General features: G+C 47.2%; 1 protein-coding gene across 3 annotated transcripts; it reads right to left on the reverse strand.

Annotated features, from left to right (window-relative positions):
* Positions 1–3,615: 3,615 nt before the first annotated feature.
* R3HDM4 (R3H domain containing 4) lies at positions 3,616–44,503 on the reverse strand. Of its 3 annotated transcripts, none has more exons than XM_066604655.1 (8): positions 44,350–44,503; positions 24,615–24,769; positions 19,471–19,598; positions 17,610–17,727; positions 11,597–11,682; positions 7,456–7,541; positions 7,235–7,290; positions 3,616–4,887 (listed from the first exon to the last, which is right to left on the reverse strand). In XM_066604655.1, exons 1-8 carry the CDS (start codon positions 44,451–44,453, stop codon positions 4,784–4,786), a joined length of 837 nt encoding a protein of 278 aa, XP_066460752.1. In that variant the 5' UTR covers positions 44,454–44,503; the 3' UTR covers positions 3,616–4,783. The 3 variants fall into 3 exon arrangements, with proteins under 3 accessions (XP_066460752.1, XP_066460754.1, XP_066460753.1); XM_066604657.1 differs by having other exon boundaries at positions 7,221–7,290; XM_066604656.1 differs by lacking the exon at positions 7,235–7,290.
* Positions 44,504–72,089: the final 27,586 nt, after the last annotated feature.

Below are 72,089 nucleotides of genomic sequence, written 5' to 3' on the forward strand. Positions count from 1 at the left end.
ACTGCTGATTATATGCATTGATTCAATGCTTTGTATGCTTAATGTGCCATTTTATATGATTAAATGTTTGTTGATATAGGATTTTGTATACATGCACTTTTTGAGCATATATTTAATTCTATGCACTTGATATGTTTTATGCCTTCCTTCCGCCTGTCTGCTGCACATTGGAGAATCGTCTCTATTGTACTGTAACATCTTTTTAAATTGTAATGAATACAATATAGAATAGTTTTGTTATGGAAGCTTTGCGTGCTGACCTATTTTTGGATTGCTTGTGCAGCAGAGTGTGTGCTGCTGGTTGTGAGATGCAACAGTTATTTATTACATTGCAAATATTGGTTATTGTAACTTGAATTACATTAAACAGTTCCTGTAAAATCCATAGGATTTAAAAAAAAAAATATAGTCCTTTTTCAGCTGAGATGATAGGGACCCCTGTATAAGGCTGCATGGTGTTCTTTTCTTAAGCATACTTGGTTTCGTACTTGAAATTTGGTAGCATGCGCATTTTTGTTAAAGTGTCCAGACTGTTTCTTTCTAACTTCCACTAAGTGGGTGTCCGCAATTTATTGGGCTTCTTGGAGGCAGCACTGGTGGCCATGGACCCATTCTATTTTGGGTAGAGGATTATGGTCATCTAAGACTTGTAATCTAAGTTTAAGGTCTGCTGGTAATTTTCCTTGGCGACCAAACATCAAGTAGTATGGGGTGAGGCCTGTTGAACAATGAGGAGTGTTACTGTACATGTAGATTAACTCAGGTATCAAGGTTGGCCAATGGGATCTTTGTTTTTGTTGGATAGTTCTCAACAAGGATAAGCTGTGGTTCTCAATTTTTACAGTCATGGACATCATATAGTTCCTGGAAAAGTTGTGACTCAAAGGCGGGACCTGTGTCAGACAGTATTTGGTCAGGATATCCATAATTTAGAACAAAATGCTTTCAGACAATTGCAGCTGTAGTTTTGGTGGTTAAGTCTTTAACTGGTATGGCCATGGTAAATTTGGTGTAATGGGCCATAAGAGCGAGTACATAACTGAACCCAGACTTACTGGTTTCAATTTTGAGGTGATCAACAGCTAAGAGTTAAAGTGGTTTGATGGAAACAATAGGGTGTAAAGCGGCTTTTTGGTCATTTTTAGTCCCCCTGTGGGTTTTGCAAACAGTAGATTCTTGACACCATTTCTCAATGTCATTGTGTATGCCAATACATTAAAATATTTGGCGTATGATGGCTTTGGTCTTATGAACTCAAAAGTGACTGGATTGAGATCTTGGTAGGCTAGAAGTACTTGGCTGGCAACTCTACGAGGGATTAGAATTTGGTGAACTTCTAGAATTTCCAGAGGTGGGATCAGTAGAAATTCAAAATATTAGACTTTTCCTAAAATAGAATCTTTTTCTCTGTCTTCACAACCTTTGTAACTGTGCATCAGTAGTTTTGCGAAGAATTCCTTTGTGTATAGATACTAAATGTTCCTGTAATTCATCAAACATTCTGCTATCCTGTTGGAGTTAGAACCATCTTCGTAGAGTATCTGTAGATTCAGGCGAGGAATTAACACAATTGGTGGCTGGGTATCAGTTTTGTTGGGCTTGATGGGCCGTGAAATTAGGTATCTCGTGGTCTTCCCATTGAACTTTTTCTTGGGTGTATTTTATTGTTTCAGGTAATTGAGAGCATCAGCGCTGTTTTTCCTGCTCGGTACTTCACACTGAAATTAAAGTTGTCGAGTCTTGAAAGCCATTTCTGTTCTAGGGCTCCTGGTTTAGCAGAGTTAAGGTGCACTACTGGGTTGTTGTCAGTATAAGCAGTGAGGGTAGCAGCAGCTAAATAATTTGTTACTGCCCATACTTGAAGGAACTGTAATTCTGGTCGTATCTATCTGAACTTTTCAATGAGCGACTCGCATACCCAACTACTATTTCCTTGTCTTCCTGTACTTGGCTGGGCACTGTGCCTAATCCCTTAAAACTAGTGTCAGTATAGAGATTAAATGAAAGGGTGTAGTCCGGATATACAAAAATACAGGGAATGGCAAGTTTTTCTTTAAGAGTTTGGAATGCTTGTTCCTGTTCTATTTCCCAATTTATAGGCATGGGTCTCTTGTGGAGCTCTTTGGAGTGTCCTCTCTGGACTTCTTGAAGGGGAGCTATTTGCGCAAATTTTGGGATGAATCTACGGTAATATGAATCTACGGTAATACCCCACAAAACCTAGGAAGCTTCTGACGTCTTTGAGGGTTTTTGGTGTAGGCCAGTTTCGGACAGCGACAGCTTTGTGAGCTGGGTAACACTGTTTTAGTGGAACTGCTTAATCTTTCTCCTCTACACTGTCAGTAAGACTAGGAAGCTGATGAATCCCGGCTTCCCTATAAATAAATGTTTGCTTTCGCTGCTTGCACTGCAGACCTTCTCCCTGCATGTCCACCTCCGATGACTTCTTGTGCAGACTGACTACTGAAGACTCCTCTGACTCCTCCACTTCCTGCCTTCTTCCCATACTTTCTCTCCTCTCCTTCAGCATAGAGGCTCACTGTCTAGTCTACCGCTCTGGACTCTAACCCCACCCCTTGACCAATCAGTGGGGGCATGACATACAAGTGTTGCGTCCTGACTGGACATGAAGGATAAATAAATGTAAAAAAGCACGACCGTGCAAGACTAAACCACCACTGTGCATAACAAAATGTAACTAAACCAAAATGGAAAAATCTCCCCCTAAACAAAACCCCTTATCCCAGGAGCAAGCCCTGCCTGACAGGCCGATCGCTTTGATAAGCGTGGACCCACACACACGTACCTAGGCCACTGATAAATCCCTACCACGGAGCGCTGAATACCATAAACAATACAAGGTAAACAACTGTGCCACTTCTCTGTAGCAGCAGACTGCAGCAGGGAAATGGAGCTCCAACGACAGGCTGTGCCTCTCAAAGCAGACTGAAATTGACTAGCACTGAGGTCAATTCTAGAACAGATTAGATGGGGCAAGGCCACTTATAGACAGATGAGAACTGACATCGCTCACCCATCACCACGCCCCTCAGCCCCAGGAAAGGCAGAGCCACTGCTAACACCTAGTCTGGCCTGAAAGCCAGGGGAAAATCTCAGAACAGCTGCAACAAAAGCCAATTAGCAGCAAACTGTTGCAAGCTTTTAGTTTAGAAAGGGGAGAAACAGGGTTCCTCTGATGTAAGGCACTTTCTATGCCTCCTGGTAGCACATAGCAAAGTGTGACAAGACAATCATTGTGTGACTACTGTGGAGGACCCTCTGGGCCACTACACTCACACCCTGAGTGCCATGATGCCAGGAGTTAAAGAATGTGACGCCTCTCATTGGCTGCAGTGGTCTCCTGATTCCTGTGACATCATCTGGAATCTCTGGGACTACAGCAGGCTGCAGCGCTGGATCCCGATGTCCGCAGGGGGGTAAGTATCTCTTTATTATTTTACCCCAGGGGGTCCTATTGTAGATGTCCAGTAATTGGATAACCCCTTTAACTATGGTGCTTACACACCCACAAAAGATAGTACCGATCATGATACGATGCATGAAAGTTCCACAGATGAGCAATTAAGACAAAGGAATAAAAGACGACAAAATACATTTTCTTTGAGCCCATTTATTGAACACACTGTACCCACATGTACTTAATTAGCACCTCCAGCTGCATGCAAGCCATGCTTTAAAGGGAACCTGTCAGGTCCTATAAGCACCATAACCTAAGTTCATGGGCTCATGGGTGTACTTTTCATACTCATCTGCCTCCTGCTCCCCCCACGATCTAATCAGGAATCTGGCACTTGGTTTTTGGACTCATCTCTAAGTACGTGCAGTGAATACAGAGAGGAGTCTGATGTGTGGACCAACTGCTGGTTTCCTGGGTGGGCGGTGAAGAGACCAGGAGGCAGGAAAGTATAAAAAGCCCATCCACAGACTTCGCTCCCCTATCTGAAGAGCCCAGAAGCTTAGATTCCCTTTAGGATCATTCATAAACTCCTATGAACAATAAAGTGTGCCTACAGAAACTCTCGTAGAAGAATGAATTCATGAATCAAGGACTCTGTCCTCATACAGTCACAATTTCACTCTCTATGGCAGTGACAGCTAATTCTCCGACACCATACCCACAGCATACATTACCACAATGTGGTAATAAAGCAATTTCTGTGTAGCGCCAGGTTGCAAGTGTCCTGTGCAGAGGGGAAAAACAAAAGTCAGAAGGCACTGCTGTGCTTCAATGGCTCCGCGCCCCTTTGTTCGAGAGACTGGAGGGGCCGAAAGCCATAACTTCAGTAGTCAGTAACTTGTGGCCCATTCCAGCGATATGTCAAAACCTCTCAGAACAAGTAGTTTGTGAGAAGGGGCCACACCTTACATCAACACACGTATATTTCTTTAAGACAAAATTTCTCCAAACACTTCACTGACAACATCATCTCCATAATCGTGTGCCGCAGTCAATGCTTCCTGTGCTTGTACAGCTGGCTATACAAATACATATATGTACAATTATACATAAAACACCTTGGATTGGCTTCATTTGTTGCCTATTACTCTGCAATAAAGGTTATTGGCCAGCTGCGAGCTGCAGGACCTTATGGCATAAGAGATTCTGCACCATTTACAAGGCCCTGTAACACAACTATCAAGAAGAGAGAGAAGCAGGTGACAGCAGAGTAATAACACGCAGTGCAGAGTAATAAGGAACAGGGCGGCGGCGGCTGGTGGACGTCTTGCTGGGTAGATCCGTTCCACTAGTGAGAGGCTGGCGTCAGCATTTCATCTGGAGGTAGGAGGAAAGCAGTAATTCCGGAGGGCAGAACTCGCGGTTCCGATTTACCACGCGCATCTGACGTTTGCCTTCCAAATTGGAACCTTGAAAGAAAGTAAGAAGAGAATTAAAAGGAAGAAGAACCCACTGGTGATATAATTTATCACGGTGCAGGGGGCAGGGGTGCAGGTGTGGCAACTAGCTAGCTCACAGAGTTGTGGGGCCTGTACTTTACTTCTACCGCATTCCTGAATCGGACAGCTGGATGGCATCACCCCGCCAGCCAAAGGCTCTGTGCAGGTAGCGTCACATGACGCTGTTGATGACAGCTTACATGACAGCTGTTGATACTAACCACTGTCCACTGTCTGCTGGGACCCCCAACAATTATGAGATTGGGCAGGTCCTGTCTGCCCCTGTACGAATGGAGAGACGGCTGTGGATGCGTCTTGCTTCTCTATTTATTTCAGAGATAGCTGAGTGCTTGATCTACTACATGGGTACTGTCAGGGCTCGAACCCGCGACCTTCTGCACTCCAGTCAGCAGATGTCTCCATTAGGCCATCCAGGACTTGGGCAGCTCCTGTGCTGAAACGTAGCCATGCTTCTCTGTTTCCCTGTCTTGTCTCCACCCTATTCTTGATTAAACTTCCTATATAAACCTGGCCCTTTTCCCTCCTTCCTTGTGTGATTATTGTGCTCCACTAACCATTGATCAAGCTCCACTTCCGTCTGCTCCTCTGCTATTCAACAGAGACCTTCTGATATCAACCCCTGGCTTCCCTCCTGACATGACCTGCCTCCTCCATCTGTATTGCAAACATGACCTCCCGTTGCCGAATCCTGACTCGTCCCTGACTACTCTCTTCAGACCTGCGGCTACTACACCTGAGGCTCCAACCCAGTGCCTAAAACTGCTACAGGTCCATGACCACCAGCGAACTTCTGAAGAAATGACTCACAAAGGCCTACAGCACTAACACATCCAATTAGGCCCAGCCATTACTAAATGGAAGTGGCTTCTCCAGAGGACGCCCCGCAGAGGTCTGAGCCAGCAATGGAATTTGTCAAAAACTGTCAATTTCGGCTAAATCTCCTTTTAGGTCCATGACTATTCAGTAATGGGGATCACCGACGACATCAAATGATTCAGAGCGGCTGAGAAGCACCTTCTTAAAGCCATCTTTTGAGCGCTGCCTTGGTGCACTGTTAGTGCACTATTCGTTCATATGTGATGTCTAGCAAGCCAGAAATCACGGATGATTCTTATAAGTCCCGCACACTGATTTTCTCAGTGGGTGGCGCTGATATTTTTTCAGCTGGTAAGTAAAAACTGCTGCTTTGTTCTCAGAGCTATCGCGGTGGTATCCCGCTCTGCCTGCATTATTAGCTACTTAAGAGTTATGGAAAGATGAGCGCTCAAAACTGTCACTCTAACTGTTGTTTGACCGATTTTTGAGTGATTATTTTTTTTCGTGTAAATGGGCCTTTAGAGTCTACTGTGATAGGCTTAGTACAATGTACTGCATACGTAATGCAGTGTACTATCCTAACAATCCTGTGTTTTTGAATGCATTGAATGAGAGTCCAATAGCCTGTTTTGCCGCAACCCATCATTGTAATATGTGGTGAAGAGAGTTAAAAAGTGCTTAAATGCACCACAATAGAGCAGACAGTACTTGAAAATTGCGGTATTAGACACGCTGCATTCGAACACTAGTGTGCGAAGCCCCATTGAAACCAATCAAGGCATTGAACAGCATTTACCGCGGCCTGTGGCCTTAAGGGACTAAAAAAAAATGGGGGGGGGGGGGAAATTCTATAAAAAAAGTTTCATTTGAGTAAAATAATACCAGTTAAAAAGCACATATTTTTCCTCCCAAAAATCCTTTTAAAATAGCTAAAATCCAAAAAAAATAATTTTAAAAAGGCAACACAATCGATATCACTGCGTCCATAATGATCCGGACGATGAAAATATTTTGTTATTTATTGCACATGGTGAAAAAACAAAAAAACTTGTTACTTTTTTCGTTCTCCCAATAGAATAGAAATCCAAAAGTGGCACAAATAAAACTACAACTTCCTGCAAACCAGCGAGCCCCGCCGGGCTCCGTTACTGCAGAAAGAACAATGTTCTGGGTTGTAGAACGCAGCGATGCAACTGTTCTTTAAAAAAGTAGGGCTTGTTGTATAAAACTTGTGGTGGCAGATAAGAAAGTTATCAGGTTAGATTTACTGAATGGTGAACGCTGCTAAAACAAAAATAATGGCGTACGTCTTGCCCCAAAAACCAAACAAGCCCTCATGAGGCTGTCAGTGAGATGATGAAAATCGTTTGTCCTGAAGACAAAGAAATAGGCCGGTCACCAAAGCGTTAAGACTGCTTAGTACATAGGAACAGAGCTCCTTTCCCAGTCACCACCCCAACACAAACCCCAGAGTTCTTACTGGCAGAGGCCAGATCCATGTACTGACACACAGCATGCAGCAGGAGGCGCTGGTAACTGCGGAAGAACAGACGAGAAACAGTAAAACAAGTATGTAGCATATAGAACGTGACGCAAGTGTCTCAAGAGCATGAATCCCCCGTGACGCTCCCTGCGTCTACCCTTCACCCCTCTCTGCTACTCTTACAGTGATATATTCCATGATGCCAGGAGACTCAATACCTGTTTTCCATCAATGCAATATACACAGATGCTGGGGTGACGGAGAAGAATGAGAGCATCTCCTCTTCAAGGACCTCCAGTGTACCCTGCGTGGAGAAAAACACTTATTAGGGTGTCACACGCCAGCGATATGGATGGAACTCGCACGGAAATAACAGACTAGTTTCAATATGCTTATTCATATGGGTGATTTTCGCTGGTAGTGATGCTGTAAGATCGTTGCACGTCCTATTTTGGGGTGATTCCTCACAAGGAGCCACCCGTTATTTCCTATTGGAAGCGCTCGCGATTTTTTCAGGTGTGTGAAAAATCCCAAGTCCATAGATGCGATGCTTTTTTAAAGCAAGAATGCATTGTACTCGCACCAAGAATGTAAGATATTGGTCAGAGTCCGTGTGAATACACCAACCCAGGAGCAGAAACCAGGCTCAGCCAGGCTAAGAGGACTCCGCTATGATGACCTTTAGGTATGAAAGTGTAGAAGCTCCCTCCAAAGGGAATCCATCATCATGGAGAACACGTGGCCACACTTTTTTTTTGTGGTTAGTACAATTATGACACCAACAGTTTTTTTTCCAGTTATGCGCTAACATTTTTTTACATTATTGCATTATTCAAAGTTCCATAACTTTCTTGTTTTTCCGTAGTCTGAGGCTCGCAGTTTTGTGTGATGAGCTATAGTTTTTATTAATACCACTTTTGGGTTCAGACGGCTTTTTTTTTTTTTTAAATCAAACTTTTAATACAGTTTTTTTGGAGGCAAAATGAACAAAATAAGTATGCTGCCTTCATTTTTTAGTTTCTTTTAATAACGTTTTCGCCGTGCAGGATAAAGTGTGTTCGATTTATTGTACAGGTCTTTATGGATGCAATACCAAATATGTGAGTTTTTGTAAAAATTTTGTTATACACAAAAAGGCGTATTTTTGTCATTTTTTGACGGCAATTCTGTGTCTGTGTCTTCAATGATAGGCGTTGTCGCTAGTGACTAATTATTTTAATTGGACCTGGTATTAGTGATTTCTTACGGATTTGTATCCAGCTGTTGGTCTTTGAGAAGCTGTCAGGTAAATCTGATTGGTGTGAATGCGTGAAGTGCTATTAATGTAAGTATAATGCGGTATTGAGGTCTGCTCCGATTGTCCTTAAAGGGGTTGTCCCGCGTCGAAACGGGTTTTTTTTTTTTTTCAATAGCCCCCCCGTTCGGCGCGAGACAAACCCGATGCAGGGGTTAAAAAAGAAAACCGGAGAGTGCTTACCTGAATCCCCGCGCTCCGGTGACTTCTTACTTACCTGCTGAAGATGGCCGCCGGGATCTTCACCCTCGGTGGACCGCAGGGCTTCTGTGCGGTCCATTGCCGATTCCAGCCTCCTGATTGGCTGGAATCGGCATGTGACGGGGCGGAGCTACGAGGGGCGGCTCTCCGGCATGAGCGGCCCCATTCAGAAAAGAAGAAGACCGGACTGCGCAAGCGCGTCTAATCCGGCGATTAGACGCTGAAAATTAGACGGCACCATGGAGACGAGGACGCTAGCAACGGAACAGGTAAGTGAATAACTTCTGATAACTTCTGTATGGCTCATAATTAATGCACAATGTACATTACAAAGTGCATTAATATGGCCATACAGAAGTGTATAGACCCACTTGCTGCCGCGGGACAACCCCTTTAAGTTTGCATTTGAGGTTTAATGGTCTAAACGAGTGGCTGGACTCAAAGGGGTGCAGCTGGATGATGTGGAGAGAGGAAGTGTGTATTGGGTCCCTCCCCCAAAAAAGGAGGGTGTGAGGGAAAAACTCTGAAAAAGCCAGACTGACAAAACATGAAAGTTGCCAATTATAAATATACGGATGATAATGATAAATCTTAAGATTGTGTTGTAAACTTGATTAACATCATTTGTAATGTTTGAATAAGATCAAGGAATTATTACTGTTTGTTCAAAAGACCCATGCATGAGCTGTCTGTGTAAAGTATATAGAAGTTGTTCATGTTGTCATAGAGATAGATATTTGTTTGCTGCAGCAGAAAGCTAACAGGGTGACTCTGGGCAGAGACTGATAAAGCTGACATATAAAATCTTGTTTCATTAATTTTCAGTAATTTTCTCACATAGAAACTTAAAATTTGGCTCGAGCATTGATTATGTCATAAATAGGAAAAGTTAATGAGTCCCAACTAGATTATTCAATTCTATGCGCAAAAGAATTAGCGTCCAAATTTTACGTGCGGAATGTAATTTTTTCACTTTCCGGTGTCATAGAAACGGGAAATTTGGCACGAGCATTGATTATGTCATAAATAGGGAAAGCTAATGGGTCCCAACTCGATTATTCAATTCTATGCGCAAAAGAATTAGCGTCCAAATTTTACGTATGTAATCTAATTCTCTGACTTCCTGATGTCATTTTATATAAAGGAAACGTCGCATGGTTGCCTCCCCGTGGTGTTTCCTGGGTAACGCAGAGAACTATGCAAAATGGGGAACATATGTTTTTCCGGTATCGCTAAAGTAACCACGACTTCATAAGATTTTCCGTGTGAACACCAGATAGACACCAGTACCAAATTAACTCGGGCGAAGCCGGGTATATCGGCTAGTGTATGTATAGGCGTGATGCACCTAACAAAAATGGACATTTTGCACACCCTCACTGGGCCTGGAAAGCAGGCGCAATTCTAGGAGGACCCAAAAGGTATGATGTTTAATTCATTAGGAAACACACATATGATAGAAGCATTAGGAGACGCCTTTGACTATATTACTGATACTGACCAAAATGAATATACTAAACTGATTCTTGTAACCAAACAACATACTGTCGTCTTAGACAATCATATAGCCTCATGAGGAGGGTCAGTTCAAAGAGTTGTAATCATTGTTCTCATTTTACTGTTTTGAGCACTAATTGCAGATGTTTTTCAGGAAAATCGTCAGTGATATTTGTGGAGCGGTCTACCCCTGATTAGAGATGAGCGGGCATACTCGCTAACGCAAACTACTCAAGTGAGTGGTGCCTTATTCGAGTACCTGCCCGCTCATCTCTAAAGATTCGGCTGCCGGCGGGGGAGAGCGGGGAGGAACGGAGGGGAGATCTCTCTCTCCCTCCCCCCCCCCCCCCCCGCTCACCGCCGCAACTCACCTTTAACCCGCGCCGGCAGCCGAATCTTTAGAGACGAGCGGGCAGGTACTCGAATAAGGGACTACTCGCTCCAGTGCTTTGCCTTAGCGAGTACGCTCGCTCATCTCTACCCCTGGTGTGCATTTTATGACTGTTATGACAACTGCTAAGTTACCATGTACCTTGTATGGAACAACTGCATGTACTGTGGACATCACATCCCAGAATAAAGGACCGAGGGACACTTAAACCTATTGGACTATTATTGGACAAGAACTAACTAAGTAACCTTATAATATTTGCATATATCTTTAAGGTTTATGTTTTCTACAATTCATATGAATACTGGCTGAAGTATAAGGAAGGGATAGAAGAGATCTGAAGCAGTTGGGAGAATGGGTTTGAGGAGTCAGAGGAAGATCTCTAGACATTCCTTGGTCTCTGTGAGGCAGGGCAAGGAGAGCAGGTCTTTGTTTTTGCTTGATTAGAGAATAGCATCAGTCTTGGTGGGGCAGCAGAACCTTCCGCCACTGACTGATATTCGGACATTCTGGGTCTTCATTGATGGGCGCTGTCACTAGTGACTGATTATTTTAATTTTACCAGGTATTGGTGATTTCTTACGGACTTACAGAAGTTCTTTAACAATAGAAATGAGTAGATTTAATGGTGCACAGAGGCGGCGGTGATCCCGGGGAATATAGGCACCTTTCTTCCTACTATCACCCCTCTTACCAAGCAGAGCAGGGCTGTTCCCCCTAACTGTCATATTTAGGGAGGGTCCTCTTTTCAGTTGCAGATCTAGTCATCGCCTGCGCCCGATCAGAGGGTTTGCCCACTCATGACTCCACCGTTAGGGGGATCTGGATGTTGGAGAGGTTTGGCGTATTTAGCTGTGGTGAAGATCCGCGCCTGGACTTAATAACGTGGCTTCTTTCAGTTTATACTGCAGGTTTAGCGTGGGACAAATAGTTACGATTACGAATACAAACTATAAGGAAATGAAGAGTTTCTAACCATTGGTATCTGGCGTCTTCTCAGGGTACAGCGCAGACTCCGGTTGATCCTCTGGTAGCATTCCTCCGGGCTGTAAGCGGGATGCTCTAAATGGGGAGGAAAGGCAACATCAGAAGAGCGTGGGGGCTTTATCCAATATTATCCGTGCAGACTAGATGGAGCGTGGTGGCTTTAGGCAATAATATTATCTACATTACCTACATTGCCTCCCTCATGTCAATCCATCACCCAGCACGGGCTCTTCGCTCTGCTAACGAAACTAGACTGTGCGCCCCTTTAATTCGAACGTCTCATTCCCGCCTCCAAGACTTCTCCAAAACAGCACCGGTCCTCTGGGATGCACTACCAAAGGCTAGCCGAGCAATCCAGGACTCGCAGAACTTCAGGCATGCTCTAAAAACGCACCTCTTCAGGGAGGCATACCGCATTCCCTAAACAAACCCCTCTGTACTCCGCCTGATAACATGCTCCCTGACCTACTGACTGCAATCCCTGCTAGCCATCATAAACCGCTCCTGCAGTCATACCGATTCTGCCATCACACGGCTAAATGTCTGACCATTGTCTGTGTGTATAGCATCCCTCACTATCCACCTCGCCATACTGTGCACATCTCCACCCCGCCATATCATGCACATCTCCACCCCCTTTACCTTCTGTATCACCCCATTACTTGTAGTATGTAAGCTCGTTGGAGCAGGACCCGCACCCCTATTGTTTCCATCAACTGATTACTATGTAACTGTGGTTCTGTAATGCTTGTATTTTTTGTCTTTCTGTATTCCCCCGTCTATGTAAGCGCTGCGGAATATGTTGGCGCTATACAAATAAAGATTATTATTATTATTATCATCAATATCCGTACAGACTAGATGGAGCGCGGGGGCTTTAGGCAATAATATCCGTGCAGACTAGATGGAGCGTTGGGGCTTTAGGCAATAATATCCATGCAGACTAGATGGAGCGCGGGGGCTTTAGGCAATAATATCCGTGCAGACTAGATGGAGTGCGGGGGCTTTAGGCAATAATATCCGTACAGACTAGATGGAGTGCGGGGGCTTTAGGCAATAATATCAGTGCAGACTAGATGGAGCGCGGGGGCTTTAGGCAATAATATCCGTACAGACTAGATGGAGCGCGGGGGCTTTAGGCAATAATATCCGTGCAGACTAGATAGAGCGCGGGGGCTTTAGGCAATAATATCCATGCAGACTAGATGGAGCGCGGGGGCTTTAGGCAATAATATCCGTGCAGACTAGATGGAGCGCGGGGGCTTTAGGCAATAATATCCGTGCAGACTAGATGGAGCGCGGGGGCTTTAGGCAATAATATCCGTGCAGACTAGATGGAGTGCGGGGGCTTTAGGCAATAATATCCGTGCAGACTAGATAGAGCGCGGGGGCTTTAGGCAATAATATTCATGCAGACTAGATGGAGCGCGGGGGCTTTAGGCAATAATATCCGTGTAGACTAGATGGAGCGCGGCGGCTTTAGGCAATAATATCAGTGCAGACTAGATGGAGCGCGGGGGCTTTAGGCAATAATATTCATGCAGACTAGATGGAGCGCGGGGGCTTTAGGCAATAATATCCGTGCCAACTAGATGAATCGTGGGGGCTTTAGGCAATAATATCCGTGCAGACTAGATGGAGCGCGGGGGCTTTAGGCAATAATATCCGTGTAGACTAGATGGAGCGCGGGGGCTTTAGGCAATAATATTCATGCAGACTAGATGGAGTGTGGGGGCTTTAGGCAATAATATCCGTACAGACTAGATGGAGCGCGGGGGCTTTAGGCAATAATATCCGTACAGACTAGATGGAGCGCGGGGGCTTTAGGCAATAATATCCGTACAGACTAGATGGAGCGCGGGGGCTTTAGGCAATAATATCCGTATAGACTAGATGGAGCGCGGGGGCTTTAGGCAATAATATCCGTACAGACTAGATGGAGCGCGGGGGCTTTAGGCAATAATATCCGTACAGACTAGATGGAGCGCGGGGGCTTTAGGCAATATTATCTGTGCAGACTAGATGGAGCGCGGGGGTTTTGGGGAATAATATCCGTGCAGACTAGAGGGAGCTCGGGGGCTTTAGGCAATAATATCAGTGTAGACTAGATGGTGCGCGGGGGCTTTAGGCAATAATATCAGTGTAGACTAGATGGAGCGCGGGGGCTTTAGGCAATAATATTCGTACAGACTACATGAAGCGCAGGGGATTTAGGCAATAAAGCAACACAAACGACCTGATATTTTTATTCTATGGGTCAGTACGATTACTACGATACCAAACTTATATAAACTTTTTTTGCTGTAGTACTTGTATTCTTTTTTAAAGATATTTAATTTTTTTCAATTATTTTCTGCGATCATTTTGAGCGCGTGATAACTATATTATTTTTCTGTCGACGTAGTTGAGCAAGGGCTCAATTTTTGGCGGGATGTCCTGTAGTTTCCGATAGTATCAATTTGGAATACATACGACTTTTTGATCGCTTTTTATTGTGTTTTTTCTGGGAGACACGGCAACTAAAAAAGTGTATTTCTGGCGTTCTTTATTTTTTTTCCTTGGACGACGTTCACTGTGCAGAAAAAATAATGCACTACTTTTAATAGATTGGACTTTTACGGACGCGGCGATACCAAATACATATTTTTATTTTATGATTTAGATTTTTTAATAATGGATATGGCAAAAGGGGGGTGATTTAAACTTTTATAATTTTTTTTTTTAAAACAATTAAAAAAACTTTATTGATTTTTTTTTTTATTTTACTTTGAAGTCCCCCTGGGGGACTTTAACATGCAATGCTTTGATCGCTCCTGCAGTATGACGTAATGCTATAGCATTACGTCATACTGCTTTTTGACAGGCAGTCTATCAAGCCACCCTGTGTGGATGGCTTGATAGGCAGTCTGTTAAGGCAGCCCTGGGGCCATTCATTAGGCCCCCGGCTGCCATGACACCTGTACGGCTCCCCCGATCTCACCGCGGGGGTGCCGAGCGGGACCCCTGAGGGGATTTAAATGCCACTGTCAGAATTGACAGCGGCATTTAAAGGGTTAATAGCTGCGCTTGGCCGAACGGCCGAGCGCGGCTATTGCCCGCGCGTGTCAGCTGTAATGAACAGCTGACGCCCGCGCTGTATGGAGGGAGATAGCACCGCTACCTCCCTCCATACACGTCCTGCAATAGCAGGACGTAGTTTTACGATAGCCCCGTCACTACGGGGTTAAACTTATAAATATTTGTTGTTATAAAAACAAAATAAACATTTAAATTAAAAAAAATAAATAAATTTCGTGCAATCTAATTCCAAATAAGGCCTACTGCACACGGGGGCGGATTTGCATTGCATCCGCCCATAAGAACAGCTGATTACTGAGCGCCCCAAGGGAACTCCTGCTGTTCTCCGCCCCACTAATCAGCTGGTAGCAGGGAAGGAGAGGTGTCCATAATGTGTGTGCAGTTCCGGGCAGCAGCTGTCTAAGAAGGACATATGATCATATGATGACAGGTGCTGGCCGGTCCGAATTTCGGCATATTCGCTTTATAGGACACACTGACTTTCTCCCCCGCTTTGGGGGGTGGGAGTGCATTCTATAAAGCAAAAAATACAGTGTATGCATGTATGTATATACACACACACTCCTAGTGGAGGGATGTTACTGACAATGTCTGTTGTAGTATTATATACATACATACACATTATATATATCTATATATATAAAATTGAATGTATGTCTGTCTGTCTGTTTGTCCTTTATGCGCTACACCATTCATCCGATCGCCATGAAACTTTGGGAAGTTGTTGAGTACACTCCTGGGAAGATTATAGGCATAGTACAACTATCCTATGATAACGGCGCGCGTGCGAGCATCGTCGACAGTTACGACCCCCCCACGTAGATCGTTCAATTTCCATCATCTATATATATAGATTGAATGTATGCGTGTGTGTCTGTCTGTGTGTCTGTCTGTCTGTCCTTTATGCACTACTACACCATTCATCCGATCGCCATGAAACTTTGGGAAGTTGTTGAGTACACTCCTGGGAAGATTATAGGCATAGTACATTTATGCTACGATAAATGGCGCGCGTGCGTGCGTCGTCGACGGTTACGCCCCCCCACGTAGATCGTTCGATTTCCATCATTGCCACTAATTCTCTCACTTCCCGATGTTGTAGAAACATGAAATTTGGCACGAGCATTGATTATGTCATAAATAGGAAAAGGTAATGGGTCCCAACTCGATTATTCAATTCTAAGCGCCAAAGAATTAGCGTCCAAATTTTACGTACGGAATCTAATTTTCTCGCTTCCCAATGTCATAGAAACTTGAAATTTGGCACGAGCATTGATTATGTCATAAATAGGAAAAGCTAATGGGTCCCAACTCGATTATTCAATTCTAAGCGCAAAACAATTAGCGTCCACATTTTACGTACGGAATCTAATTCTCACTTCCTGATATATATAAATGAATGTCTGTCTGTCCGTCTGTCCTTTATGCATTACTACACCATTCATCTAATCGCCATGAGACTTTGGGAAGTTGTTGAGTACACTCCTGGGAAGATTACTGGCATAGTACATCTATCCTACGATAGGTGGCGCGCGTGCGAGCGTCGTCGACAGGTATGCCCCCCAGACAAAGATCGTTTGATTTCCATCTCAAGCACGAAAGCAAAAGGCATTACGAGCAACGGGATGAGTGTTCAACCAGAAAATGATGCATCCGCCGAACGTTTCGCAAGACAATTGCTGGATATTGAGAATGCTGAGGTAAAATGAAAGCTGTGCTGTGATTGGTTGCTATTTCTTATACTGCTGAGGTAACATAAAAGCTGTGCTGTGATTGGTGGCTACTTCTTATACTACTGAGGTTGCATGAAAGCTGTGCTGCGATTCGTTGTTATATATTATACCACTAAGGTAACATGAAAGCTGCGCTGTGATTGGTTGTTATATTTTATACTGCTGAGGTAACATGAAAGCTGCGCTGTGATTGGTTGTTATCTAGATATATAAAAATGAATGAATGTCTGTCCGTCTTCGCAGCAACGCGCGACGGGTAAGCTAGTTCTTTATAAAACACACACAGTCTAGGGGAGTGATGTTACTGACAATGAACTCCTGATTATAAAGTCGCTCATACTTGGGGGTTGCCTGTAACACAGAAGTGGAGGGTACAGGAATATGGTGGTCAGACGGTCATCCTTGTGTAGGGTATGGTGGAGTTTCTTTGCAGTCTTCCTTAGTACCTCTAGTTGCGGATTGTAGGTCACTACTAGAGGTACACAACTGTTCCTTCCTTCTCTGTGTATAGGAGTAGTTGATTCCTGGGTATCCTGGTGGCTCTGGTGATTCCTGGGTATCCTGGTGGCTCTGGTGATTTCTGGGTATCCTGGTGGCTCTGGTGATTTCTGGGTATCCTGGTGGCTCTGGTGATTTCTGGGTATCCTGGTGGCTCTGGTGATTTGGTCATCAGTTGAGGTGGGATGGTAGCCCTGATTTATAAATGTCCATTTAAGATGGTGTAGATGTTCCCTCTCTGTCTGTTGGGTTGGAGCAGATCCAGTTGTATCTGATGGCCTGGCTGTAAACAATGGACTCTAATGTTTGGGGTGGAAGCTGTCCCATCTGAGGTCTGTGGGCTACTACAATCTCACTTAGTGCCAGAGAACGTCCGCTGAAGCCGGCAGACGGGACCTCCAGCTCTGAGCGGCACATGACAATACAGCACAGCGCTTCACTCCTGTCCTCCCATCATGCACTGCTCGCAGGAAGCTGTGGGCAGGAGAGGAAGTAGCAAATGTGGACAAGATGTCAGAGGAAGTGCAGATATTTTTCGGGGACAGGTTCACATGACAGGCAGAAAATAAAGAAGGTGGCTAGACGGGTACAGTGACCCTATTACAAAATGACTTCTTACGGTGATGTACATTAGATTTAAAGTGTTAGTCTGTGCCTGGAAGACCCCTTTAAAAGAAATAAGGCCTCAAATACCTGTCCTCTTATCTTTACACTTATTCATCTTCTCTCTGGGCTTCCTGACTTCCTGCTCCAGGTAAGCAAGTACTTTCTCCTGTTCTTCTCCAGAACGGTTCATGAAGTCATTCCAAATCTATAGGGAGAGAAGTCACAAAGCATCAACTAATGTAGAAATAAAACAAGTCAAGTGGTGATCATTTATGGCACATCCCACATCTTGGAATCTCACATCTTGGAAACTGGATCCCCCGACCCCTGATCACAGGATCCGCAGCACCCATAGAATTTACGGAGGTGGTGACTGTGCTTGCATATGGTTCTCCCTTTTGAAACCTTGAGCGTTTATAGAGAGTTGAGCAAGTTGTGTTGTCCATACACTTCAATGGAAAAGTGCAGCTACCACTCCATTGAAATCTGTGGCTACATCAGTGCATTGTGAATGGTTGAAAATAGGTCATGGGGCCACCTTCTTGCTTTAGGAGAAAGTTCCACAGTTGGGACCAGCCCCTACAAATGGACTGGAAACATTTTCCACAGATGTGTCATATATGTTTAGGAGAGAACACCCTATAGGGCTTTGTCCCTAACTGCATTAAATGGGAACCTGGCAGCATCAACTAGTGGCAGAGGATCTGAGCGTGGCACCAGGTTAGTGCATCTCATAAAATAAGCCTCCATCTGCTGCAGCGTGCAGTCCAGGATATTAGGGAGCTCCAGCCACCCCAGCCCCGGCTAATGATTGCCCACTTTGCTCCCATTAACCATTTCCAATCCACTGTCTGAAGACATTATGATTTAAGGCTGTACAGCTCCGATGTTGGAAGACGTCCGTCGGGGTTCTCTTACTGTATATTGCCAGTCTCTCTGCTGTTGGAGCCTATCCAACGTGTCACCTCATGCAGTACTGGCTTTACCCAGCAGATGGCGTCATTGTCTAATGGCAGAAAAAAAGAGTAAGCCCCTTAGGAAAACCAGAATACAAATTGGATTGGAAAGGGTTAAAAAAATTGCATGAGAGGAATACATGATGCCCTTGCGTCAAAGCAGAAACACACAGATTTTATGAAAAGTACTGCTCATGAAGAAGTGACCTTGTGCTGCACTCAAGGTCGGTCACGAGTTTATGCCATCCTCACGTATGGCAGCATGGAAACAGCTACAGATCAAGCAGTTCTACGCAGCTTGCATGGCGGCCTTCTGACTCCGTACGGCTTCGGAGTACTCGGCTGACTATGGATAGTACCTGTGAACACAGGATACTCTGCAATATAAAGGCTTACTAGAAGGTCTGATGAAAGTTTTTGTGACGTTGGCATCGCATGAGCGCCCGCGGGGCAAGAAGTCTCAGATCACTGGTTTATGCAAAGGGAAAAGTTCTAGAAGACTTCTGTAGCCAAGGAAAAATGTAAAAAAAAAATCGCATCACACTCACATGAAAATTGCATCTACAGCGAGCGCGATGTGATTAACCCTTTCCAATCCAATTTGTATCCTGGGTTTCCTAGGGGGCTTACTCTTTTTCTGCTGTTATACAACAGCGCTATATGCTGGCTAAAGCCAGTACTGCATGAGGTGACACGTTGGATAGGCTCAGACAGCAGAGAGGCTGGCAATATACAGTAAGAGAACCCCGACGGACGTCTTCCAACATCAGAGCTGTACAGCCTTAAATCATAATGTCTTCAGAGGTCAGACAGTGGATTGGAAAGGGTTAACTCGCTCATAGCAAATAGGCCAGTTTTTTGCAATATTGCAAAAAAAATAGGACATGCTGCAGTTAAGTGCACATATACCATCTATAGATCCCTCTACCAGGACGCGTGGGCCAGCAGTGAGATCTGTCGGCTACAATGCCACTTACCTCTCAGTAACTTACCTCAATGTAGATCTCGTTATTACAGGCTTCTGCAAATATACTGGGAGATGCGCATATACAAGAGTCAACTTCATCCGCAGCAGCAGCAACACACTCGTCCCTTTCCAGCAAACTCATCAGATAGCGATCTGAAAACAGAAAAAACGAAAAACATTTAAAAGGGAACTGGTCAGACCCCTGAGTGCCTGGACGGGAGCCGGCTGGGTAGGAGGAGAGACGTGAGGATTTCAGCGGTCTGCCACCAATACCGATGGGGCTCGCGCTTTAGAAAATCTTACTTGATACTAGCAGGACAATATATATATATATATTACACACACACTCCCTGCCCTCCTCTTGTACGTAAATGCATGAGCTTCATTACATCCGGCCCCGCAGAGCTTCAAAAGTAAAATTTGCAAAACCACTAAACTGATCGCTAGTGACAGGCCGCTGAAGTCACTATACCCCGCTACCCCCCGTCCGGCAGCTCCAGGGACCCAGCAGGTTCTGTTTAAGGTCATTCAGTGATCATAGTCATCATTTCCTACAAAGAGGCAGATCTGCAGATGGACCATATATGGACCATTGTCCATATTCATTTGGCTGACATTATGGGTTCTGTATGAACCCCCTCTGAGGGTCAGACCTCACGCAGCGGCATTGACATGGGGCCTTTGTGGTCTTTAAAGGAGTTTTCCAGGATTTCGATACTTGAACTATCCTTAAAAAGGTAATGAATATCAGAATGGTGGAGAGGCACGACTAAAAGTACTCCTGCCAAGTCAGCTGTTAAAGTGGTGGTAGTGCTGCTGCCTCTCTCCTGTGTACCAGGCACTGCGCCATACGTTTCTCAGTGGCGGCACCAGGTAAGACAGCGCAGCCTCATTCACATGACTGGATCCGAGCTGCACGAAGGCCATATGACTGATGAACGGGATGTTGCAAGCCAAGGAAGAGGGTCGAACATGCCACGGCCTCCTCAAAGAGCTGATAGGCGGAGGCGCTGTGAATCAGCCCCCCCCACTAATCACACATCGCAGGGTTTACAAGTACCCCTTGTGGATAGCGCGAGATCAGAAGAGATCCTGCTCCATCTGGCAGTGGGAGCCGGCCTCAAGCTTCAACAGTGGACAGTGACCCCCGCTGTTAACCCCTAACATGCCGTGATCTACATAGCGCTCCCTCTGTGACATCATCGGACCCCTGCAATGTAATCAAGGAGGGCTGACGGATTGCCATGGCAAAAGCACGCCAGATACAGGCATCCTGCTTTGCCATTGTCTAATTATTGCTATTACTAAATGACAGAAAAAAGTGTAAAACAAAGAAAAATAGGGGAAAAAGCACAAAAAAAATTTTTTTTTTTTACTTACACTATTAGTATAAAAAAAAATTCCACATATTTGTCATCGACATATCCGTAACGAGTTGACCACACTTTTTTATCCTGGACAGTAAAAAAATGTAAAAAGAAAAAAAAAAAAAGAACCCCAAAAAAAGGAGGCAAAATGCTTATTTTTTTTCATTTTACCTCCCAAAAAACGCAATAAAAAAAGTGATCAAGAAAGTCAAATGTATCCTGAAATGGTACCCATAAAAACTACATCTTGTCTCGCAAAAAACAAGGCCTGACAGCTCCATCCATGGAAAAATAAACAAGTTATAGGACTTTAAAAGAAGAGATTTATAATAAAAATTTTAATTTCCAAAAAAAAACGGTTTTCATTGCAGAAAAGTGGAAAAAACCTTTAAAAAAATTTTTTGGGCATTATTGTAATCTTTTGCACACGCAGAAAAAAAAGGTATTGTGTCATTTATGTTGCATGATTAACACTGTAAGGCCTCAGTCACACGGCGCATCGGCACCCGTACACCACCACCGATGCGCCCGTGTGACTGACATCAGCAGACGGACGCACCTGCAGACGGCCGTCTCTCTGCAGCGCCGGAGGAAAGAACACGACTGGCAATGAAGCCGCTCACATGTTCTTTCCTCTGGCGCTGCAGAGAGACGGCCGTCTGCAGGTACGTCCGTCTGCTGATGTCAGTCACACGGGCGCATCGGCGCCGGTGTACGGGTGCCGATGCGCCCGTGTGACTAAGGCGTAAAAACAAAAAAAGAAACTAAAAATAATGGCAGAATTGAGGTGTTTTCTCTTCCCGCGATCATAAAAAAAAAAATAAATAAAAAACTACAGTTCGCCATGCAAAAAACAAGCCCTCATACGGCCGTGTTGATGGGGGGAAAAAAAAAAAAAAAAAAAAGGTTATGGCTTTTAAAAGTGGAGATAAAAATCCCCCCAAAATAGGCCGTGTCCATAAGGGGTTAAGTAGCTGGCACTCTGGTCAGCGGACTGCTCTCACAAGATCAGACCTGATGAGTTGGGAGGCTTGTTTCTTTCTCCCTAGTGAAGGTTTTCCTTGAGAAGACACCCCATTTTATTCAAGTCCTATTACTACACCGATGGCCCTTCTACACGGGCGACAACCGTTTAACCCCTTAAGGACCAGACACTTTAGGGATTTCACCCATGTGGTGGTTTAACTGTCCTATTTTTTTCTCCTTCAGCTACCAAAATTATTTTAGCTGCGTTTTTTCTTCCATGACATAAAGGGCTCGTTAATTGGATATCTTTTTCACTGACTTTTTTCCCCCCATTTTTTAGTTTTATTGAAAGAAAATTTTTTTTTGAACATTTCTAGTTATTTTTTTATATATTTTACACCAAAATAAAATACAGGCACCGGTTCCTCATTTTGTTTCCGACAATTTGATATATATTAATGTGTGTGGTTTTGGATTACAGGGCACATACAGTGTCGGATTTGGCTTATTTCCTTTTTTTCTGTATATATTTATATTTTATTCTGTAATTTAATTTTACTTATTTATGTAATTATAGTTTTTACCATCTATGGCCCTTCATTTACCAATCTATGTCCCCCATTTACCAATCTATGTCCCCCATTTACCATCTATGTCCCCCATTTACCAATCTATGTCCCCCATTTACCATCTATGTCCCCCATTTACCATCTATGTCCCCCATTTACCATCTATGGCCCTTCATTTACCAATCTATGTCCCCCATTTACCAATCTATGTCCCCCATTTACCAATCTATGTCCCCCATTTACCAATCTATGTCCCCCATTTACCATCTATGGCTCTTCATTTACCAATCTATGTCCCCCATTTACCAATCTATGTCCCCCATTTACCATCTATGTCCCCCATTTACCATCTATGTCCCCCATTTACCATCTATGTCCCCCATTTACCAATCTATGTCCCCCATGACGTCATATAAGACCTCTGAGGGACATTCATGTTTTTGTGGTTTTTTTTTATTTGACACTTACCCACTGTAGCTGGGTCCGAGTTAGAGGAGAAAACATCCACTGTAGTGACATTAGTCACTGGCAGAGCTGATCAGGGGTTGCTAGGACCCTGTAGCTCTGCTGTGCCAGGGAATCCCAGCAGTCACGTAACAGCCGGCTCGTGTACCGAAAGATACTTTTTAGTACATAGCACTCTTTGAGCATGTATTAGGGAAAGAAGAAGGCAGAAGGGGTTAAAACCCCCTTCTCAATCCTCCTCTAAGTTATCAGCCCAGGAACCAACCTACTTCTGATTGATTACAAAAGCAGGGGCTTTAATCCACCACCGTATTTTTACTATGTGCTGCGATTAAAGACCAGGACCAAGCGCTGTAATTTACTGTGCTTGGTCCTCAATGGGTCAAACGTCTGCATGAGTGCCGACGTCCCCGCTAAAGTGGCTTGTGCTCATGTAGAGCGTTGACACTAAGAGACTTATCGCTGGATCGTGGGCTTCTTGCTCAGCGCGTCACCTTCTATGCAAAGGGCCGAGCCGGGAGCGTTTACACGTAACAGGAAGGTCGCGATCTAGCAATAGTTCTTTTTGCTGACTGAATCACCCAGTGTGAAGCCGTAGGTGTTGTATAGAGTGGGCTGAAAAATCAGAGCCGGACCCTTACTCGGCTGATTCAGGCATCTGGCACCCGCTAACACCGGCCCGTAACGGCCGTGATCAGAACCAGTAAAAACTACTTCGTAAAATGTGAGTCCGCACATCGCTCCGCTGATGGAAAATAAAAGTTACGGGTCCTAGAATATAGTGTCAAAAAAAGTTTATTTTTTAAAAGCAATGAGACAAAAAAAACCAAAAAAAAAACAACTTTATAAATTTGGCATTCGGCCAATGTAGAATAAGGGGTAACATGCCATATTTGCTGCACCGTGAGTGCAAGAAAAACAAAAAAAGTTAGTTTTTATTTCCATTTCAGGCCACTGAAAAATCTTTAAAAAAAGTTTAATACATGATGTTACATTAAACACAGCTATTGGGGAAAAAAATACAACTCATCCCGCAAAAAAAAACGCAAAAAGGTTAACAGAAAAATGTATACACTTCTTGCTCTTGAAAAGTGGGGTTACAAGGAAGCGGTCGGCAGTTCCCAGTAAACCAGCAGGACTCCTTCTAAATCTACTTATCATATAAGTAATGGCAGCGGCGGATCTTGGAAGATCTTGTGTCAGATTTTACTTGCCCTGAGGAGTTCCTGCCCTTTCTCAGGGGACGTCATCTGTTCTGTGGAGGGCATCGCAGGCATCAGCCACTTTGTACTGGGAAGGGGCGGAGTTTTTAAAGAACTCAGCATGAGAAGATGGGACTGGTGCGTCCCCGTTAGCACACGGCGCTCTCAGTACTTATACAATAAGCAGATCGGGTAAAAGCCAAACTTCACCGTCACACGTTCTTAAGAAAGGTTTAACATTCTGGGAACTTGCTGGCAGGATCCCTTTAAGTAATGCACTCGTGGAAACGCCATCGTACAGTAAGCCAAAAGCGTACGGCCATCACAAGACGTTTCTTAAAGGGGCCATACAGGAAGGTCACAAAACAGTTGCTGTTCATTGCAGCCTGTAAAAATCCATTACCAGGACAGGAGAAGGCCTGTGCAGACTGAAGGGGGAGGGGTGTTCATATAGGTGTAGCAATAGGCTCCGCCTCCTGCAGTCTACACAGGCATTCTCCCATTCTAGGATTGGTTTCTACAGGCTGCACGAATGGCATTCCTGTACAATCCCTTTAAGAGAGGTGCTGTGTAGAACTGTCTTCACATGGATTTTCTCACTGTTTTCCAGGCGACGAAGACTCTTGCGACCTTTGGCTTTAGGAGTCAGATCAGAGTTTCGGATGGCACGGTTTATATAGTATTGCTTGCGTTTTGTACTGGACGTCTTCTTGGATGGAGAGCTCGGCAAAGTGGGCAGGCAGTCCTCAATCAACCTGGAAGAAGAAGAAAGTAATTAGAGCAGCGGACCCCCCCGAGCCTCAGACGTCACCGCTTCCCCCCAACCCCATGTACTGCAGGCTGCGGTGTAGTGTAACTGCGCAAAGAACACAGGCTGCCGTGTACTAAGAGTTTTATCATCAGCACTATTAGAAGTGGTTCTCTCTCTACACAGATTCACGGTGAAATTATAAAAGTACTTGATTGGAGGTAGTCATGCGGATAACGGGGTCCCGTGTACCGTATCTGCAGAGTGTGGTCCATACATGGCAGCAAACTCTGCTTTACACTTGGGGATACAAAATATTGAAGACTATGCGCCCCTTGGACGTATACAAGGATGGGATGTGAGTGACGTAAAGGCCCGTTTACACGCAACGATTTTCATTTGAAAGAACGAATTAACAACTTTTTTGCTTTCAAATGCTGAATGAGTGTTTATGTGAAGAATCTCCGGCCGGGAGGTTTTTAATTAGTGTGAAGAAAAGCCATTATCTACTGCGGCTCGAGTCATTGCGTTTAGCTGGAGGAGCAATCAGCACTCCTGCAAGTTGACTGAAAGGCTGAATGAATGGCGTTTCAACCCAAGGACAATGTGAACAAACGAACAGCGATTTTCATGCCGTCTAAAACTCAGTGATAAACGACAAGTGAACAAATAGCCCGCGACGGCTTCGCAGTTACACGGAACGATTATCGCTCACTTTCACTCGTTTGAAAGAATTCTGAGCGATGATCGTTGCGTGTAAATGGGCCTTAATACGCTCAGAGCTCGATTAAGGCTACTGCGTCACATGAAACACGTTTCTGTGTAATTCTATGAATATTCCGACAAGGTTGATTTCATAAACAGTTAATAGCGATGCATGCAAAACCCCCTCTTTCCCGCGAGCGCGCTTCGGATTGGTATAGAGACAATCGCTGGAACGTTACCTTGGCACCCAAGGTCAACCTTTAATGCCACTAAACGCCTTTTAAAAAAGGAGAATTACAGTAATTTGTGCTACATAAATGGAAAGTATTTGTGGCATCAAACGGTTCGTGCCAGGAGGCGCGCAAAAAGCTGCACATACAATTCACATAGAAGGGTTTCACTAACGTAGAACTATTTGTATTACAATCTAGAACAAGGCAAGTCCAAACTTTGGCGTCCCGGGTCTGTCCGTCCTTTAGAAGGTGACACGTGGCCAGACGTACTGAAGGTTATGTACAATACACTGCCACAACATTTTTTTGTAAGTTGTCCCAGCGCATATAAAGTGATAAAACAAACAACTTAGTAAGGGGTCTCGCAGACCACCTGCACAACTGCGGTATTAGTGTATCTTGACTCCACCATGAAGTGCAGGTGCAGTCAGGACTGACAGGGGTGTCACGCACCCTGTAGCCGATTGGCTGCGCAGCAGCCTGCCACATAGGTCCTGATAGGGCACTACAATTAGGCTTCCAAATACATTCAGCGGTGCCTGGAACAGCCAGAGAACACACGGCCTTCCTGACCACCGAGGCACAAGCCGCAGCATGGCTCGGGGTTTTGCACTGAGGTAACATTGTCCTGAGCCAAGTTTTCCAGCACTGCTCCACAACACTGAAACCCACCCCCAAGCTATGTAACTTGCCGGCGGCTGCAGGCAGGCGACAGGGCCGGGGTGAGACGCAGAGTTTTCTCCGGCGGCCGAACACTACTTGACCACATGCCGCAGGCTTTCCCCGAACCCTCCCACCGGATGCATCTTTACCGGCAGCGGCGAAGAAGCGATGAGGCACCCAGCTGTCAGTGGGGGAACGCATGGCACGGATCTGACAGTCCCGACGGGTGTGGACAAGAAACGCTGACGGCGGCATCAGTCAGCGAGGGAATGTCATCCACGGACCTCACACTGACGGCTGGGGAGCACAAACAGTGAGGCCGGCAGCCGTCACTGGAGGAGCGTCGGACACAGAGGTAACAATGCACGCAGCACACGCGAAGTGGTGACTCCGGGAGCTGTGAGCGGGGGACCTTAGGGTGAGGGTAACATTTGTTATGAGGCTTAGATTATTAAATGTTAATGCAGCATTCCACACTGTACTACCAGGACCTGGCAGCCTTCACCCTATCGGGAGCTAGCGGTGTGAAAGGGGCGTCCCTCCTGTCAAACCCCTAGCTTCCGGTGGCGTCAAGATACACTAATAGCCACAACTGCTATACCTCCTAAACCCTGTCCAGTACAAGGCAGCAGTCCTCCTCCCGTCTGTCTGTCCTGCTTGTTCCTTAGCAGGACGTAGGGGACAAAGCTGAAGGCAGGGAGGCTGCAAGATTAGGGCTCTTCTACCCTCAACGATTGCCGTTCCTATGTGAAAGAACATGAGGAACAATCGTCCCGCGCAAAAGGGCCCGCACCTCTAGGAGGGATCTATCCGGAGTCAAGACCCTTTAACATGGAATGTTATTCAAAAGAGCAAAAGTGAATGAGAATCATCCAGTGTGAAGCAGCCATCGGCAGAACGATAAATGGTTTGCTTTTTGTTGTTCGGTTTAAATACTGATCGTTCAGCCGTTGTCACGTCTACAGGGGATGTGAACTAGAAGGACTTCTCATCTGAATGAGCCAACGATGCATCTGCAGGCTGCCGACAGAACTCGGACATCACTCGCGCGTTCAAACAACAAGTCGGCAGGTCGAAATGGACCCCAAAGGTGAAGACGAACTCCGCCCAGCTCAGCTTGCTTACAAAAGCAGTCAGTGTGTTAAATAACCTTTAACCCCCCTACTTGCCAAGGAGGCATTTCTTACATCCTTGCAGAGAATCACTTCAATAGCCAAAGACATATGAAATGCATTATTGCTACTAACGGATAGATGTTGGGCAATTTCTGCAGTTAGACCATGGATCTTGGGCTTGTTTTAAAGCCAAGAATCTTTAAAAACAAAAACAAAACGGCAGCTCTAGGTGGGATCTAGAGGGTACGTTGAAGAGGGCCTCCCCCTAATTCAAGATAGATTATATATATTATACACATACATACACACCCTTGCAAGAGCAGAAACACCATGAGATTAATTTGTATTAAAACAAAATTACAGTTGGGAGGGTAAATTCTTAACTACCGTAGTCCACAGAGAGAAGTGTGAGAGTCACTTTTCTTAGACGGCACGATTGTCAATTGCAGAGCGAGTGGGTGACGTCATCGGCAGCTCGTTCGCACTCACGCACGCTGTTTAGACAGGCAGATTCATGTTGATCCATTCAACGACAATCATTCGCTTCTCGTTCAGCGTTACATATTCTCATGTGAACCACTGAACAAAGTGTTTAAACGGAACGAGTGAACAAGCCAATAACGAGTTTTAGTTCTGCAGAAGCTGAACAATACGGGAAGGAAGGGGGGGAGGGGAGACACGGAAACCCTCTTCTTATGATCCGTGGTGCAGCAATTGGACCTCCACTGATTTGACTGGGCACCACAAACCTAAAGACAGGGATCTTTTAAAGGGAACCTGTCATCAGGTATGAGCACCATAAACTAAGCATTATATAGCGCTCTAATGGAGTTGGAGGAGGCCTTTATTATACTCATCCATCAGCCCTGAAGACCTCCCGGAATATTCTAGCTCTCGTTTACTATTATTTATACTTTATAACATTTTACTTTATTTTCCATTAGACAAAATCTGCGATTGCCCCTCCGCACCGATGGGAGGCATCCATGAAAGTGGGCTGCTGGCTGCATTTGTATAACTATCCCATACTGCTGGCCATTATATACATGTAGAGCGCTCCTGATCATCACACGGTGGCCATGGCAATGACGGCCTCTTATATAAGGAGAGCTCCTAATGCCTACTATATACAGGCCTGCATTGTGTGGGATTACCCAAATGTAAGGAGTAATGAAGGGGCTTTATATTGCAGTACATTAGTCTCGGCTGATAGCTCCGTGGTCGCCGCCGGCAGCCGCGCAATTAGCCGTTAGCAAAGCCTATACTTTATGCTTTGGCTTTCTACGGCTTGAAGCCATTTTCACAGCGGTGACACGTTTGTCCTTCAGTATGTGGGAAGTTCTGATCAAGTCTCCTTACTGCAGGAGGACACACGATGGTATTCTAAATCAGCGATCCGGCCGTAGGGCTCATTCACACAAGTGCAATACGCAGTGAATAGAACCCCTCATTTAAAGGAGTTTGTTCACTTGAGCGCTTTCTTCTCCCACGCGATGTGCGATTGAGTGAAATCCCCTACAGCGCGTCCTATCTGTACCGCAGGCCGCTGAGATCAATGGGCGTGTGTAAATACACAGGAAGCCTACTGTAAGCATATACTTACAGAATACCGCTTTAGGAAGTCGTGCCACGTGGCGATGTTTAACCTGTATTCGGAGGGGTGTACAGCGCACAACATGGTCCCAAAAATACAATATAAGACCAATTCTGCACAATGCTGAAGGGGGAGTCCACTGACAGATGTCCCAGCTGGGCACCTGGCTAGGTCTGTGATACCCAAAGGAGTGCGCAGAACCAAGTGTTCTCCTCACCTGGAGGGGCAGGTCGACATGATGGTTCGGGGACCCCTGTTGTGTCTAATTTAAGGAATGACCCAACACTAAATTTAGGCCAATGACACACTGCCGTATTTTACTTCCTGCTTTGTGTCCATAATACAGACCTATGTACCTTCCTGACCCAAACATCAAGCACCAGAGAAATGTACGATGCTCGGAGTCTGGGTCTGGACGCTAGCCTTCAGGCCAGGACGCACCACTGTCTTATGGCACAAAACGGAGGCCATAATACAGTAGTGTCTCACTGGCTCAAGTTATACCCCAAAACAGTCACAAGCTGCAACTGTTCTTGAAAAAACACACACACACACACACACACACACACACACACACACACATATATATATAAAAGTAGTAAAATAAATAACATAGTATGAAGGGCTGAAAATAGGCATATATCCAAATCGTTCAGTCTATTACCTCCCAATGTTGATCCAGAGGAAGGCAAAAAACCCCAATTTTCAATCAAAATTATCCCCAGATCACCGACCCTTCTGAGTAATCAGTGGCCGTAACATACAATACTGTAACCCTCAGCCCCCCAGGCAGCCCCTCTTATACTTTTTTCGCAAACGATAAAGTAAGAAGGTAAAGGCCGCCTGCACACGGGCGGATTTCCCGCGGGATTTCCGCCACTGAAAGTTTGCATAGGAGTGCATTACAATACGCACTCCTATGCAGACGGCCGCGGTTTGGCCGCGCGAAATCTCGCGCGGCAAACAAACCACGGCATGTCCTATTTTTGTGCGGGGCACGCACTCACCCGGCCACCGGCTCCGGTCTGCGCATGCACATGAAAGAGCCGGGGCCGCCAGGCGCGGGTGAGTACGCGCTCGTCCCTGCAGGCTCTCGGGTCGGGTCCCGCGGCGAGAATTCTCGCTGCCGGATCCGACCCGCTCGTCTGCAGGCGGCCAAAAACTGTTTTTATGGTTATAAACATACGGTATGACACCAAAGGCAGCGGCCCCAGCAAAAAAGAAAAAAAGGCGACTACATATTGCACATACCACATGTCTACGCACAACGCTACATATTATTCAGCAAGGTCTCTGCCCAATCTCCTCCCAGCATGCTTTACACTGCAGCTCTGCTTATCCTGCCGTTCTCCATGAAGAACTGTTTGCTATTACAGCATCTATGGAATAATTCTAGCACAGCAGTGTATAACATTAGATTTCTAGGCAAATAACCCCCATACACCGCAGGTAGACACAGGGGCGGCTCGCAGAAGCGTATGCATAAAACAGCGTGTATAATGCTGCATTCAACCGCTGGGTGAGGTGGCGTTCTGCGGCATATGGCGCTGCGCATGACAGTTGTAGAATGGGAAGTCATACCATGTCCTAATAGACATGCATTCTGCCCACTTCCTATTCTGTCCCTATTTGCACAGTCGGTTAGAGCCCATGGACTGGACTGTCCATAGTAATGGATGGCAGTCATGTGATCCCTAGAGTTCAACTCAGTACCACTGGCTGCAGCGCCGCCGCTCCTATCCTCCGCTCCCCGTCTCCTCTGTGCCGGGTGGGGTGGTCACAGGCCCCCTGCACACGGGCGGGTCGGACCCTGCATGTGGGATTCCCACAGCAGAGTTAGACCGGGTGCCAGGCCTGCTTACCTGTCCGGCGTCTTCTCCTATGCTGCCAATTTGCCAGGAGGTACATGCACAATACAGGGGATGCTGCGCCGTCGCTATGGCGATAAGGTGGCCTCCTGGTTCTGCGAATATGCCGGCCAACGCATGCGCAACTGAGAGGACGCTGTGCTGTCACTATAGTGATGACTGCAGAATGGCTGCGGCAAGGATGGCTCCCATTGACTTCAATTGAAGCCGGCCGTGCGTATCCCGCTGAAAATCGCAGCATGCTGATTTTTCCCGCGAGCAGAAAATCCGCTCATGAAATCCTGTTACTCCATAGCATGCTGTGGGCTGGATCTGCTGCGAAATCTAGAGGCGGACACCCGCTCCACAGTTCACAATGCAGATCCGCCTGTTGGCAGGAGGCCATACGGATGTTAATAAGGTCAACCAGAAAACAACCCCTCACTCAGGAGACGGGCCGGGGTCCCATCGATTTCAGTGAGTGCAGTTACAAGCACCAGCCACTACACCGGGGTTGGAGCACCAGCCAACGCTCTGACCCTGGTGTGTAGCTGGCATTGCCTGGAAACCCCCTTTAACCCGTTCTAATCCAATTTCCCTGCCCCCGCACGCTCGCCAGCTCCTCTAGTTTGGGTGGGAAAGTGTTGTTGTTGCTTCCTTGGAATTACTCAACAGAATCACATAAAAAGGACCTCAAATGAGGATTTTATTAGCAATTTTTTGAAAGTTAACAATTTCCAATCCAGTATCGGCCCTCATCGGACATTGAGGTTTCCCAGGATAGCTCTGATATCGGACAACGGCCGATGCGTTCCCAACTGTAGCATAGTATGCAGAAGAGCCTCCAACATTGGCGCGCCGTCCTGCATACAGGCTGACACCAGCAGGACGGCGTATTCCGTGCGACGCACACGATACGCGGGGAATGGAGTCAATGACGGGACATTGATGGTCACTGGTCCCTCCCACTTGTGTATATACATTGCATATAACACGCGCAGCACGCTCCGTTTTACAGCATATGACACATGATAGCGCCTAAGGTCACTCTCACACTAGCGGGTTTTTTACAGCGTTTAGCGGCGTTAAAAACATTCGCTAAACATGCTGCACTAAGCCTCCATTCATCTCGGTGGGGCTTTTAATCCGTGTGTCTTAGTGCAGCATTTATAATAGGTGCTAAAGCAAACGATATATGTTCTATTCTCAAGTGTTCGGGGTGCTTTGGACGCCACGCACCGCCCATTGAAGCGAGTGGGGTGCACTACGCTGTGTAACACTGCCTACTACGCCACCCGAAGGGGAAAATGGTGACGTCATCAGCTGACTTATCCTGAGGAGTGTCAGTCCCAGAGAACCCCTTTAAGTATGGCAAGCTCCTCAACCAGTCCCCCTTCTAGGACATTCATGCGCCCCAGCCATCTCTGTGAGACCCTCCAACATCTGGCTGGTGTAGTATGTTATATGTTCAATATCGCCCCGTCTAGAAGCAGCATAAAGGCTCATGTGAGGAGCGCAAGTACAGAAGACATCAAAGAGCAGCGCCAGAAGTCCCACAGCCCAAACGCAGGGAACAAAGCAGAGTCCGTGGACTGTTCCATCTCCAGTAACGGATGTCAATCACATGACCACATTATATCATGGATACTAAATTCGAGCCCGTCACATGACTAACTGTTGCCCCTAGACCAACTGTTTATATACACAGTGATGAACGGATCTGAAGAAGCTACCCGGACTGGGAACAAATCCCATGTAGTTTTTGTGGATCTGAAGTGCAAAGACATCAATTAAAAAAATATTTGGCCTCAGCAGAAAATAATTAACCCCACTGGACTTGTTCCATCCTGCCGTTATGGCGCAGCGACTGTGCGTGCGGATCCGGGGCGACTGAGATATTTAAGGGTCCTACACTTTATATAATCGTTCACTCGGGCAGCCCGTTTAACCCCTTAGTGCCCAAGTCAAATTTTGGAAATCTGACTTGAGTCACTTTAAACATAGAATAACTCCGTAAAGGTTTTGCATATCCAAGTGATTCGGACATTTTTCGCCACATATTGTGCTTCATTTAGGTGGTAAAAAAAAAGACAGAGAATTTATTTATATTTATTAAAAGCACCAAATATGTGCAAACATACTGTACACATTTTTGATGTGATATCCATCTGTTTACTTTATTCTGGAAGCACGTTTGAAAAAAAACTGTTTTTATAACCATTTAGGAGACTTACAAATTTAACATTACTTAACAAAGAATGATAGATAACCCCACAAATGACCACATTTTAAAAACTACACTCCTTAATGTACTCACTGAGGGGGTCCGGAGTATTTTGACTCCAGTCTTTTTCAGGAATTAATGCAATTTAGAGGAGAAAAAAAATAAAATTTCATATTTTTGCAAATGTAATTTTAAAGACAGGATTTTTTTCTATTGTGCACCTGAAAATGGATCCCCCCGTTTGTCCCATATTCATACCCATTGTGGCCCTAATCTTATGCCCATAGGCACAACGGGGCCCAAACCAAAAAGACCATTACACTTCAACTGGTTTTTAACTTTTACGTGATCGCCATTATCCACTGGATAACGGGGTCACGTGACTGGGCACTGCTTTCTGCGGCCCTCGATCACTACTTCAGGCCCTCGGCTATCTTTAGTAGCCAGGAGATTTTAAGTTTCCTGTGCCCTCGGCAGCTTTTGCGATTGCGTCCGTTATTTTGCCGACGGGTGCACGTCGCGAAGCTGGGGAAAGGTTTATGGATAAAAGATCTCGTTGGGGGGATATCGCCGGAGACCTTAGGTACAGAATCGCATTAGATATGATCGTGAGGAGAGAGGAAACAAACTTTTTAACCTTTTTTTTTGTTTTACACACTTTTTTTTAACTTGACATGATCGCCATTCTCCATTGGATAACGGCGATCATGTGACTGGGAACCGCATACAGGGGTGCCCGGTAGCATCTTCCTGCTCTGGGCTACTCATACTAGCAGAGAGATTTTAAAATCACCCGGGCTGCTCAGCTTTCTGCGCAGGCGCCTACGTTTTAAGTCTGACACGAATGCGCAGAAGACGGCGCCAGGTCCTGAAAGGACTAGAACACTGCAGGATATCAAGGACAGAAGTGATTAGTCTCGGCTTCCCTCATGGATCTAAAACTAACTTTCTTTCACTTTTTATGAACTTTTATGCGATCGCCATGACAGATCCAGGTTGTCGGCTACCTCTGGCAGCCGACAGTAGGGAGCCGTCACGTCCAAGGTCCCCACAGCTTTAACCCCTTAGTGACCAAGCCTGCTTGCGCCTTAATGACCAGGCCAAATTTTGCAAATCTGACACGTGTCACTTTAGCATGGAAAAACACCAGAAAGGTTTTGCATATCCAAGTGATTCTGACATTGTTTTTTCGCCACATGTTGTACTTCATTTAGGTGGAAAAAAAAAAGACCGATAGAATTTGTGTTTATTTATTAAAAGCGCCAAAATTGGGAAAATTTTGAAAAAAAATCGTCATTTTTTCACATTTCCAACTGCGATATCTCAAATATGTGCAAACATAATATAGAAATTTTTGCTAAGATTTATATTTCCATCCGTTTACTTTATTTTGGGCGCACATTGGAAAAACTTTCGTTTTTTTTTTAACCATTTAGGAGACGTACAAATGTAACATTACTTTTCAGCATTTTGAGGGACACTTTGTTTTCCTACACCAAGCCAAGATTGGAAAGGCTCATAGGAGTCAAAATGATAGATACCCCCACAAGTGACCCCATTTTAAAAACTACACCCTTTAACGTATTCACTGAAGGGTCTCATGAGTATTTTAACCCCACAGTTTTTTTTTTTTCCAAGAGTCAATGCAATTTAGAAGAGAAAAACTAAAATTTCATATTTTTGCAAATATGTCATTTTAAAGACAGGACTTTTTTCTATAGTACACATGAAAATTAGGATTTGCACCCCAGAATGGATACCCCTGTTTGTCCCGTGCTCAGAAACTTACCCATTGTGGCCCTAATCTTACGTCTGTATGCACAATGGGGCCCAAAATGAAAGGAGCAATCGGTGGCTTTCGGAACAGAAATTTTGCTTGAAGGAGATTTGGGCCCTATTGCACACTTGTAGAGCCATTGAGTGAGCAAAACGATGGAGAACCCCCACAAGTGACCCCATTTTGAAAAGTAGACCCCCTAACGAATTTCTCTAGGGGTATGATGACTTTTTTGACTTCAGTTTTTGAATGAATCTAAGCCAAGCAGAAGGAAAAAAATATGATTTTCATTTTTTTGCCAATTGTGTCAATTTAAAAACTGTTTTTTTTGGATAGTGTACATAGGAATGAAGACATTCACCCCAAAATGGATACCCCCGTTTCTCCTGTGTTCAGAAACATACCCATTGTGGCCCTAATCTACTTAAAGGAAACATAGCTAGGCCTATAATGGAAGGAGCACCCGTTGGATTTCAGGGTACAACGGAATAAATTCCAGGCCCCATTGCCCACTTGTAGAGCCATTGAGCATCCAAAACGATAGAGAACCCCCTCAAATGACCCCATTTTGAAAACTAGACCCCTTAACAAATTCATCTAGGGGTGTGCTGCATATTTTGACCCCAAAGTATTTGAATGAATCTAAGCAAAGCAAAAGGAAACAATTACGATTTTCATTTGTTTGGCAATTTTGTCAATTTAAAAACTGTTTTTTTTGTACAGTGTACATAGGAATGAAGACTTTCACCCCAAAATGGATACCCCCGTTTGTCCCGTGTTCAGAAACATACCCAATGTGGCCCTAATCTACTTACAGGACACATGGCTAGGCCCATAATGGAGGGAATGCCCGCTGGATTTCAGGGTAGAACTGAATAAATTCCAGGCCCCATTGCCCACTTATACAGAAAAAAAAATTGACTTCCTAAAAATAATCCCCCCCCCCCCCCGCCCCCACGCCATCCCCATTTTTTTGGCATTCCCTAAATATTAGATAAAGGTAATAATATAAACTGCGTTTTATGTCCGAAGACAGGGATAATTACGGAGGCTGGTTGGGTTGGGCACATGGGGCAAGAAAACCGGGTACCCCCCCCCCCCTCCTCTCATGTATTTTGGGGGGGTATTTCGTAACCTCAGCGGCGGGTGTGGGGTGTAGAAAGTGGCGCTCTGTGAGGCTTTGTAATCTTGCTGCGGTGCGGCGGTCTCACAGAGAAGGCGCTCAACAAGCTGCTCCTGGAACTGCAGGAAGACTAACGTTCCCGGGGCTTCTTGTAAATTACGGATTACAGGTAGCGGTCTGAATAACGCCGGGCTCACACAGCCGTAGGCGGAATCCGCTTGCGGAGGCCCCGCAGCGGATCCCATCTGTGAGCCCGGCTGTGACCCTGCGTACGGCCGCGTAATGTTCTGCGCATAACTGCCTACTCACACAGGCGGTTTTTTGTTTATATTTCCCGCGCCGTCGCTTAGAGATGACCCGGGTACCCGCAGCCCGTACACAATGTGTTTGCATATGGGCTGCGGGTATATCAGCGGTCATAGAGCACAATGGGCTCTAGGTCGCGGATATCCGCGGTAAAATATAGCATGCCGTGTTCTGTTTCTGCGAGTGGATTACGTAATTCCGACCCGCTAATTGGGGGGAATTGTGTAATCCAATGCATGCGATTGATCCGTGGATTACCGCTGATCAAGCGCATGCAGAACCCGTAATTCCTCTCCGGTCATGTGTGACCGGCCTAATGTTAGTTCACTACTTTATCACATGACCGGGGACCGCTCAACGAGGCCGCCGTTCACTGCTCCAAGTACTCAGCAACCGTTGGTCGCTGGGAACAAGGAGATTTAAAATTTCCTGGGCTCCCCAGCTCCTGCGAATGTGTCTGGCATTTTGCCGGCGGGCACATACCCAGAAGCTGGCAGGATCCATGGAGGATAATCGCATCTGGATTCAAATGCGGAATCCTCCGAGAAGATGTTTCATCTCCTCTCACTGATCGCATCAGTGAGGGGAGATGAAACTGCCACTTTTTAAAGAACTTTTACGTGATCGCCATTATGCATTGGATAACGGCGATCACGTGACCAGTAACCGCATACGGCGCCCCCCGTGACATCTCCAGGCTCTTGGCTACCTTTGGTAGCCAGCAGCAGGGAGATTTTACATTTCTTGGGCAATCTTTCACTTTTGCGCATGCGTCCGGCATTATGCTGACGGGCGCATGCGCAGAAGCTGGGGTAAGGTCCACGGATCAACATCCCCACCAGGGAACAAATCCGGGACCTTGGGTACGTAAATTCATCCCCCCTTACGGATACGATCTGCCGGGCTCGCCGGCTTCTGCGCATGCGCGCCACATTGGCACATCGCAGAAGCCAGCGGGGGGTCCCGACACCGGCCGGAGGACATCGGTGGACCTGAGGTGAGTATTGATCCATGAGGGGAGGTGAAACTTCTCTTTTTTTTTTTTACACTTTTTTTTCACTGACATCTCCTGCCTCCCGGCTACCTACAGGAGCTGGGAGCCAGGAGATTTTAAATTTCCCGCGCCGCCGAGCCTTCTGCGCATGCGGCTGACGTAATGCCGCCTGGCGCGCATGCGCAGAAGGATGGCTACGGGGCCCGAAGCATCGGGACAGCGGGGAGCCGTGCCGCGAGGCCTCGGTGAGTAATTTCAGCTGCTCCGATGGATCCGATCCATCAGGGCAGCTGAATATGTCACCTTTTTTGCAGATTTCCTTTTTTGCGATCGGCGCTATCCATTGCATAGCGCCGATCACAATGCCGGGGGGGGGGGGGGGGGGGGGGGGGGTCCGAACAGCCCGGGATGACAGCTCCATGCTGTCAGCTACCTGCGGACACCGACAGCATGGAGCTGTCACGTCCAGAGCCCACGGGGCTTTATTCTCTGCAGGACACATGTTTTTACGTCCTCAGAGAATAAAGCCCACTTCGGGAGGACGTGAAAAGGCTATGGGCTGGTCGTTAAGGGGTTAATCGCCAGAGCGAGTTCGTTTTTACTGCCCTAGGGATTCAAGCCCAGCAAGCCAGTTCATAAAAACACTATGGGGCAGTCACTAAGGAGTAAAAAAAAAAAAATTTTTTTTTTTTTTAAACCGCAAATCATTCAGTTGCCTGTACTGGTGAATGAGCAATTCGTGCTCCAACCGAACAAAGATTTATATGTCTTCCATTAGCGAATGCATCATCATCCATCGCCGGCTGCGTTCACACAGAATAAGATCGCTCAAATGCAAACAATCCTGCAGTTTTTTTAAATGACAATATTTCTGTGTAAAAGCTCCTTCCATAAGAGCGGAAGCGCAGGGGGGGTGACTAGCGAGGCGCTGGGGACGAGCGGAGGCCCAGGGGGGTGACCAGCGAGGCGCTGGGGACGAGCGGAGGCCCAGGGGGGTGACCAGCGAGGCGCTGGGGACGAGCGGAGGCCCAGGGGGGTGACCAGCGAGGCGCTGGGGACGAGCGGAGGCCCAGGGGGGTGACCAGCGAGGCGCTGGGGAGATCAGACGTACAAGCTGCCGCTCACTGATAGACGGAATGACTACCGCGGCTGCTGGGCAACGCCTGATAACAGCGGCTGAAGACATTTCAACATCACTTCCTGCATGTTTGTCTTCAAAGTTCTTGTAGTTCAGCAGTTTACAAGAAAGCTGTATATTTGTGTGTATAACAACGGAGAACAAAGATCTCATGGGGGCTGGAATGGTAGACCTTGCTGCGGGTACTCTTATGCTGCGGGTACTCTTATGCTGCGGGTACTCTTATGCCGCTGATCCCAAATATCCCATCCATTTCCTTCTAGGAGCTCCAGTATTGGAGATATTCCTTAGGGCGCCCTCTGTTGGTGTTAGGTTTCCTTTATTTTCGAAATAGTATTTGCTGACCATTAGTACTTATTAACCCCTTAAAGGGGTTGTCCCGCGAAAGCAAGTGGGGATATACACTTCTGTATGGCCATATTAATGCACTTTGTAATGTACATTGTGCATTAATTATGAGCCATACAGAAGTTATCAGAAGTTATTCACTTACCTGCTCCGTTGCTGGCGTCCCCGTCTCCATGGTGCCGTCTAATTTCAGTGTCTAATCGCCCGATTAGACGCGCTTGCGCAGTCCGGTCTTCTCCCTGGTGAATGGGGCGGCTCGTGCCGGAGAGCTGGTCCTCGTAGCTCCGCCCCGTCACGTGTGCCGATTCCAGCCAATCAGGAGGCTGGAATCGGCAATGGACCGCACAGAGCCCACGGTGCGCCATGGGAGAAGACCTGCGGTGCACCGTGGGTGAAGATCCCAGCGGCCATCTTAGTAAGGTAAGGAAGAAGTCGCCGCAGCGCGGGGATTCGGGTAAGTACTAAACGTTTTTTTTTTTTTTTTTTTTAACACATGCATCGGGTTTGTCTCGCGCCGAACAGGGGGGGCCTATTGAAAAAAAAAAAAAACAGTTTCGGCGCGGGACAACCCCTTTAAGGACAGACCTTTTTTTCCCCCCCTTTAAAAAAAAAATAAAATCGTAACTCCTTTATTTATCCATCGCCGTCGCTGTATGAGGTCTTGTTTTTTGCGGGACGAGTTGTATTCCTCAATGGTGCTATTTAATGTACTAAAAAACTTTTTAAAAATTAAGCGGTGCAAGGTAAAAAAAACCAAAAAAAACCATACCCCCATCTTTCAGTGCATCTTGTTTCTACAGCACACAAACTGCAACAACAATGACCTGATAACTTTATTCTACGGGTCGGTACGATATCAAAACTTCTATGGTCTCTTTTTTTTTTTTTTCAAAAACATTAAATTTTTGGTCATTATTTTCTGCCGCCATCTTCTCCGCACAATAACTTTTTTCTGTCGATGTCGTCCTGCAAGGGCTTCTTGTTTTGCGAGACATTCTTTAGTCTACGTTGGTACCATTTCGTAATAGTAGAGCGAGGAGCAGCACTTCAGGGATATCGCTGTAACAGACCGAGCTCAGCAGTCGCACCGCTGCAGATACGCTGCGGGTTCTGTGCAGAATAACCCCTTGTGACGCCGGGGGCGAGGATCCATCCGGACTGGAATCGCACCATTGCTGATCCTCGCTCTACTATCGGGAATCATGTTTTTTGGGGATGTAATGGTCCGGATCCTGGTGGCAGCCTGCAGTTACTTGGCGTTTGGCTCTCCCGGTGGGATAAACCTTCATTGTGCTGCCGTTGTCAGACTCTTACGTTCCTCTAGGTATCATTTCGGAATACACACGGCTTTTTGATCATCTTTTATTCTATTTTTTATAGAAGACAGGGTGACAGAAAAAAAAAATCTGCATTTCTGGGGGGGGGGGGGGGTTTGGACGACGCTCATCATGCGGGGTAAACAATGCACTACTTTGATAGATCGGACTTTTACAGACGCGCCAATACTAAAAACGTATTTTTGTTTTATGATTTCGCTTTTTTTTTTATTATAGATATGGCAAAAAGGGAGTGATTTAAACTTTGAATTTTTTTTTTTTTTTTTCATTTGGCAAAACTTTATTGATCTGATTTTTACGCTTACGGAATAAGTTGGCGCTACAGAAATAACAAGCTTTATTTTTCTACATATGATACATATCGCCGCCAGACATCACACGTGAGTGTGCAGACACTGAAGAGAATTGGAAGGGTTGCAGCTACACATGTAGAACCATTCCTGCGCTGAGTACAGACAAGCTACAAGCAGGTAAATTCGATGGACCACAAATCCGGGATTCATGATAGACCAGCGTTTCCAAGACTCAGCGGTCGATGCTTTGTAGGGCTGTAGAGCATTTCCTTGGGAACTATAAGGCCACTAACTCCGGGGACCGTGTGGAGGATGGGCTCACTTCTGTTCCTGAACACTCGGGTGTGAAGCCTGGTGGAGACAACGATTTAGATGTCTTTTGTGCGACAATCCTTGTGCGCATTACACAGCAAGAGCATCGCTCAAACGCTGACCGATCACTTTGCACTCCGAGCGGAGGATGCAGAAGACAAGCAGGGCCGCTTGTCTTCTGCATCCAGCTGTTGCCCGCTCGGAGCGCCCCGCTGTTATACAGCTGAGCGCTCCGAGCCGGGGATGCAGAACACAGCTGGACCGCTCTTCTCTTCATACCCCGGCTGTATTCACTGAACAGGATATAGCTGAATCAGCTGTATCCCGCTGTGACCTCCTGATAAGGCTGATCTGTCAGCACACTGAAAGAACGATAAGCGACTCGTAACGAAAACTGCAGGAAGTCAGCGCAGTCAGACACAATGATTATCGCTCAAAAGACGGCTTTGAGAGAGAATTGTAGTGTCCAAATCAGCCTTAAAGGGGTTGTCCCGCGCCGAAACAGGTTTTTTTTTTTTTCAATAGCCCCCCCCGTTCGGTGCGAGACAACCCTGATGCAGGGGTTAAAAAAGAAAACCGGATAGTGCTTACCTGAATCCCCGCGCTCCAGTGACTTCTTACTTACCTGGTGAAGATGGCCGCCAGGATCTTCTCCCTCGGTGGACCGCAGGTCTTCTGTGCGGTCCATTGCCGATTCCAGCCTCCTGATTGGCTGGAATCGGCACGTGACGGGGCGGAGCTACAAGGAGCCGCTCTCCGGCACGAGCGGCCCCATTCAGAAAAGAAGAAGACCGGACTGCGCAAGCGCGTCTAATCGGGCGATTAGACGCTGAAAATTAGACGGCACCATGGAGACGAGGACGCCAGCAACGGAGCAGGTAAGTGAATAACTTCTGTATGGCTCATAATTAATGCACAATGTACATTACAAAGTGCATTAATATGGCCATACAGAAGTGTATACCCCCACTTGCTGCCGCGGGACAACCCCTTTAACATGAACGTCAGATTATGGATGATCTCCATATTGTCTTGGTGATTTAAGTGATTAAAGGGGTTCTGACATCAAAAAAAAAAAATTGTACTCACCTTGCCTGGCCTGGCCCGATCGCCAGGCATGTCCCCTCCAGCCGGCATCTTCTTCTGTGCCTTTAAAGCAGAGCAGGAGCGGTCAAAAAGACCGCTTCCTGCTCTGGTCCGTCCGTCAGGCACTTCCGAGGTCAACGGACGGGCGCTACGTCACAAGCAGTGCTTGCTGTGGGCGGCCCGTCCGTCCTGCTGAACTCCGGAGTGCTGCGCATGCGCAGTGGAGACGCGGCCCGTCCTGACTCCTGTCAGAGGGCACCTCTCCACTGCGCATGCGCGCGATCCCGGAGCAGCGCGGCTCGTGCAGACAGAAGAGGAGGAACAGCGCCTGCTGGGAGATGACCCCCCCGATGTCAACAACAACAGAAGAACAGGTAAGTATTATCTTTTTATGCTTTAGCAGCCATTAACCCATGGGTGTCCATTAGGCAGACCAGGGAACAATGGCTGCTAAAGCATAAAACATTATTTGTGTCAGAACCCCTTTAACAGGGTGATCTCACCAGGAAATAAGGACCATGAGAGAAGCATACGACGGCCGACAGCCGGCGACCTTCGGGGGACGCATACGACGGCCGGCGACCTTCGGGGGACGCATACGACGGCCGGTGAAACATCCAGCATGAATTTCCAGGAATGTCTCATGACAGTAATGCAGTTTCCGTGACGTCTCAAGGAAGAGCCTCTGGTTTATTCTGTGTTCTGGGATTCATCTTGCCTCCAGCGTCTGACGGCGTCATTACATGTATGATACAAGATGTGCGCATGGATACGTGTATACGGACAGATGTCATACGTGATGCAGAGAAACTAAGGTCGTTTTCAGAATCTATGACCCCCAAAAAGTTCAAACATCGCAGTCACCACAAATGGTGTTCCCCCGTGTGATGGTTTGTACGAGGCCACGATGTCAGCGCCCGCTGCTGCAGCCCGTTCATACGGCGCTCATTCCCTGTAAAGGCCCATTTACACCGGACGATTAGCGCTAAAACTTCGCTCATTGGCGATCGTTTTAGAGATAATCGGTGCGTGTAGATGGGCACGGGGCACCCGCATTTCAGCAGCCACACCGAAGGATCAGCAGCCACACCGCACCATTTTCACAACAATCATCTCTGGAGTTTATCAATACCAAGGACGTCCGCCTGAACCACCAGATAACACCCCACTCAGAGCCCCCCCCCCCCCCCACACACACACAGAGAGCCCCAGCGGGCACCCCCCCCCCACACACACACAGAGAGCCCCAGCGGGCACCCCCCCCCCACACACACACAGAGAGCCCCAGCGGGCACCCCCCCCCCACACACACACAGAGAGCCCCAGCGGGCACCCCCCCCCCACACACACACAGAGAGCCCCAGCGGGCACCCCCCCCCCACACACACACAGAGAGCCCCAGCGGGCACCCCCCCCCCACACACACACAGAGAGCCCCAGCGGGCACCCCCCCCCCACACACACACAGAGAGCCCCAGCGGGCACCCCCCCCCACACACACACAGAGAGCCCCAGCGGGCACCCCCCCCCCCCACACACACAGAGAGCCCCAGCGGGCACCCCCCCCCCCCCACACACACACAGAGAGCCCCAGCGGGCACCCCCCCCCCCCCACACACACAGAGAGCCCCAGCGGGCACCCCCCCCCCCCCCCACACACACAGAGAGCCCCAGCGGGCACCCCCCCCCCCCCCCCACACACACACAGAGAGCCCCAGCGGGCACCCCCCCCCCCCACACACACACACAGAGAGCCCCAGCGGGCACCCCCCCCCCCACACACACACACACACAGAGAGCCCCAGCGGGCACCCTCCCCACACACAGAGAGCCCCAGCGGGCACCCCTCCCCACACACACAGAGAGCCCCAGCGGGCACCCCTCCCCACACACACAGAGAGCCCCAGCGGGCACCCCTCCCCACACACACAGAGAGCCCCAGCGGGCACCCCTCCCCACACACACAGAGAGCCCCAGCGGGCACCCCTCCCCACACACACAGAGAGCCCCAGCGGGCACCCCTCCCCACACACACAGAGAGCCCCAGCGGGCACCCCTCCCCACACACACAGAGAGCCCCAGCGGGCACCCCTCCCCACACACACAGAGAGCCCCAGCGGGCACCCCTCCCCACACACAGAGAGCCCCAGCGGGCACCCCTCCCCACACACACACAGAGAGCCCCAGCGGGCACCCCCCCCCCACACACACACAGAGAGCCCCAGCGGGCACCCTCCCCCCCACACACACAGAGCCCCCACTCACGCACGCCCCCCATACACAAATGAGACCCCAGCGGGCACACTCCCCACAGCCCGTTAGTATGGCCGCCGGCACTCAGAGCTCCGGAGGGCCGCTAGCTGCTGCCCACGCCCAGCGGCGCCCATGACTGCTCCGCGGATGAGTCGGTGGCAGCGGAGGGATACAGTGATGAGGTCGGCGAGCGCAGCGCCCCGCGGCTATACTGACACCCGTCTGTCCCCGCCACTCACCGCGGGCTCTCCGGTGGCCCCTCAGCCTCGCTGCCCCGGTTAGTCACCATCCTGCACACGGCAGCCTCTACGGTGTTGTCGTCTCCTGGAGGAAATGACGTCATGAGCGCCGCGCCTTCGAGGTCAGGCGATGACGTCACCAACCAGTCAGGCCGGTCCGCTCATAGTGACGTAAGGTATCGGTGGGGCGTCAGTGAGGGCGGACTGCTAGCCCTCCGGTACCCGTTATGGGGGCCCCGCTTGTTCAGACAGCTCCTCCGGGCCCCCGCCGATCTAAACCATCTTAAAGGGCACGTCTGGGGTAATTATATAAAACAAGAACTGGACGTATAACCTGCTGCGGCGGCGCTCGCTGGCTGCTGCAGCCGATGACGTGTCGGCGCTCGCTGGCTGCTGCAGCCAATGACGTGTCGGCGCTCACTGGTTACTGCAGCCTATAAACCTGACGCCACAGGGGGCTCATTCTCATGTACTCCGCAGCGTGCACTGCCATGTTAGCCGGCTGTCACTGTGCGCAGCGTCGGCGATCTCCGGAACCACAACCTCTCTAGAGTATGAAGGGCATTGATCCCCCAATGTCTGCCACATATCACCATGAATATCCGCCGCGGACTTTATCACTCCTCTGCTCTCATCGCCTTAGACTCCGCCATTTTGTTTTCCCGCGTGCCGAGATCACTGTTGCCATAGACGACACACATATATTAGACACATAAGGCTTTCATGTGATGTAACATCCGTTACCATGGAAACAAAAAAAGAACACAAAGCCAAAGGCTTATCAGCACCCCCTCGTATGCAATAAAATCTCCAGGTGCGATTGGATCAGTGGACTTTCGAGGACTCCATTCTGGTCGTGTGGATGAGCCCCGGGGGCGGTGACCTGCCATGTTCTACAGACGTCGTTCCTTTGGGGTATAAGAATATATTCACTTTTAAAATGATTCAATGACAATAACATGTTCTGCAAGCGGTCGGCCAGGGGGTCGGGTAGCGGTCGGTCGGGTAGCGGTCGGCCGGGGGGGTTGGGTAGCGGTCAGCCGCGGGATCTTCTGGCTGTCAGCCGGGCGGCGGACGGCCGAGGGAGCGGACGGCCGAGGGAGCGGACGGCCGAGGGAGCGGGTTGTAGTCGGGTAGTGGTCGGCCGGGGGTCGGGTAGTGGTCGGCCGGGGGTCGGGTAGCGGTCGGCCGCGGGATCTTCTGGCTGTCAGCCGGGCGGCGGACGGCCGAGGGAGCGGGTTGTAGTCGGGTAGTGGTCGGCCGGGGGTCGGGTAGTGGTCGGCCGGGGGTCGGGTAGCGGTCGGCCGCGGGATCTTCTGGCTGTCAGCCGGGCGGCGGACGGCCGAGGGACCGGGTTGTAGTCGGGTAGCTGGCGGCCGGGGTCGGGTAGCGGTCGTGGTTGTCAGCCGCAGATCGTTTAGAATAACTCCAGACTGTGACTCTACGACTTCTGCGTTGTCGGTGACTACCCACTAGCGTTTTTTTTACTGCGAAATTCGCAGCCTATTTTTTTTTATCTGCAGGGGTCTATGGGACTTGTAATCGCAAAATCGCGATTTCACGGTAAACCGCGATTTTGCGCGATCGCGATTTTAACATTACAAGTCCCATAGACCCCTGCAGATAAAAAAAAAAATAGGCTGCGAATTTCGCAGTGAAAAAAAAACCGCTAGTGGGTAGTCACCCTTGACCACAAGTTCTGTAAGCATACACCAACCCACAAGCTTATCTCGGCTCCTCCCATTAGCCTTAGTGAAGTCAGGGGCATCCTTAGGTAAGTGATAAAGTTCCCCTTGATTCAGAGGTATAATAGTCTTTGAGGCTATGTGGATTGTAGCCATGCAGGGGGAAACACAGCAGGCCACCACCAAATGCTGAGCGTCTTGTCTTTAGTCTGACTTGATGAACATAACATAAAGTACTGGCATTCTCCAGATAACATAAGATACAAGGAAAGTCCTTTTAAATCATCAGTCCAGCAATAGTAATACAAAAGTCCTTGTAAACTCCAATAGGGTAAAGTAAAGCAAACCTTCCCAGCAGCGAGGTGCGGGGTCTCCAGCTCAGCACTCTCTGTGGGCCTCTGCTGCTCACACAGGACACACCTCCTTCACAGTGCAACCTGTGCCCATTTATGCACCTCACCTGTCTGGGCCAGGTGGAACTGAGGACTGGAGTGAGAGACGGACCGGGCTTACATCACAGATACTAGTAGTCTCTGCGATATGTACCGTCCGTCCCACACTTTACCTCTCACTCTACTACATACCCCCACTCTGCCCCAAGCCAGGGGGCTGACCCCCAACCACCAAACAATGCGCCCTTGAGAGGGCATCCACATTACCATTGGCTTTTCCTGGCCTGTGTTCAACTTCAAAGTCAAACTCCTGTAAGGCCAGGAACCACCTTGTTACTCTGGCGTTGTTCCCTTTCCTCTTGCTCATCCACTACCCAGTAGGTAACATCTCAGCGCGTCTAGTGCCCATTTTATTGCCAAGGCCTCTTTCTCCACTATTGCGTAATTTTTCTCGCAGGGGGTAAGCTTCCGGCTTAAAAACATAATGTCAAAGAATGGATCCGCAGCACAGAGATATACTCCAATTTCTATTTCAAGAAAAAGAACCAGAACCAAATTTTCTTTCTTTGTACACACCAAGATACCAAGTGCCAGATCCCAGGCACCCAGGAAACAGTCCAAAATAATATAAATAGTAACTGGCAGCACAGAGGAATGAGTTTTCTTACCGCTGGTTGTGTATATTAAATAGCATCTTTATTCCAAAAGTCCACAAAAAAGTGGACTTTTGGAATAAAGATGCTATTTAATATACAGCCTCCGGAATTCGATACAGTTTTTGGCAAACTTTTACTTGGGGGTCTGTGAGAATCTCATGTTCAATGACCTTGTTGCGACCCGGCAGGTCCGTAAATAGGTCCTTATTGCGCTGCAGAAACTCTTTACATTGTTGTTGATCTGGATTATGGTTTTCTCCAGCAGGTTCGGGGTATTTTGTAGCTTCCGAATTGTATAGTGTGCACACATCGTCGAGCAGATTAGACACAAGCGATCAATCTCATATCCAAAATGGCTCTCTGCCCAGAAACAGCCAGACAGGGCCTTTTATTGTAAAGACATACAATGGGCGTGCAACAGGTTACATCAGTAACATATAGGATTCTCATTTGTCGGATCATATAGAATCTCCCGCCTCTCTGCCCACCCTTCTCCAAGTGTTGATGTGGCATGGACTCTGTCCTAGCTGAAGTCACCTCCGTGTAGTGATGAATCATTGTTTAAATAGCTTCAGGATGGGAGGGGTGGAGAGGTCTCTGTGTTATTTAGTATTGGACAAGTATATACATATAACACTATGGCCCTTAACTCTTAGAGGCTTCTTGTGCAATTTCTATGTACTTAGCTAACATTACATCATACATCCTTCACCATCCCATTGTCTAGCAAATACCATGATTAGATTGTGTGTGTGTCCTTTAAACTCCACAGAGCTAAGAGTCATTACAACAGCATAATACATTTGGTTTATACAAATCGATAGACATTTTATACTGACTAATCATCATGTCTATCACAGTGTACCTGGGACTTTGACAATGCCTCAGCTATTGTCACATCATGGATGTCACTCGCTGACTCCATAGCCAAACATGGTCTGTCCAGAGAGTCCCATTCCTTCCAGGCTTTCAGCAGGTTCACATGATATATTTGTAGAGGTTTTCTTTTCCCCGGCTGATGAACTTTATAGTTGACCTCACCCACTTTCTCTACAACCTCATAGGGCCCTTGCCACTTGGCCAGGAACTTTCTCTCTACCGTTGGGACAAGCACTAGTACCCGCTCCCCCGGACTGAATTGCCTGACCGTTGTCGTTCTATTATACACACTGGCTTGGCTTTCCTGAGCCCCGAGGAGGTGCTCTCTCACCAGGGGCATGACTTTAGACATTCTGTCTTGCATCTGGGCCACATGTTCCACCACACTTCTATGCGGAGTAACCTCGGCCTCCCACGTTTCTTTGGCAATATCAAGTAATCCACGGGGTTGTCGCGCATATAACAACTCTAACGGCGAGAAGCCCATGGATGCTTGTGGGACCTCTTGGATGGAGAAGAGCAGGTAGGGAAGCAGACAGTCCCAGTCTTGTCCATCCTTCTCTACCACCCTTTTCAACATACTTTTTAGGGTTTTATTAAACCTCTCTACCAACCCGTCGGTCTGGGGATGATAGACAGAGGTACGTAACTGCTTAATTTTCAGCAGTTTGCAGAGTTCCTGCATCACTTTGGACATAAATGGAGTCCCCTGGTCCGTTAGTATTTCTTTTGGTATACCCACTCTGGAAAATATATAAAACAATTCTTTTCCAATACTTTTGGAGGAAGTATTCCTCAGTGGAACTGCTTCTGGGTACCTGGTTGCATAGTCAACTACTACAAAATATACTGGTGACCCCTAGCCGACTTTACCAAAGGCTCTACAAGATTCATGGCAACCCGTTCAACTGGCACTTCAATTATTGGTAACGGGACCAACGGGCTCTTAAAATATGGAGCAGGAGCGGTCACCTGGCAGGTGGGACAGGATTGGCAAAACTCTGCTATTTTCTTGTAGCAGCCTGGGCAGTAGAATCTCTGCAAGATGCGCTCCTGCATTTTTTCAGCCCCCAAGTGGCCCCCTAATATGTGCGTGTGTGCCAAGTGTAAGACTGTGTGTCTGTAGGAACCAGGTACTAGAAGCTGCTCAACTACCTCATCTCTAATTTTGGCCACTCTGTACAACAACGGCGAAGTGAGGGAAGCTTTCTGCCGCCCCTGTATTCTGTGGTGCACCATTTATAACAGACACATTCTCAAACGCATATTTCAAAGTCTGGTCATTAATCTGGGCGGATCCAAAATTACCCGGTGCCACCTCAAGTTCAATCATCTGAGGTTCTGACAGCTCCTTGTCCTCAGTTACCTCTGCAAAAGGCAACTCGTCATTAGGGACTCCACTGTCCTGGTTACCCTGTGGTAACAAATCCAGAAGAGGGATAAGTCTCTCCCAAGGATAACCGGGTGGATCAAAATTTTCACCACCCCAACCTTGTGTGCACACACTCCAGAGTCAGTGTCTATGGATACCTGGGCAATTGGGTACACTTTTGTGTCACCATGTATGCAAATAACCCCCAGTTTTTCCCCCTGGAGTAACACATGGGGAAGGGAGGCCCTGATCAGTGTGACCAAGCTCCCGGAGTCGAGCAAGGCTGACACCTTGACCCCGTTCACCTTTACCTGGCACCTCTTGGCGGACGACGCACTGCATACCGGATGTGCAAACCACGAACATCGCCGACCATATGTACTGTCCATGGGCTCTGTTTTTGCTGGACAGTGGGCTGCAACATGCCCTGGCTCCTGGCACTCCCAGCACCGCAGCGGGGTGACTTGGCTCCTCCTGACGGACACAGCTCCCCGTGGATTCTGTGGCTTCCCCTCCATGCTGACCCCGGGATTCCTTCCTCCGGGCATCCAACCCAGGGTTGACATCACGAGATGCGGCTCTTGCCAGGGGAAGCGCCTCCTCCGCTGTGAGATATCTCTCTACAAGGCTCACCAATTCATCTGCATTCTTGGGATCTCCTTGGACAACCCAACGCTGCATGGAGCTAGACAGGGACTGCACAAATCGGTCCATCACCACCATTCCGACAATCTGAGCAGGTGATGAGGTCTCTGGCTGTAGCCATTTTTGAATCAGATGAAGCAGGTCAAACATTTGAGACCAGGGTGGCTTCTCCGGAGAATACTTCCAATTATGCACCCGCTGTGCTCTGACTGCCATGCTGACTCCCAGGCGAGTAAGGATTTCGGCTTTTAACTTGGCATATTCTCGGGCATCCTGCTGCACCAAATCATAATACGCCTTCTGGGGTTCTCCAATTAAGTACGGGGCCAACTTCGTCGACTGCTCGAGGCAATTGCGCCCCCTCTGCCACCCGTTCAAAAATGACAAGGAAGGTCTCCACGTCATCTTGTGGCGTCATTTTTTGTAATGTCCCTCTTACTGTTTTTAAAGCGTCCATCTGGGCATGTTGCCTGGAGGGATCTACAGTCTCTTTGGCCTGTACCACCTCGGTTAGCAAGGCCATTTGCTTTACCAGGAGTTGGTTTGTCTCCTGTTGTGCTAGTTGCTGCTGGGCGACTGCTTTCTGTTGCGCTTGCATTACCTCTACTTGAGCCTTCTGTTGCTGCATGTTCATTTGCACCAGCTGCTTTATCAACTCCTCCATGGTTGTATTGGCCGCCTGCATGCTCACCGCTGATTTTACCCAGGACATGTACCCGTGGGTCTTTTACTGCCCGCATTCTCCACCAATTGTAGCAATGCAGGGGAAAACACACCAGGCCATGACCAAATGCTAAGTGTCTTGTCTTTAATCAGACTTGATGAACAAAACAAAAAGTACTGGCATTCTCCAGATAACAGAAAGTTCAAGGAAAATCCTTTTAAATAAGCAGTCCAGCAATAGTAACACAAAAGTCTTTGTAAACTCCAATAGGGCAAAGTAAAGCAAACCTTCCCAGCAGCGAGGTGCGGGGTCTCCAGCTCAGCACTCCCTGTGAGCCTCTGCTGCTCACACAGGACACACCTCCTTCACACTGCAACCTGCGCCCATTTATGCACCTCACCTGTCTGGGCCAGGTGGAACTGAGTACTGGAGTGAGAGACGGACCGGGTTTACATTACAGATGCTAGGAGTCTCTGCGATATGTACCGTCCGTCCCACACTTTACCTCTCACTCATATATACATACACACAGTGGTACCTCGGGATGTAAGTACCTTAGCTTGCGTGTTTTTGACTTGCGATTAGGCTCTCTCCCGAATTTTTGCTCTGATTTACGAGCAAAGACTCAGGGTAAGAGCCTGCTTGCAAGTCAAAAAATGATGTCATTGAATGGCTGTGATTGGTTAACCCAGCACCGGCTTTCATTGGCAATCAGAGCTTAGCTTGCTGGAGGCTTGGCATTCAAGCCCCGTATTCAGAAAGCAATGCTCTGTGTCTGCGTGGAGGAGGGAGCGACAGCCTGTAGCAGCTTTGCAGACATCGTGGGGACGAAACACCAGCGACAGGTGAGTATTGATTTTTTTTTTACTTGCAGTTAGTTTCCCCATCGGAACGCTTTAATGGCGTTTCAGTTCATTTTATCCGAGTTTTTTGTCTTACGAGCTCCGTCTCAGAACAGATTAAACTTGTATGTGACGGCACCGCTGTATATAACGGCTCCTGAATCCTTGGATCTGTCTGAAACCAACCAATAATAACTTTATAATGTTTCACGAACTTATTGTCCCAATCATCTTTTTACACATCATTGAATCCCTACAGATTGTCCATGACAGTAGAAACAGCCTGCTAAGCATTTATAACGGTGCGAAGCGAACGTATTTGTTTTCAATGGCGGGTGTATATCCGGGGGTCTTTTCTTTCCAATTTGACGGAAGTGTCACTTGGATGTGGCAGAAACCATCAAATCTCAGTTCCACACTTTTGAGAACAACCCCGTCTCATGGAAACAAATGATGGGACCTTCTCTTGAGTCTGGATCTGGAATTGAGGAAAATACACGTTTCAGCGACAGTGAACTCCTGCTGTAAGGCACTCGTGTGGGAGGTAAGGTCCCCACGCTGGGCCTGGAGGTGTAGAGGAAAATATAGGCCTGTTACAAGTAGAGCGTTCGGGGGAGGCGCAGATACAGGCACATTTTCTCCCGACTGCCTTCTCATCCGCTTCCACCGATGCTACTCCTACTTTGGATTCCTAGCAGCTTGATCCTACAAAAGGGACCACAAGCCAGTGACGTAGCAAGGTCAGGTGGTAACCGGTGCGGAATTTTTTTTTTGTCACTGCCCCCCCTCCTTCCTTCCCCACCGGTTTTGAAATGATTAAAAGAAGGAAAAACAAGATACTTCCAGTTGCAAGTGTAATTTTTTGGTTTAGTTAACATTGCGAGGATAAACACTTCAAGCCTTTGTCTCCTAAGGCCCCCCTGTTGTGGTATCCCACAGCGAATCTCAGTCGCTGGAGCCGCCGCCCGGGAGCAGGAGCTGGCAGGTCAGGCTGACCATGGAGAATCGGGGCAATTGCAGCATGCTGCGAATTGCCGTCCGCAAGCGGAGAATCGCAATGATTCTCTGCTCGTGGACATGGGGCCGGCGCTTTCCATAGCAACGGTATGGAAAGCTTCAGCCGGCAAAATCATTGCCGCGGACAGGGGGCCTAACTTTGTTCTCTGCAAATTTTGAAATCGTATCATCAAAATCAATTCCTTTGGCTATGCTGTTTTCAATTGACAAGATTCAGTAGTGATTGTTGAATATGTCCGTTACAGTAGAGTTAAAGGGGTTGTCCCGCGATAGCAAGTGGGTCTATACACTTCTGTATGGCCATATTAATGCACTTTGTAATATACATCGTGCATTAAATATGAGCCATACAGAAGTTATTCACTTACCTGCTCCATTGCTGGCGTCCCCGTCTCCATGGCGCCGTCTAAATTCGCTGGCAGCTTGCTTTTCTAGACGCGCTTGCGCAGTCCGGTCTTCTCCTTTCAGCACGTCGCTGTGATGGGTGGGCTGTCGCTGTGATGGGGGGGCTGTCGCTGTGCCGGGGGGGGGGGCTGCCGCTGTGATGGGGGGGCTGTCGCTGTGATGGGGGGGCTGTCGCTGTGATGGGGGGGCTGTCGCTGTGCCGGGGGGGGCTGCCGCTGTGATGGGGGGGCTGCCGCTGTGATGGGGGGGCTGTCGCTGTGCCCGGGGGGGCTGCCGCTGTGATGGGGCTGTCGCTGTGATGGGGGGGCTGTCGCTGTGCCGGGGGGGGCTGTCGCTGTGATGGGGGGGCTGTCGCTGTGCCGGGGGGGCTGTCGCTGTGATGGGGGGGCTGTCGCTGTGATGGGGCTGTCGCTGTGCCGGGGGGGGGGGCTTCGCCGGTTACCTGCTGCCTGGCGGTGGGTGACTGTGTGCCGTGGTCGGCCGCGTTCAATCCAGGGGTCCGGTCGGCGGCTGCGGGGCGTCTGGTTGTCAGGGAGACACAGCTGGTAGCGTCTCGGGAGCACGCACGTGGGGCTACAGCAAGCGATGGAAAAAGAGCTGGCGGCCATCTTGGGAAAATTTTTATAAGTTGCTGAAATGCTGGAACTGTAAGTACAAACCAGCTAGAAAAGTCATTTACAGGGGGGGCTTAGTAATGTTTGCTTAATTAGGGGGACTGGGCAAAAAAAAAAATTCACTGCTTCCTCGAGACAACCCCTTTAAGTCTATTAGATGTAGCAGAGCTTTATCTTCTTTGGTTCAAAAATTGACCAGGCTGGAGATCCCATGCCAGAGATAAAACGTGGGATAGCACTGGGGCAACGCGCGAGGCTAAACATGGACAAAATCTGGAAAAGTAGGGATATCAGTATAGTAACTAAACACAGAATAGTGCCAACCAGAGCCATGCATGGATGTGAAAGCTGGACTGCGAGGGAAGCGGATAGAATAAAGATTGATGCACTGGAGCTGTGGTCCTGGTGAAAGCTGCTGTGTATGTCCTGGACAGCAAGAGTAACCAACAGAGAAGTCCTGAATCGTATAGACCCGATATATCACTGGAGGGCAAGATGGCCGGACTCAGACTCACTCTGCCATGTAATGTGAGCGGAGTCGTTAGAAAAATTTATACTGCTGGGACAGATCAGTGGCAAAAGAAGACCTGGCTGCCAAAGGGCACGATGGCCGATACTGTCAGTGCTGATACTGGTATGGATATCACACAACTGAAAGAAGCAAAACCGAAAACCATGGAGGGAGGGAGCCTTTAGGGTTGCCGAGGGTCATGAAGACTAAATTAACAACTATACACCATACTAATCTTAGCATTGCTTTCAATGGCGCCTCTAACACACAGCATGCAGTATCTTGGCGCTTATTACACGCACATACAAGATAGCGTATGGGCATTGTCGGCACGCAGCAAGTGCATAATGCCCTGTGCTGGCAAAAACCTCTCGTTTGAGAGAAGCCCTATGTGTACATTGTAGTAGATAGCATATTACAAAAATATGCCATCAGTAACTGACCAACTGTGCACCCAGATACCAAATGATCAAACAAAGGAGCTTTTGACTTTCTTTACACACCACCACTTGTAACCAGGTGCCCCACAAGTAACGGAAGTAAAGTAACTCAGGAAAAGTTACACTTCATGCACAGCCTCAGGTTGGAAGTTCTACTACGCAAAAAAAAATAATTCAAAAGGTGTTACCGTAGTAGAGGAACCGAATCCCCAGCAGTTGGCCAACTACCGTATTGATGAGAGTGATGGGCATTTTGAGAAAATCATTTTTCATTGGAAATAGTATATTTGCAATATCACAAAACTCTATTGAGTGCATATATCCATACAGTGTTTCATTGTCTGCTCCTTGTATGTGAGAAGTCTGTGTACACAAATCAGAGAAAGAAATGGATAGATAAGAGCACGTCCAGCCAGATTACTAGGCACAACTTGGCCACCAGTGCACGATCCAAATAGGGGATCCGGACCCAAGGATCCAAAACGACAAATCCAAAAATATAAGAGGGTAGACCAGCACTTCTGGGTTTTCTTAGGAAAGAGACATCTTTATTCCTCAATAGAAAATTGCGACGTTTCGATCCTACTTCGGATCTTTATCATGCTTTCTCTCCCTGCTATTATAAAAAAAAAAATAATAAAAGTTTTACAATATAGTCTATGTACGCAAAAATGGCACCAGTAAAAAATAAGCCCTCATACCCTCATACAGCTGTGTTGACGGAAAAATTAAAAAAAAGTGATGGCTTTTGAAAAGTGGAGATGAAAATCCCCCCAAATTATAGGCCGTGTCCATAAGGGGTTAAGGCCGGCTTCACATGGCTGAGAAAAATTGTGCAAGATTTGATTCATTTGAATTGGTTTAGACGCATGGACAATGTTCTTTGCATGGAACCGCAACGCGGGAAGCATATTGCTATCTTTCTGCACGATCTCCCATTGTTTTCAGTGGGCGTTGCTGCCGGGAACAATGGGAGAAGTCTATCAGACGTAATATGCTATAAATTAGAACGGGTTACCTTCTTTTTTACTCACGTATTATATGCAATAAAAAAACCAAAAATGTGAGTGTAACATCGAAAATCAGTTGTATGTGTGTAGCGTCCCAATGGCCACCTAGACACGAGGCCCCCACTGAGGAGCTGGCGGGGTAGAGTTGGCACCTCACACAAGGAATGAATTGTGTTCCCCTTTATGTCTGCTTCTCACTAAGGCCCGGCTCACATGAGCGTGTGGTAAAACGTTGCATATGTAGTGGCCCGAAACACCTATTTCTGGCCCCTCCATAATGGTCATACATGTCATGTCTTCAATGTAACACAAATGGATATCAGAAAAAAAAGTCCTGCGCTCAAGGGGTGAGGATGAAAGATGGGGAGAGAATCAATGCAATGCCAAAGAATATGTCATTAAAGGGGTTGTCCCGCGCCGAAACGTTTTTTTTTTTTTTTTCAACAGCCCCCCCGTTCGGCGCGAGACAACCCCGATGCAGGGGTTAAACAAGAAAACCGGACAGCGCTTACCTGAATCCCCGCGCTCCGGTGACTTCTCACTTACCTGCTGAAGATGGCCGCCGGCATCTTCTCCCTCGGTGGACCGCAGGGCTTCTGTGCAGTCCATTGCCAATTCCAGCCTCCTGATTGGCTGGAATCGGCACGTGACGGGGCGGAGCTACACGGAGCCCCATTGAGAAAAGAAGACCCGGACTGCGCAAGCGCGTCTAATTTGGCCATTAGACGCTGAAAATTAGACGGCACCATGGAGACGAAGACGCCAGCAACGGAGCAGGTAAGTGAAAAACTTCTTATAACTTCTGTATGGGTCATAATTAATGCACAATGTACATTACAAAGTGCATTAATATGGCCATACAGAAGTGTATAGACCCACTTGCTGCCGCGGGACAACCCCTTTAACGGCACGGTCCGTACTGACATCATGGCGTCATGATGCGTGTTGTATAGAATTGAACGCACAATGCGTGTCATGGGTTCAGTAATGTGTCAGATACACTGTCATGTGCAGTCAAATATCGCTGCCATACACGGCGATACACCGTCTCACACCGCGGTAAAACTCTGCATTACACGCGCAGCATTTTACCAAACGCTCGTGTCAGCCGGCCTTAAATAAACCACTGATAGTGAGTTGGAGAGTATGATGACTGACGCCCTGAAGCTACGAATCTAGTAGATGATGAGTTCAGGGTGAAGCTGCAGATGGAAGAGGCTCTCATTCAGTGCACAAGAATGAAGGACGTTATTGTTATGTGATTAAGGACAGAGCTCAGAGACCATGTTACTGATCACATGATGATGACATCATCACAGGTCCTGTGAGCACACGGCTGCTGTCAAGCTCTGTGTTTTATATATGCTTTAGTACCTGACAGTCATGTGATCAAGGGCGGAGCATGTGAAGCACTCACACACTCATGGACAAGTGGTCGCTAGCACTTCAATTGTGAAAGGAGATGAAAAAGAAATATTGTAGATCGGTCAAACTGAGAAAATTTTATTGTTTCCATTACTTTTGCATCTGTTGTGTATACTGTAAAATAATATCACAATTTTTTGGTTTCCCCACGCTTTCTACATTATCTCAAAGATTATGTCCATTTAACTCTTTGCAAGCCAGTGCTGGGCCCTCTGGGTATTCCAGTCCTCCCATTCCATTTATTAATTTAGTTGCCCTTTTTTGTCCACCCTCAAGCAATGCAATGTCTTTCCTGAGCAGCGGTGTCCAGAACTGTACACAGTATTCCATGTGAGGCCTGACAAGTGCCTTATATAGTGGGAGGATAATGTTCTCGTCCTTCGCCCCTATACCTCTTTTAATGCACCCCAAGACTTTATTTGCTTTTGCAGTAGCTGACTGGCATTGATTGCTCCAGTTGTCCAATTGCAGCCGTACATTGTCCTCCGTTGTATTAATTACCTTGTATAATTTTGTATTTGTACCCATTCGCATCTTTTTTTTGTCTCTTTTCTTTTCTTAAAGCGCTTCCACGCTCTCATTGCCTGGTCCCTCAGTCACAACGGATTCTCTTCGCCTATACATTCACTCTCTTTCACCCCTACACTTAGACACCCAGACACTCTCTTAGACACCCAGACACACTCTTAGACACCCAGACACTCTCTTAGACACCCAGACACACTTTTAGACACCCAGACACACTATTAGACACCCAGACACACTCTTAGACACCCAGACACACTATTAGACACCCAGACACACTCAGACACCCAGACACACACTTAGATACACAGATACACTCTTAGATACACAGAAACATTCCTAAACACCGAAACACACACTTAGACATCGAGACACACAAGAAACACAAAATATACTTATCCGCTCGTCAACAGCTCCTCTTCACAACGCCTCTACAGCCGATGATGTCACCTGCCGCTCCCGGAGGTTGCACTCTCTGTCCCCCTGCCGCTCCAGAATCTGCTCTCTTCTCCTCTTCGCCCCACTTGACAGATCCCTCCAGCGGTGCTCCTGGTCTTCTTGCAGCTCCGATGCCACTCCAACGCTACCCTGCTCCATGGCTCCTGCTGATGTCACTTCCGGTGACATTACTTGAAGTGACATTAGAAGCTAACTGTTATGTCTTACCAACACTAGATTGGTCGGCGGATGTAGCAGGCATGCCAATCAATGGAGAGTAGTCGAGATAGTTAGGAGTCATTATCGGGAAGTCACGGTATGCAGTACTGCGCATGTGCGGCGCCGATAGGGAAAATACAATACATAGCGGCGCTAAGCTTCCACTGCGCATGTCAGGCCCCAGTAAAGACTACGTACATACCAGCCGGATGTCCAAAGCTATCGAATCGCATAACTGCCGCAAAGGGCGACAATATAACGGGGAGTTCTACTAAGCAAAACTTTATAATCCCAAAATGTATCCACATCTACAGTGTGGCTATTGAACTCATATATATAAATGTGGGGATATATCCACCTACATAGTAATATGCATATCACTATTATGCCAACCTCAATTTTTACAGATCACAAATATTAATAATCAAATCAACCCCATATGTAAAGAAATAGTATCACCATATATATAAATGCACCATACAAGCAGACCAGTAAATACATCCGCATCAAAAAGGAACACTAACAATACACACCAGAGGAAAAAATGAAAAAGAAAATCCAAAAAAATACAATCAAATCAATCTTTATTATACAAAAACTCACAAATTTTTTTTTACAGGTACAAAAAAATGGAGAGGGAGGTGGGAGGGGGAAAAAAGCGCAGCAAATGGGACATGGACAAATGGAACAACCGGAGGGATGGATCTTCAGATGGTAACCAAAGGGGACCTTTATTCCTAATAAAAAAATAAAAAGGATGTTAAAATCTCAAATTAAAAACAAGGCAGAGTCTCTTAGGCCTCATGTCGACGGGGAAAATCAGGCCCGCTCCGGATTCTACATGGAGAATCTGCAGCGGGTCCCTCCTGCCCCGCGGACATGAGCGCTGAAAATAGGAATTTAAAAGAATTTACCCATCCGGAGCGGGCGGGGAAAGTCTTCTCTTCCTCACGGCCGGATCTTCTTTTTCGGCCGGCGGATGAACTCGTCACGGCTGCGGCACGTCGCCGACGTGCCGCGCGCATGCGCCGGGCACATCCGCCGAGCCGAAGCAAGAAAGATGCGGCTGTGAGGAAGAGAAGACCTTCCCGGTCCGCTCCGGATGGGTAAATTCTTTTAAATTCCTATTTTAGGTCTCCCGCGGATCCGGACGGCTTCCATAGGCTTCAATAGAAGCCCGCGGGAGCCGTCCCCGCGGGAGACCTGCACGAAAATGGAGCATGGTCCAGATTTTTTCATGCTCCATTTTTTTTTAAATCCCTTTTATTGACCATCCGCGGGTATTTATCTACCAGCGGGTGGTCAATGCATCCCTATGGGGTGCGGATCCGCGGGCAGGAGAAGAGTTAAAATCTGCTGCGGATTTTAATTCTTATTTTGCCCGTGGACATGAGGCCTTTGTCAAGGATAGCTGTAACGGAAAAGCAATATGATGCTAGAGATAGAGTATTACAGATGGGGAGAATAGTCATATTCTAAATGCAAAAAAATTTGTTGTGTGAGCAGTTGCGTGCAGGCGTCAGTGAGTGAGTGGTTGCGTGCAGGCGTCAGTGAGTGAGCGGTTGTGTGTAGGCGTCAGTGAGTGAGCGGTTGCGGAGAGGCGGCAGCGAGTGAGTGACTGCGTGTGAGTGGTCGTTGCAGGAGGCAGCAGGTGAGTGGCAGCGTGTGAGCGGTTGAGCAGAGGTGACAGTGTGCTACTTGACAGTGTGTGAGCGGAGTGTGAACAAGTCTATCCTCACTGCTTCCACAAGTAAATTGTAGATCCCCATTAGGATGAGCTCCATGCCTGGCAATGTCATCCAGTGTGCTACTTGTGCAATGTATGCGGTCCTTGATCAGCCGATCGAGGGTGCATACTGTTGCGCAAGATGTGTGCATGTCGCACATTTAGAAGCGCAAGTCCTGGATCTAAATGGGCAACTGGCCACACTGAGAGCCATTGACATCATGGAAAGGAGTTTGGTGCTCAATGAGCAGGCACTCGCTGGGGTAGAGGCAGGGGCGGATGGTGCTACGGAAGAGCAGGGGGAGCAGGCAAGAAGCTGGGTGACAGAAAGAAGGAGGGATAGAGGGAAGAGAACCAGGGAGGCTAGTCCTGAACTGGCACAACCCAACAAGTTTGCAAGATTGGCAGATGAGTGGGATGCCATTACAGAGCCAGCACCGCTGCAGCACGACATGCCCTTTGAACGCCAGGGGGATGACTGCTCTAGTGAGACGGGGACGGGGAGTGCAGGGCAGGCTAGACAGGTCCTAGTGGTGGGGGACTCAATTTTTAGGGGGACAGAAAGGGCAATCTGCCATAAAGACCGGGATCGTCGAACGGTGTGTTGTCTTCCTGGCGCTCGAGTTCGACACATCGCGGATCGGATTGACAGATTACTGGGAGGGGCTGGTGAGGATCCAGCGGTCATGGTGCACGTTGGCACCAATGAACAAGTTAGAGGTCAATGGAGGGCCCTCAAAAATGATTTCAGGGACCTAGGGTCCAAGCTCAGGGCGAGGACCTCCAGGGTAGTTTTCTCGGAAATACTACCTGTACCTAAAGCCACACTAGAAAGGCAGCAGGATCTTAGGGAGGTAAACAAGTGGCTCCGGAGTTGGTGTAAGAAGGAGGGATTTGGGTTCCTGGAGAACTGGGCTGACTTTGCTGTTGGCTACAGGCTCTACCGTAGGGACGGGCTGCATCTTAATGGGGAGGGTGCAGCTGTGCTGGGGGAGAAGATGGCTAGAAGGCTGGAGGAGTGTTTAAACTAGGGACTGGGGGGGAGGGCAAAATGAGAAATAGTGGGGTAGCCAGTGTAGATAGCGACCTGGGTCAAAGAAATGGGAATGGGGGTCCAGCAGGGGGAGGGGGGGTTAGTACAGTTAGAAATGTGAGGTCAGCCATTAGTACGAATAACAACAAAATGAATTTAAAAAACAAAAATAACGATATCAATTGTATGACCACAAATGCACGAAGTCTGATTGGTAAAGTGGGTGAGCTTGAAGCAAGAATGACTGATGAGAGTTATGATATAGTTGGAATAGCGGAAACATGGCTTGATGATAAGTGTGATTGGGCGGCGAATTTACAGGGGTACAATCTCTTCAAAAGAGACCGAAGGAACCAGAAAGGGTGAGGGGTATGTCTGTACGTCAAATCGAAGTTAAATCCGAGACTACAGGAGGACATAGGGGTAGGAGAAGAACAGGTGGAATCTCTGTGGGTAGAAATACAGGGAAGAAAAAATAACAAAATCCTGATAGGGGTCTTCTATAGACCACCAAAAGCAACAGAAGAAACTGAAAATTTACTATTAAGGCAGATAGAAGAGGTGTCAAACCGCAATGAAGTAATTATAATGGGGGGCTTTAATTATCCAGATATAATATGGGAAAATGAGACCTGCAAATCTCACAGGGGTGATAAGTTCTTGAGAGTAATTAAAGGGGTGGTCTCGCGAAACCAAGTGGGGTTATACACTTCCGTATGGCCATATTAATGCACTTTGTAATATACATCGTGCATTAAATATGAGCCATACAGAAGTTATTCCACTTACCTGCTCCGTTGCTAGCGTCCTCGTCTCCATGGTTCCGTCTAAATTCGCCGGCAGCTTGCTTTTTTAGACGCGCTTGCGCAGTCCGGTCTTCTCCATTCAGCACGAGCCGCTTCAGTGTGCTCCCCGCTACAGCTCTTCTGCGCATGCGCAGACGAGCTGTCACTGCTCGGGAGCGCGCTGAAGCGGCCATTCTGCACCATCCTCTGTTAGAGGAAGGTGCAGAAACTGGAGCTGCCCAGCGGAGAAGACCAGCCCAGCCCAGCCCAGCAGCCCCGAGAAGCCTCCCAGGTAAGTGATGGGTCGGGGGGGGCTGCCGCTGCGCCGGGCTGCGCCGGGGGGGGCTGCCGCTGCGCCGGGGGAGCTAGCGCTAGGCCGGGGGGGCTGTCGCTGCGCCGGGGGAGCTAGCGCTAGGCCGGGGGGGCTGTCGCTAGGCCGGGGGGGCTGTCGCTAGGCCGGGGGGGCTGTCGCTAGGCCGGGGGAGCTAGCGCTAGGCCGGGGGGGCTGTCGCTGCGCCGGGGGAGCTAGCGCTAGGCCGGGGGGGCTGTCGCTGCGATGGGGGGGGCTGTCGCTGCGCCGGGGGAGCTAGCGCTGGGGAGCCGGGGGCTAGCGCCGGTTACCTGCTGTCTGGTCGGCGGCTGCGGGGCGTCTGGTCGGCGGCTGCGATGCGTCCGGTTGCCATGGAGACACAGCTGGCGGCGTCTCGGGAGCGCGCACGTCGGGCTGCAGCGAGCGACTGGGAAAGAGCCGGCGGCCATCTTGAGGAAACTTTTATAACTTGCTGAAACGCTGGAACGGTAAGTACGAACCAGCTAGAAATGTCATTTACAGGGGGGCTTAGTAATGTGTGTTTAATGGGGGGGACTGGGCAAAAAAAAAAAATTAACTGCTTCCTCGAGACATCTCCTTTAAAGATAATTATCTGAACCAACTGGTGCAGGAACCAACAAGAGGGAGGGCCACTCTGGACCTAGTACTAACAAACCGGACCGAATAAAGGGGGTACAGGTTGAGGGGCACTTGGGGAACAGTGACCACAATATAATCAACTTCCAGCTGTCATTCAATAAGAAGCCTTATCAGGGAGCGACAAACAAACTAAACTTTAGTAAAGCAAAATTTGATCAGCTTAGAACTACTATCGGTAACATTAATTGGGACAACATCCTCAAAAATGCCAGTACGGAGGACAAATGGGAAAAGTTCAAAAGGATCCTAATCGCCTCATGTGAGCAGTTCATTCCCTTTAAAAATAAAAGAATCTCAACTAAAAGGAAACCAATGTGGCTCGACAAGACGGTAAGAGGGGCAATAAACGAAAAAAAGAAAGCGTTCAAACTTCTAAAGCAAGAAGGCAGCGAAGAAGCGCTAAAATCGTACAGGGAAAAAAACAAAATATGCAAAGATACGATCAAAATTGCCAAGGAGGAGGCGGTAAGACTGATCGCCAAAGAGAGCAAAAACAACCTGAAACTATTTTTCAACTATATTAACAGCAAAAGGATTTGCAGGGAGAGCACTGGCCCTTTAATAAATAATGCAGGGGAAATCATTGAAGATGATGGAGGGAAGGCAAATCTATTAAATAGTTTCTTTTCAAGCGTATTCACAAACGAAAAGGTAATGCCACACGAGATACAGGGGAATAAAATAAACCCCTCGCAAAATATGTCATACCTAACGCAGGAGGAAGTGCGGAACAGGTTAAAGAAGATTAAAATCGATAAATCGCCAGGCCGAGATGGAATACACCCAAGGATACTAAAGGAACTAAGTGATGAGATAGCTAGGCCGCTATACCTAATATTTCTAGACACTATTAAGACCGGTGTTGTACCATTGGATTGGCGCATTGCCAACGTGGTTCCAATTTATAAAAAGGGGACCAAAAGTGAGCCTGGCAACTACAGGCTGGTAAGTCTCACTTCAGTAACGGGAAAAATTTTCGAGGTGATTCTGAGAGAAGCCATCGATGAGCACCTCAAGGAGAACAAGGGAATAACTCCTCACCAGCATGGATTCATGAAGGGTCGCTCATGTCAGACAAATCTGATCAGTTTCTACGATGAAGTAAGCTCTAAGCTGGACCTGGGAGAGTCTATTGATCTCGTATATCTGGACTTCTCTAAAGCGTTTGACACCGTGCCACATAATAGGCTAATATACAAAATGAGACAGCTCGGACTGGGCGAAAACGTGTGTAATTGGGTTAAAAATTGGCTCAATGATAGAAAGCAGAGGGTGGTAATAAATGGCTCATACTCCGATTGGGCCACAGTCACTAGTGGGGTGCCACAAGGTTCAGTATTGGGCCCCATTCTGTTTATCAACGACCTGATAGAGGGGCTGCACAGCAAAATTTCAATATTTGCAGATGACACAAAACTATACAAAAACTATATAATTAATGCAATGGAGGACAATGTGCAGCTACAAACGGACCTAGATAAGCTGGGGGCTTGGGCAGAAAAATGGCAAATGAAGTTCAATGTTGATAAATGTAAGGTTATGCACATGGGCAGCAAGAATGGATGTTACCAATATTCGCTTAATGGGGTACCGCTAGGGAAAAGTGATATGGAAAAAGACCTGGGGGTACTAGTGGACTATAGACTAAACTGGAGTAACCAATGCCAATCAGCTGCTGCAAAGGCAAATAAAGTTTTGGGATGCATTAAAAGAGGTATAGGGGCGAAGGACGAGAACATTATCCTTCCATTATATAAGGCACTTGTCAGGCCTCACATGGAATACTGCGTACAGTTCTGGTCAACGGTGCTCAGGAAAGATGTTACGGTATCGGAGGGGGTTCAAAGAAGGGCAACTAAACTAATTCATGGAATGACGGGACTGGAATACCCAGAGAGACTATCCAAATTGGGACTATTTACTCTAGAAAAAAGAAGGTTAAGAGGCGACCAAATAACCATGTATAAGTACATGAGGGGACAACACAAGGATCTCTCCCAGGATCTGTTTATACCCAGGACTGCAACGGTAACAAGAGGGCATCCGCTACATTTAGAGGAAAGCAGGTTCCATCACCAACATAGAAAGGGATTCTTTACTGTTAGAGCAGCTAGACTGTGGAACTCTCTGCCTGAGGACGTAGTGATGGCAAAATCCTTAGAGGAGTTTAAAAGGGGACTTGATGTCTTTCTAGAGCGGAAGGATATTATAGGCTATAAATCTAAGATTATTTGTTAATCCGGGTATACAGGCAGGTAGGAACTATTAGAGGGTTGATCCAGGGAACAGTCTGATTGCCATTAGGGAGTCAGGAAGGAATTTTTCCCCTAATTGGCTTCTGCTCTTGGGGTTTTTTGCCTTCCTCTGGATCAACAAAACAGGAGGCTAGACAGGCTGGACTAGATGGACATTGTCTTCATTCAGCCTTACGAACTATGTTACTATGTTACTATGCTTCCTTATTATTGCAGAAATCTTCCTGCTATGACAATTATAGGTGGAAACGAACGGTACTCTATCAAGGGTTTTTTTTAGGAGGTTTTGGTTTCAATAGATCATTCTGTGTTAATCTCATAACCCTCGCTTTTGTCTCTTGTAACAATGGTTCCGGGTATCCTCTCTTCAGGAATTTGTTACACATGTCCGTGAGTCTGGTTTCTATAAAATCATCGTGGGTCACCCGTCTGATGCGTAACCACTGACTCCACAGAAGGGAGTTCTTCATGGTTTCAGGATGTAAACTATCGTAAACAAGCAAGTTGTTACGGTCTGTGGATTTTATATAGAGATCAGTTTTAAGGCTAGCCCCACACTTTTTCACAGTCACATCGAGAAATTGTATCTAGGTGTCAGAGTGTGACAATGTGAACTTCAACTCCGGACGAATGGAGTTAAGAGTTTGAAAAAATTCACAAAGTTGGGCCTCAGAGCCCTCTCATAGGACGAATATATCGTCGATATAACGTTGCCAGCTTAAGATCTTATCAGCATGTACAGAGATATAAACGAATTCTTCCTCAAAATGATGCATATATGCGCTGGCATACGTAGGTGCCATGTTTGAGCCCATCGCGGTCCCCCGCCGCTGCCGGTAGTACACCCCCTCAAACAAAAAATAATTGTTCGTGAGGATGTACTCAAGCAGCGACAGGGCAGCCGCGAGGAGCCTGGAGGGAAGTCAGAATTGTCCAAATAGTGTTGCATAGCTGCAATTCCTTTCTGATGTGTAATTGAGGTATACAAAGAGGTTACATCTCGTGTAACTAGAATGGTAGAATTACTAATTGTCATATTCGAGATTTTATTCAAAACATCCGTGGTGTCTCTCACATGGGACTTAGCACCTTCGGCGAATGGTTGAAGGATTTTGTCCAAGAATTGCGCAATAGGGCTAAACAAAGATTTACAGCCAGACACTATAGGCCAACCAGGTGGTTGTGTCAAACTTTAACCCCTTAACGACTGCCCCATCGGGAAACTACGTCCTCAGTAAGTGGGTTTTAATCCTAGAGGACGTAGTTTTATGCATCCTCTTTGGATTGATGCCCACTTGCCTGAGGACGTGACAGCTCCATGCTGTCGGTGCCCGCAGGTAGCCGACAGCATGGAGCTGTCGTCCCAGGATGCGGGCAGTCCCCCCCATCATTGCGATCGGTGCTATCCAGTGGATAGCGGCGATCGCAAAAAAGTAAAGAAAAGTGCGTAAAAAGTTAGATATTCAGCTGCCCTGATGGATCGGATCCATCAGAGCAGCTGAAAATTCTCACCTGGCTTGTCGGCGGTGTCCCTCCTGAAGGTAGCCGGGAACCAGGAGGTGTTACCGGGGACCACTGTGAGTGGTCCCCGGGCACGCGATCGCGGCGATCGCGAAAAAGTTTTTAAAAAAAGTCAGTTTCACCTCCCCTCATGGATCGGATCCATGAGGGGAGGTGAAAATACTCACCTAAGTCCTCCCCGATGTCCCGGGACCCGAATCCCCATCTGCGCATGCGCGCCCGATGATTGACATCGGGCGCGTGCATAGATGGGCTCGAGTCCCGGTATATTTAAAATCCCTCTGCTCTTGGCTGCTATGTGCAGCCAGGAACAGAGAGATTATACCGGGGACATGATCACTGTTATCCAATGGATAGCAGTGATCATGTAAAGTAAAAAAAAAAAGTGTAAAAAGTGAAAAAAAAAGTGTAAAAGTAAAAAAAAAAGTTTTTAAAAAGTTTTAAAAAGTTAAAAAAAAAGTTTAAAAAGCTTGCATTACATCTCCCCCCACGGATCGTATCCGTGAGGGAGGATGAAATGACGTACCTAAGGCCCGCGGATTTATCCGCAAACCTTACCCCAGCTTCTGCGCACGCGCCCGTCGCCACAGTGGCGGACGCATGCGCAAAACCCGTGGATTGCCAGGATAATTTAAAATCTCCCTGCTCCTGGCTACAAAACTTAGCCGAGAGCCTGGAGATTTCACGGGGGGCCACGGTGAGCGGTTCCTCGTCACGTGTTCGCCGTTATCCAATGGATAATGGCGATCACGTAAAAAAAAAGTGAAGCTTCATCTCCCCTCACCGATGCGATCGGTGAGAGGAGATGAAACTTTTTACCAGAGGCCTCCGTATTTGCACCCCGACGTGATCTTCCTCCGTGTACTTTCCCGGCAAAACAGCGAACACATGCGCAGGAGTCGGGGAGCACAGGAAATTTAAAATCTCCTTGCTCCCAGCGACCAACGGTCGCCGAGAGCCTGGAGCAGTGACGGGTGGCCTCGTTGAGCGGTCCCCGGTCACGTGATAAAAAGGTAGCGATCTACCTTTGGCCGGTCTCACATGACCGGATAGGAATTACGGATTCCGCATGCGTCTGATCCGCGGTAATACGCAGATCAATCGCATTGGATTACACAATTCCGCTCACATTAGCGGGTCGGAATGTTGTAATCCACTCGCAGAAAAGAGAACGCAGCAGGTTCTATTTTACCGTGGCTATCCGCAGCATAGAGCCCATGGTGCTCCATGGTCGCGGATATACCCGCAGCCCATACGCAACTACATTGTATACGGGCTGCGGGTACCCGCGTCATCGCTAATCGACGGTGCGGGAAATACAAACAAAAAAAAAGTACTGCGAATGACCGCCCATGTGAGTAGGCAGTTATGCGCAGTACAATAGGCGGCCGTACGCAGGGTCACAGCCGGGCTCACAGCTGGGATCCACTGCGGGCCTCCGCAAGCGGATTCCACCTACGGCTGCATGAGCCCGGCATTATTCAGACCGCTACCTGTAATACGCAATTTACAAGAAGCCCCGGGAACGCTTGCCTTCCTGCAGTTCCAGGAGCAGCTTGTTGAGCGTCTTCTGTGCGAGACCGCTGCACCTCATCAAGCTTACGGAGACTCACAGAGCACCACTTTTTACACCCCATACCCACCACTGAGGTCAAGAAATGACCCCCAAAAAGCATGAGAGGAGGGGGGATACACGGTTTTATTGCCCCATGTACCCATCCCAACCAGCCTCCGTAATTACCCCTGTCTTCGGAAATACCACACAGTTCACATTATTACTTTTATCTAAGATTTGGGGAACGCCGAAAAGGGCGCGGAGGGAGGGGGATTTTTAGGGAGTCAATTTTTATTCCGTACAAATGAACAATGGGGCCTGGGATTTATTCAGTTGTGCCCTGCAATCCAACGGGTGTTCCCTGCATTACAGGCCTAGCCATGTGTCCTATAAGTAGATTAGGGCCACAATGGGTATGATTTTGAACACGGGACAAACGGTGGTATCCATTTTGGGGTGAACATCTTCATTCCTATGTAAACTGTACAAAAAAACCAGTTTTTAAATTGACAAAATTGCCAAAAAAATGAAAATCGTAATTTTTTTCCTTCTGCTTTGCTTAGATTTAATCAAATAATGTGGGGTCAAAATATGCAATACACCCCTAGATGAATTCATTAAGGAGTCTAGGTTTTAAAATGGGGTCATTTGAGGGGGTTCTTTATCGTTTTGGACGCTCAATGGCTCTACAAGTGGGCAATGGGTCCTGGAAATTATCCCGTTGTACCCTGAAATCAAACGGGTGCTCCTTCCATTATAGGCCTAGCCATGTGTCCTTTAAGTAGATTAGGGCCACAAGGGGTATGGTTCTGAACACGGGACAAACAGGGGTATCCATTTTGGGGTGAACATCTTCATTCCTATGTAAACTGTACAAAAAAAAACAGTTTTTAAATTGACAAAATTGCCAAACAAAAGAAAATCGTAATTGTTTCCTTTTGCTTTGCTTAGATTCATTCAAATACTTTGGGGTCAAAATATGCAGTACACCCCTAGATGAATTTGATAAGGGGTCTAGTTTTCAAAATGGGGTCATTTGTGGCGGTTCTCTATCGTTTTGGACACTCAATGGCTCTACAAGTGGGCAATGGGGCCTGGAATTTATTCCGTTGTACCCTGAAATCAAACGGGTGCTCCTTCCATTATAGGCCTAGCCATGTGTCCTTTAAGTAGATTAGGGCCACAAGGGGTATGGTTCTGAACACGGGACAAACAGGGGTATCCATTTTGGGGTGAAAGTCTTCATTCCTATGTGTGCTGTACAAAAAAACCTGTTTTTAAATTGATACAAATGCCAAAAAAAAAATGAAAATTGTAATTTTTTTCCTACTGCTTTGCTTAGATTTATTCAAAAATTGTAGGGTAAAAATACACAGTACACCCCTAGATTAATTCGTTAAGGGGTCTAGTTTTCAAAATGGGGTCATTTGTGGGGGTTCTCTGTCGTTTTGGCCGCTCAAGGGCTCTACAAGTGGGCAATGGGGCCTAAATCACCTTCATGCTAAATTTCTGTTCTGAAAGCCACCGACTACTTTTTTCATTTTGGGCCCCGTTGTGCATCCAGACAAAAGATTAGGGCCACAATGGGTATGTCTCTGAACACGGGACAAACAGGGGTATCCATTTTGGGGAGCAAGTCTTCATTCATATGTGTGCTGTACCAAAAAAGCAGTTTTTAAAACGACAGAATTGGCAAAAAAACGAAAATCACATTTTTTTCCTTTTGCTTTGCTTGAATTCATTCAAAAACTGTGGGGTCAAAATGGGCAGTACACCCCTAGATAAATTCGCTAAGGGGTCTAGTTTTCAAAATGGGGTCACTTGTTGGGGTTCTCTTTGGTTTTGGCCGCTCAAGAGCTCTACAAAAGTGCTGTGGGCCTAATACGCCTTCAAGCAAAATTTATGTTCTGAAAGACACCGACTACTCCTTTCATTTTGGGTCCCGTTGTGCATCCAGACATAAGATTAGGGCCACAATGGGTATGTTTCTGAACACAGGAGAAACGGGGGTATCCATTTTGGGGTGTAAATCCTCATTTTCATGGGCAATATAGGAAAAAAATATGTCTTTAAAATGACATATTTGCAAAACTATGAAATTTTATTTTTTCTCTTCTAAATTGAATTAATTCCTGAAAAAAACTGGTAGGGTCAAAATACTCATGACACCCCTCAGTGAATACATTAAGGGGTGTAGTTTTTAAAATGGGGTCATTTGGGGGGGGTATCTATTATTCTGACACTCATGAGCCTTTGCAAACTTGGCTTGGTGCAGGAAAACAAAGTGTTCCTCAAAATGCTGAAAAGTAATGTTAAAGGGGTTGTCTCGTGAAATCAAGTGGGGTTCAGCACTTCTGTATGGCCATATTAATGCACTTTCTAATATACATCATGCATTAATTATGAGCCATACAGAAGTTATTCACTTACCTGCTCCGTTGCTAGCGTCCCCGTCGCCATGGATCCGTCTAAAATCCCTGTCTTCTGGCGTTTTTAGACGCGCTTGCGCAGTCCGGTCTTCTCCCTGGTGAATGGGGCCGCTCGTGCCTCGTAGCTCCGCCCCGTCACGTGTGCCGATTCCAGCCAATCAGAAGGCTGGAATCGGCAATGGACCGCACAGAGCCCACGATGCACCATGGGAGAAGACCCGCGGTGCATCGTGGGTGAAGATCCCGGCGGCCATCTTGGTAAAGGAAGAAAGTCGCCGCAGCGCGGGGATTCGGGTAAGTAATAAACTTTTTTTTCTTTTTAACCCATCCCTTGGGTTTGTCTCGCGCCGAATGGGGGGCCTATTGAATAAAAAAAAAAAACCTGTTTCGGCGTGAGACAACCCCTTTAAATTTGTACGTCCTATAAATGGTTAAAAAAAACACAAAAGTTTTTCAAGTGTGCATTCAGAATAAAGTAAACAGATGGAAATATATATCTTATCAAAAATTTGTACCGTATGTTTGGACATATTTGAGATATTACAGTTGAAAATTTTAAAAAATGACAATTTTTTCAAAATGTTTCCAATATTGGTACTTTTAATAAATATACACAAATTATATCGGTCTCTTTTTACAACCAAAATGAAGTACAACATGTGGCGAAAAAACAATGTCAGAATCACTTGGATATGTAAAGCCTTTACGGAGTTATGCTACGTTGAACAACGCATGTCAGATTTCCAAAATTTGGCTCCGTCACTAAGGCGCAAACAGGCTTCGTCACTAAGGGGTTAATGTATTTTTGGTAGAGTGTACAATGTGGGTACTACTGGGTGTAGATTATCCAAGAATTTTTCTAAAAGCTTATCAATGGTGTCAGCGATTAAAGCATCATGTAACATAATCCAAATTTGTATCTGTAAACGGTGAGTGGGGTTATTATTCAATTTCTCATAGACATCAGAGTCATTAAGTTGTCTGTATATTTCCTCACAATAGTGTACGGTGTCCATGATTACAATCGCTCCGCCTTTATTGGCAGGTTTTACTATCACATTTTTATCATCAGACAATACCCCTAATGCTTGGTTTTCACTTCTGGTGAGATTACAAGACATATTATTACCTCGTCGCAGCACATCAGCGCGAAGTTTACTCACATCATCACTAACCAATTTTGAAAATACTTCCACAACGGGGTCGGAGGTAGAAGGCTGAAACCTACTTCTGTTGCGCAGTCTGACACCAGCCAATGGGAAACCCTCACGGGGGTCGGACTGAGCAACAAAAGTGGTCGGCTGAGTAGAAAAGAAACTTATCATATCGCGGAACCACTTCGATTTTTTTGTGCATTCTAATTCCTCCTTATGTTTCAGGAATGTCTCCTTTTTATCACGTATGGACTCCCATTCTGACAGAGGAATAATTTCCAATATGTCTTTCTCAAGTGATGATATACGATCCTTGCTTGATTGAACCTCCATATTTCACAATAGGTAATATATATCTTTACATCCTTCCTGCAGTTGGGCCTCCAAAAAATTGAAGTAGAAGTTCCAAGGTCTTTGTGACCCCCAAGGTGACCATTAAGTTTAGAGTCATGGATTAGTTTGAGGACCTCAAGTGGACCAGCTTTGGTGTCATATATAATTGATGTCCCTGTCTCCAGAGTCCATTCTCAAATAAGATATTAAGGTTGTTCATTTGGGACCTGTGGTTCTACA

The sequence above is a fragment of the Eleutherodactylus coqui genome, chromosome 5 (genome assembly GCF_035609145.1).
Source record: "Eleutherodactylus coqui strain aEleCoq1 chromosome 5, aEleCoq1.hap1, whole genome shotgun sequence".
In the NCBI taxonomy this organism is placed as follows: domain Eukaryota; kingdom Metazoa; phylum Chordata; class Amphibia; order Anura; family Eleutherodactylidae; genus Eleutherodactylus; species Eleutherodactylus coqui.

What these genes read in the sequence shown, in the direction of transcription:
- R3HDM4 (XM_066604655.1), bottom strand. Translation starts at nt 44,453, where the DNA reads ATGACGTCATTTCCTCCAGGAGACGACAACACCGTAGAGGCTGCCGTG. An exon ending in GGGCCACCGGAGAGCCCGCG is followed by an intron (nt 24,770 to 44,349) that starts GTGAGTGGCGGG and finishes TTCTTCTTCCAG; the next exon opens with GTTGATTGAGGACTGCCTGC. An exon ending in CATGGATCTGGCCTCTGCCA is followed by an intron (nt 4,888 to 7,234) that starts GTAAGAACTCTG and finishes CTTTCTTTCAAG; the next exon opens with GTTCCAATTTGGAAGGCAAA.